Source organism: Lissotriton helveticus, chromosome 3_1, assembly GCF_964261635.1.
Source record: "Lissotriton helveticus chromosome 3_1, aLisHel1.1, whole genome shotgun sequence".
Lineage (NCBI taxonomy): Eukaryota > Metazoa > Chordata > Amphibia > Caudata > Salamandridae > Lissotriton > Lissotriton helveticus.
The window spans coordinates 150,740,154-150,812,242 of NC_136061.1; the positions used below are offsets into that span (position 1 = coordinate 150,740,154).

Consider the following 72,089-nt stretch of genomic DNA (forward strand, 5'->3'; position numbering starts at 1 on the left):
TAAGGACAAAGGGTTTCCTGCCAGGGGCGGTGCTAGCACCGTCCCAGACAGGGTTTTGTGTATTGTAGGTAGGCAGGGCTTTAGAGGAAGGTGACTGCACGTGGCACCCCGGTGCTCACTGTGCATAGGCTGGCTGGAACCAGTTCCAGGGTCACTCCAGACCCTGTGCTGGGGAAAAGCCCGCCAAGGAAGTGGGTGTAACCACCCCCCTCCTAGTCCCACCCATAGGGCAGGACTTAGTCGCGTGCCAGCCCCTTTTTACAGGATAAAGGTAGGAACTGGCCTTCCAAATCAGATCATCTTTGAATCCTGAAACTACTTTCCACGAAAGGAACTCAAGACTTCTTCCTAAGATTTCTCCCTTGTGACTAAGGAGTAGTCACCCTGCATCCGCAGGCACCATCTAAGAACACTGCGGTCTGCTGCAAGTCCTTCCTCCGGAATCCGACTGCCCAGCTCGACGAGAACCGGCTTCCCTGGCACCTCTGACCTCTACCTGCATCATCAGTCACGCTGAGATTCGTGGGTGTGACGAGACCTCGAGGGACCGGCCATCTTCAAGACTGCACGACTTCTTTCCAGCAAGCCCGCCGAGTGAATTCCTGGTGAGTGCTTTGGGGTCCGAGAAGCCCCCACCCTGAGCAGCTCCAGCACCGAAGAGCAGCCCCCCAGCATCTCCACGATCTGCGTGGGGCCCTTCTGCTTTTTACTGCTCACCGCGTTGTTTGGCTACTAGCCCGCTGGCTTGTGGCCTTCCTGACGACGCCCGACGACATTTCTGCTGCTGGTCTGGTTGCTCCAGGCTGGCCCTTGCTTCCCTCCATCGGAGAAGTACCCTGGACCCTCCTGGTCCACTCAAGACGCCATTTTAGGTCCACCGCGTGGGCCTTGCATTTGCCAAGACTTGTTGCCCAATCCTGGGTCCAGCGACGTCGACAGCAAGAACCTTCGTGGGACAGCTCGCACCTCCATCCTGGTCGCCGACAACGCCTCCTGGTCCGAGAGACTGCAGAGCCCAGCAGCGCCCACTCACCTGACCGCGGTGACTTCGCCCGGTGCCATCCTGGTGCCCACTTAATCACTGGCTAGTGATTCAAGAACTTGGTCCCCTCTGCTTTCAGGTTTCCTTCTTCCTTGATCCAGGCTTGGATCCATCGAACTTTTCTTCACTGGTCGCCTGCCAGCAACTTCCTTCTTCCAGGCTCCTGGTCCGGCAACGAGATCCCCGACGTCTTTTCAGACCTATGCAGCTGCAGCCCCTGGGCTAGGTAACTTCGGCACTCCGGTGTCCCAGCATAGCCTCACTATCCAAGGGTCAGGATCCACTGTCGTTTTCTCCCTACCAGGTCGGGTTCGCCCGTGAACACTAACTTTGTGAATTCTAGCTTCCATAGACTTTGTCCCGCATCCCGCGTGAGAGTGCACACTCTGCACCCGAGTCCCCTGGGCCTCCTAGTAGTAATCTAACGATTCCCTAGTCCAGTCCTAGCGATTCCAAAGCCTATTAGAACTGTTACTTACCTGCTAGTAATTCGCATTCCACTTTTAGAGTATATGGTTTTTCGTGCCCCTCGGGCATTTGTGTATAACGTGCTAACTTAAGTATTTTCGTAAGAGTTTTGTTGTGTGCTTAGCTCCCTGTCTCATAAAGAGCCAGAGGTAGTCTTGTTATAAATAAATACACTGTTTATTTTCATAACAACTTGTGTGGTGTCCTTTCACTGGGTGTTCAAGGGGTAATGTGATGGTAAAACAGCTGGCTTAACACGCCCTCTAGAGTCTTAGCCTTAGACTGCTCGTATCCATGCTACTAGGATAGCTGGTCTATAAGGTTGACTTACAACCAATCATCAATAAGGGTTGTTTGGACTGATATATAGTGATCACTAGAATAGTGAACACTGCACATCAGGCCAACTTCTCACATTGGTGAGCAGCGGTTGGGATTTGAGCTTGCTGTTGTTTTACCACACATGCCCTAAGAATATCTTGTGAAAGATCACATAAGTACTAAAGGTACATATAACTTAGCTTAGAATACTCTGAGTTCTACTGAACCAGCTGTTGTAGCTCCTAGGGCCTAGCACACCCTAAACTACAACTCTAGCAAGTGATCAGTAGGCAAACATATAGTGTAGGTAAGTGCACCACTTACACCTCACTAGAAAAGCATGTCTACCCAGGGAGATTCTACTGAGACTCCCCTGGTCAGTGTTGACCCTCCACAGGTCACTTCAAGATATGCAGCTCTCAGTTTTCAGGAGATGAGACAGATCTGTGTCTCCAGAAAACTGAAGCAGGGGTCTAACCCCACCATTCCCTTTCTGATAGGTCTCTTAGAGACATATGATGCCAGAAAGCTTTCTCAGTTACATGAGAACATGCCAGCCTTAGAGGGGACCTCTGGGGATCCAGACCTCCCCAACACTGCTACTGCAGTTGAGGAGGAGGAGGATCAGGAGGAACTCTCTGGGGATGAGGTAGACAAAGGTCTTGAGGTAGTCAGAAGGCTAACTAGGACCAACTTAGACTTACTTGGGCTAGGATCTGGGGGACCCCCAGTACTAACCCGAAGTGGGCCTAACCTTGGAGTTAGGAGAGACAGATCTCTTTCTAGGGACTCCAATAGATCTCTGCACTCTAATGCCTCTTCTCAGGGGAGAAGGAATCCTCCACAAAGGAGATTTACTTCCCCTCAGAGAAAGGAGCATGAAGCTAGGATGAGACAAGCTGAACTGAGGATTGAAAGGGAAGAAATTGCCCTGGCCAAAGAGAAGCTTGCCCTGGCAAGAGAGCAGCAGATGAGTGGGTTAGCTCCCACTGGTGGCAGCAATCTCCCAAGAGATAGAGAGAAGGGTTTAGATACTAAACACCTGACTAAGATAGTGCCCCCCTTTAAGCAAGGGGATGATATCCAGAAATGGATGGCTGCTCTGGAGAGGGCCTGCACTGTGCAGTGCATTCCCCAGAGTCAGTGGGCAGCTATACTGTGGCTCTCCTTTGATGGTAAAGGTAGAGATAAGCTCCTCACTACAAGAGTAGAGGATGCTAACAATTACCAGGTCCTGAAGAATACACTGGTTGATGGGTTTGGTTTAACCACTGAGCAGTACAGGTTGCTGTTCAGAGACACCCAGAAAACTCAGTCTCAGGACTGGTCTGATTTTGTGGATTGTGCCACTAAGGCTTTGGAGGGCTGGTTGCTGGGTAGCAAGGTTACAGATTACACAGGATTGTATAATCTAATTATGAGAGAGCAAGTCTTAAATAATTGTCAGAACCAGTTATTACACCAGCACCTGGTAGACTCTGATCTGACCTCTCCACAAGAATTGGGTAAGAGGGCAGACAAATGGGTCAGAACCAGGATTAGGCCCAAGAACCAAGGTGGTGACCAGAAAAAGGAATCAACCAAGCCTCAAGAGAAGGGTGGGAATAAATCTCCAGATCAAACCACATCAGGGCCCCAAAAATCCTCTGAGGGGGGTGGGTCCCAGAATCCTTCCAACAACCAGAAGAAACCTTATTGTTATCCCTGTAAACAGGTGGGTCATTTAAAAACTGACAGCAGTTGCCCAAAGAATAACAATAAGGAAAACATACCCCCAAGTAACATTCCCAAACCTCCTGTTACTACTAGTAGTAATCCCCCAGGTGGTGGGAGTGCCCCCAAGAATTTGGGTGCATTTACTTTGGGAGTTCCTGGGGACTCTGGCCTAACCAGGTCCCCAAACTTAGATACTCTTGTCTGTGAGACTGGCATGGGGTTTGCCAACTTCACAACTTGTCCCAACACTTTGGGCAAGTACAGACAGGAGCCCCTCATCAATGGTATAAAAGTTGAGGCCTATAGAGATACAGGGGCTAGCATCACTATGGTGACTGAGAGTCTAGTCCCCTCAAGGCAACTTTTACCTGGTGCCACATACCAGGTGGTAAACATTGATGGAGTGAAGAAAACTCATCCCATGGCAGTAGTAAATCTCAGCTGGGGAAGTGTCACTGGCCCCAAGAGAGTGGCAGTGACATCCAACTTGCCTGTAGATTGCCTACTGGGGAATGATTTAGAGACCTCAGCCTGGGCTGAGGTAGAGCAAGAAACCCATTCTAGAATGGTAAACCCCCATGGTAAGGTTAGTGGGGCAGTGTTAGCCACAGCCCCAGTCCAAGATGTCCTCCCTGAACAGGTCAGGAGGGTTGTGCCAGTCGCAACCCAATCTCAGACAACTTCCTTCCCAGAACAGGTTGTCAAGGCTGTCATGGTAACAGCCCACACCCAAACTGAGCCCCCTCCTGAAAAGGTTGGGAGAGTTGTGATGGCCACAGCTCAAACTCAGACAGAAGATAGTGTTGTGAAGCCTGAAACCATGGATCACTCCACTCAGACAGAGAGCATTGAGGAGGAAGAGAAATCTCCCTCCCACCAGACTTTAGGAACAGATCAGCCTCCTCAGGGAACTGATCTGACCCCTTGTGAAGCAACTGCCACAGAGGTAGTCAGGCCTAGCCTGGCAGAACCCCTGATGTCAGTGGACCCTTCCAAGGTGGGACCCAGTCTGGAGCAGGTAACCTGCCCCTCTCTACCCTGCCTCAGTCAGCCCAGGGCTGTAGAGGTCAGGGAGGCCAGTATTGGACCCCAAGGGGCCCCCTGTCCAAAAGCATTTCCCAATCAGCAGATTAAGGGCACTGAAGCTAGTAGACCTAGCCAAGTGAAAATAAGACACACTCCTGAGGGATCCCCCTTAAAATTAGTTAGGGACCTCCCACAGATGGACACTGTTGGGCACAGCCAAACTTGGGACCTGAGGGCCCCAGACCTGAACTGTCCCTCCAGTAAGCCAAACAGAGGGACCCAACCTCCAGCTGTAGGTAGCCAGAGGTTGACCCTGAGAGCCCAAAACAACTCAGTCTTGGAAAGAAAGGCCTCTATGGTGGATAATGATTGGAGGAAGCTGAGCCCAAAATTAGTGGAGCCTCACTTCAGTACTCCATTTCAGCACCAGCCTTTTTCTTTGACAAAACACACCACAGGTAGAGATTCCCTATGGTGGAGACCCTCAGACACCCTTAGGGTGAGGGATTGCTTAGTGGACCATGACATAGGGGGTAACCATGCCAGTGCTGGTACTTCCTTAAATGGCCACTTAGGCAATATAGGCTTACCTGGACAAGGATAGCCTTATCTCCTTTCGTTTGGGGGGGGGGGTTATGTAGGAAGGTAGATCCCTGACTATGGTTGCCCCCAACTTTTTGCCTGGTGTTTTGCTGGTTTTCTGACTTAGTTGACCTGGGACCCTGCTATTCAGGGCCCCAGGCCTACTGCTCTCTCTGTAAAATGGATTCCATGTACCTTAGGTACATATCTAAATTGGATACTGAGTCACCTTATTAGTCCCTGTACAGTGTACCTTAGGTACCCAGGGCATAGGTGTACCCAGGGCCTACCAGGGGCTGCAGCATGTATTATGCCACCCCTGGCTGGCCATCCAAATCTGACACAACTGGCTGCTTGACAGCTGGGGCAAGGTGGTGTAATCACCCTTTGCTTTAGATATAGTATACCTATATCTAACCCTAAAAATGGACACACAGATCTCCTATCAGTCACTCCTATGGCAGGCCTTAACAATCCTGAAGGCAGAGTGCTTGGAATCGTGTGAGATGGTGCTCTGGCATGAGCTGAGCCTGTCTACGGCTTTCGGGATCCATCCCTTAGCCGTTTCCATGATATCGCATACCATATACTCTTAAGTGCATTATAATCCTCGCGGTTATATGCCAACTCTGGTATCGCTTTATCAAAACATGTCGAGTAAGGTGTCATACGAATTGGAATACTAACCCCTCGCCAATTCTGGCGACGGGGTTAGCATTCCACCCTTCTAGAGGGACACGACATGTATGTAACCCCTAACCCCGGTTAAAGTCAAACAGAGCCTCAGCTCCACAAAATGGATGCTGCCACCGAGACACAAGTCTGCCCTCCTGCTGCTGGGAGTCCTCCCAGAGCAGGAGATAAGGACAAAGGGTTTCCTGCCAGGGGCGGTGCTAGCACCGTCCCAGACAGGGTTTTGTGTATTGTAGGTAGGCAGGGCTTTAGAGGAAGGTGACTGCACGTGGCACCCCGGTGCTCACTGTGCATAGGCTGGCTGGAACCAGTTCCAGGGTCACTCCAGACCCTGTGCTGGGGAAAAGCCCGCCAAGGAAGTGGGTGTAACCACCCCCCTCCTAGTCCCACCCATAGGGCAGGACTTAGTCGCGTGCCAGCCCCTTTTTACAGGATAAAGGTAGGAACTGGCCCCCTTCCAAATCAGATCATCTTTGAATCCTGAAACTACTTTCCACGAAAGGAACTCAAGACTTCTTCCTAAGATTTCTCCCTTGTGACTAAGGAGTAGTCACCCTGCATCCGCAGGCACCATCTAAGAACACTGCGGTCTGCTGCAAGTCCTTCCTCCGGAATCCGACTGCCCAGCTCGACGAGAACCGGCTTCCCTGGCACCTCTGACCTCTACCTGCATCATCAGTCACGCTGAGATTCGTGGGTGTGACGAGACCTCGAGGGACCGGCCATCTTCAAGACTGCACGACTTCTTTCCAGCAAGCCCGCCGAGTGAATTCCTGGTGAGTGCTTTGGGGTCCGAGAAGCCCCCACCCTGAGCAGCTCCAGCACCGAAGAGCAGCCCCCCAGCATCTCCACGATCTGCGTGGGGCCCTTCTGCTTTTTACTGCTCACCGCGTTGTTTGGCTACTAGCCCGCTGGCTTGTGGCCTTCCTGACGACGCCCGACGACATTTCTGCTGCTGGTCTGGTTGCTCCAGGCTGGCCCTTGCTTCCCTCCATCGGAGAAGTACCCTGGACCCTCCTGGTCCACTCAAGACGCCATTTTAGGTCCACCGCGTGGGCCTTGCATTTGCCAAGACTTGTTGCCCAATCCTGGGTCCAGCGACGTCGACAGCAAGAACCTTCGTGGGACAGCTCGCACCTCCATCCTGGTCGCCGACAACGCCTCCTGGTCCGAGAGACTGCAGAGCCCAGCAGCGCCCACTCACCTGACCGCGGTGACTTCGCCCGGTGCCATCCTGGTGCCCACTTAATCACTGGCTAGTGATTCAAGAACTTGGTCCCCTCTGCTTTCAGGTTTCCTTCTTCCTTGATCCAGGCTTGGATCCATCGAACTTTTCTTCACTGGTCGCCTGCCAGCAACTTCCTTCTTCCAGGCTCCTGGTCCGGCAACGAGATCCCCGACGTCTTTTCAGACCTATGCAGCTGCAGCCCCTGGGCTAGGTAACTTCGGCACTCCGGTGTCCCAGCATAGCCTCACTATCCAAGGGTCAGGATCCACTGTCGTTTTCTCCCTACCAGGTCGGGTTCGCCCGTGAACACTAACTTTGTGAATTCTAGCTTCCATAGACTTTGTCCCGCATCCCGCGTGAGAGTGCACACTCTGCACCCGAGTCCCCTGGGCCTCCTAGTAGTAATCTAACGATTCCCTAGTCCAGTCCTAGCGATTCCAAAGCCTATTAGAACTGTTACTTACCTGCTAGTAATTCGCATTCCACTTTTAGAGTATATGGTTTTTCGTGCCCCTCGGGCATTTGTGTATAACGTGCTAACTTAAGTATTTTCGTAAGAGTTTTGTTGTGTGCTTAGCTCCCTGTCTCATAAAGAGCCAGGGTAGTCTTGTTATAAATAAATACACTGTTTATTTTCATAACAACTTGTGTGGTGTCCTTTCACTGGGTGTTCAAGGGGTAATGTGATGGTAAAACAGCTGGCTTAACACGCCCTCTAGAGTCTTAGCCTTAGACTACTCGTATCCATGTTACTAGGATAGCTGGTATATAAGGTTGACTTACAACCAATCATCAATAAGGGTTGTTTGGACTGATATATAGTGATCACTAGAATAGTGAACACTGCACATCAGGCCAACTTCTCACATGGCGGGTGCTGCTTCAAGCAGCACCCGCCGCAATGTTAAAAGTGCATGTTTTACATTTACATGCACAAAGCGGCAGGCACCGCGCGGTGCCTGCCGCTTTGTGCATGTAAATACTGGGGGGTACCATAGGTACCCCCCATGTGCACCCCCCACCCGCCTACACCCTGGGGGCCCGTAACGGGCCCCCAAAATCAAAAGTACACATGCTTTTCCACGGCGGAAAAACCGCCGCGGAAAAGCATCCTAATTTGGCTGGCGGTGTCTGATAGACACTGCCAGCCAAATGAGAGCTTTTCCGCCGCGGTTGTAATCCGACCGCGGCGGAAAAGCAGCGGACAGAAACCAAGACCCACCAGCCATCGTAATGTGGCGGTGGGTTTTTGGTGGGTCCGCAAAGGATTTTCCGCCTCCTCCGGGCCGGAGGTGGCTTCCGCCGGTCCGGAGGAGGCGGAAAATCCTCCATCCTAATTGGCCCCTCTGTTTGGATAAAAGTAATCTCAACTCCCTCTTGATAGATCTGATCTTCTGGGAGGGCAAGAGGAGTTGACAAGAGATCGAGTCGACTAGAAAACCCAGGAATTCCACTGAGTGAGAGGGGCGCAAAACAGATTAGAGAGGATTCACTAGAAACCCTAGAGACTGTAACAGCTCTATCGACCAGGTTAAATGAGTTTGTAATTGGACTGGACATTAGGCCATAAGGAGAATATCGTCGAGATATACTATCAGCCGAACTCTGCGCGCCCTCAACGACTCCACAACCGGTCTCAGAAGCTTCGTGAAGCACCACGGTGCCGACGAGAGACCGAACGGGAGAACAGTGTACTCGAACCACCTCCCCGACCATTGAAATTGGAGGAAACGGCGATGAGGCTTGTACATCGGGCCGACAACTAAGCGTCCTTCAGGTCGAGGCGGACCATCCAGTCCCCTTCGCAAAGAAGATCCCTGAGAAGATGGATGCCCTCCATCTTGAAATGGCGATACACAACCCCGCCGTTGAAGTCTTTGAGATTTAGAACTAAACGTGACCCGCTCCCTTTCTTCTGTATGAGGAAGACATTGCTGACGAACCCTTGCGGATGAAGTGAAGTCTGAACTATGGCCCCTTTGGCCAGGAGAGACTCGATTTCCTTGGACATTATCTCTTGATCAAGTTGGGAAAAATGAAGGGGCGAAGGAAGGTGGGTCTGATGTGGTGGACTGTAAAACTCTATTCTGTACCCGAGGACAGTCTGCAATACCCATGCATCGCTGGAGATCATACGCCAATTTTTTAGAAAATACTGTATTCTGCCCCCCAGAACAACATCTGTATAAGGAATCAAGCTCACCTGAGTTGGAGAAATCCTGACGTCCTCCCTAATTTCCTCCATAACGTCCTTTATTGGCCTGTCCACTACCTTTACGGGAGGGGTAGAAATTGGACTTGGAGCCGGAATAGGAAGTATCCTGACTTCCTCCCTTCTGGGACTCAGTGCCACGGTGATACTGTTGGGCAGATCCTCAGCCGAACGAACGTCCCCTGGAACGTCCGGCCCTTCCAAAAAACGGGCGGAATGCCCTATGGAGGGATGATTGTGCCTCGTCAAGGCCACTGAACGTGGCGACAAATTTGGTCAACTCTTTGAGGAAGGGTTGACCAAACAGAAGACCCTGAGCGAGGGGACCTGACTCGGAGGCAGCCAACTCAGTCAACCTGGGATCCATTTTTAATAGGATGGGCCGACGCCTTTCAGTAGATATAGCACAACTAGCATTTCCCAACTGGCACACAGCACGTTGAGCCCATCCAATCAGTTCGTCAGGATCGATGCAGACAGCTGACTCCTTGGCCTGGAAACCCATGTCCAAAATCTTTGTAAGGGGGCCCAGGAGATCTAAAACGTTATCCTGGCACAGACGCCAAGACCTAGCAATACCCTTCTTGGGATCTTTTGAAAACTTTTTGAGGTAAGTAATGATAGTAGGGTCAACCTCGGGAGTGTCCGCCAGCTTGTCTGCCAAATCAGGGCGAGGACACTCCGACCTAAGACGCGCTCTCACGTCCTGGTCAAAGGGCTGACGAATGTGGGCCTGAATGTACTCTGCGACTTCATTTGAAGGGAGCCAAGACTTGGAGTTGGGATGAAGTATGTCAGACGGCTCAAAGGTAGGAACCTGAGGCTGAGAAGGGGCATCCACAAAATGCTCCTTGCGAGCTTTCTTTGCAGGGGGAGGGACAGACGGACCAGAAGAAAAGATGAAGAAGTGTCATCAGAGTCTGAAGAGGAATGAGTAACCTTGGACGCCTTCTTCGAAGCACCACCTGAGGACAGGGTTTTGGCCAATTTGGCGAAATCTGACTGATGGGGATTTTTTGGAGACTTAGAAGAGCGTTTAGAAGAGGAAGAGGGCACCCAACCCTGTTGCGAAGCATATTCGGTCAAGTGACGTTTTAATGGTGCAATAGCGTGAACCAAAGCCACATTCACGGAGTGCTGCACCCCTTGATCTAGAGCTTCCACTAGATCTTGCTCCATGGATCCAGCATTCTCCTCTTCATAATAGTATTCCTCCTCTTCACAAAAATCACCCATAATAATACAATGTGAAGATAAATATGCCCACAGAGGAAAATACGATATTCAAGTCAAAAAGACTACTACGGGGGGAGTGACTACCCCAAAGCAAGCCAGGCAGGCAGGGGAACCCTACCTCAATAATTTAATAATAGGAATGTGGAGGGAGGGCTTGCTATTGGTAAGCCACTCTAGGCACTGCCTCTAGTAATTATACAGCCCAAACCTTTAAAAAGTGAAAGGGCAAAGGCTGGGGACTCCCTGAGCAGGCTGTGGGCTTCAGGCAAGAGAAACGCTGCCTTCGCGTGTGAAACTCTGTGAGTAAACACGGAAGCTACAAAGCTATGGGCTTCTGCGCATGCGCCGAATGCTGCCTGCAAAATGCCAGGAATGCGGAGAGATGCACGATAGCTGCGCGCGCACTCCAGAGTCCCCGAACTCCCTCTCCACAGAGAGACACTGAACGTAAGGCCCTTCAGACACTCAAACAAAACCGGGAACTGATTGTGAAGCCTGCCGATAAAGGTGGTGGGATAGTAGTACAATCTATGGATAATTACAAAACTGAGATAAAGCGACAGCTCAGCAATGTCAATCATTACATGATTTTGAGATCAAATCCCCTAGCTGAAATTCAAACATCCATCAACGCTGTTACATCTATTGCTAAATCAGCTGGGTATTTGAGTGATAAGGAATTCACCTATTTGAACTGCAAATTTCCAAGGACGCCTGTCCTTTATACTCTTCCTAAAGTGCACAAGGATATAACCAACCCTCCAGGCCGGCCCATTGTCTCCGGATGTGGGTCGGTCCTGGAGCCCTTGTGCAAATATATTGATGTATTTATCAAGGACTTTGCCATCAATACCCGCAGTTATGTACGTGATAGCGGAGATATGATCACACAACTTGAATCTATGGATTTCTGTCCATCCTCTGAACTGTTGGTGTGCTTGGACCTAGAATCCTTGTACACAAACATTCCACAGGTGGAGGGGATCGAGGTGATTCGTACTATTCTAGACACTCGACCAGCACCAGTTCCGGTTCCGACTGATTTTATTATTGAGTTATTGACTATTTCTTTGACTCGTAATTATTTTGAGTTTGACGGAAAGTCTTATTTACAGGTGAAGGGCACGTCCATGGGGGCTTTTTATGCCCCCAACTTTGCTATACTTTATGTGGATGATTTTGAAAACCGATTTATTTATGATTTGACTGTTAATCCCTATTTTGACTGTATACGTCACTGGCGAAGATACATTGACGATATTTTTTTCATTTGGACTGGGACTGAGACTGATTTATCTTTATTTTTGGACTGGCTAAATCGTTGTTCATCTGACATGAAATTTACATCTATCTGTAGTAATTCCCATGTTGATTTTCTTGACCTAACCATCTCCCCTCATGATGGCAAGTTATCGACAAAATTGTTTACAAAACCCACAGCCCGAAACACACTTTTAGAATACTCTAGTAACCACCCAAGGGGACTGAGGGATGGCTTGCCCTTTGGACAGTTTTTGCGTATTCGCAGAAATTGCTTTTTTAAGGAGGATTATTTTGAGGAGGCTGAAATTTTGTCTGAGAAACTTAGACAACGTGGTTATCCCCGCTAGCTAGTCAAGAGATCCATGAAGAGAGCATGGTACAACCATCGTGAGTTTCTTTTAACCCCAAAAGTCAAAAAGCAGAACAATCGTATTCCCTGTGTAACAACTTTTGGAACAAAGAGCAATAAATTGACCGCTATTGTCAAAAAACATTGGCCCTTGGTGATAGCGACGAGCATCACACAGGAACCTCCTCTGTTTTCATATAAGAGAGGAAAAAACCTTTGTGACCACCTTGTGAGGGCTGCTCTCCCTAAAGCTGAGATGCCAAATCTAACATCTCTTTGGGGTCTAAACAAACTACTTGGACACTATAAATGTGGCCGCTGTAAAATGTGTGACTCAAGTCTTAACACCAAACAATTCACACATGGAAATATTGTACATAACCTCAAAGACTACTCTAACTGTAACACCCAGAATGTTATATACGCGATCTGGTGTCCATGTGATCTTATTTACATAGGACAAACCACCCAAAAAATGAAGACACGGCTGACCCAACATAAAAGCCGTATTCGTTGCCAGACAGAGAATGCACCTCTAGTGTCCCATTATTTGGAACACAAACATGCCCCATCAGAATTACGCTGGCAGGTCATTGAGGTTGTACATGTCCCTGCGAGAGGAGGCAGTATTTCAGGGATTCTAAATAAAGCGGAATGCCGCTGGATGCTTCGCTGTGACAGCATTAACTGTGGTTTGAACTCATTTGAGGAGTGCCACTCCTTAACCTATGGGTGAACCTACTACACACATCTATGATCACTGAAAACTGTACCTCATTATGTTATTTAGATATTTCTAAATATTGTGAATTGTATTACTGTGCATTAGCTATATAATATACTTTGACTGCATTGTATAGTGCATTGTACAGCAATATTCATGCTCACACCATGTTCTGACTGTTTTGTATCATGGAATATTCAAGTATTTGAAATTGTAATTGGATTTTTCTATAGGTATACACAGTCAACATTACACCATGTTCTGATTGTTTTTGTATTATGCAATGTTTGAGTGTTTTAAATTGTAATTGGACTCTCCTACAGGTATATATTACTCTGTCAAATGTTTCTAATCAAAAGTTTTTTAACTCAACATGCACTTAATGGTGTCCACTACGATCTTGTTCTTTTTCTTTGGGGTAAGGTTTTTAATTTCTAATACAGTGGCATCCTTACTATTCTAATTGCACTGCACCATATTATTTTTGTGTTTATGACTTATTGAGCCTTATAAAGTTGCATCAGCCTATCTTTTATGTTTGAACTCGGAACTGTCTACCATTTCAAGATGCAGTCAGTAAGTTATGTTAACATATCGCCCCTTAATAAAGTTGTATCAGCCCCCTTTTTTGACGGTCGAAATCGGAACTGTCTACTATTTTAAGATGGCGGCCATTCTTTTTGGCACTTCGTAGTCCGTTAGTTATGTTAATACAAACGCCCTTTAAATATCGGCGGCTGTATAGATGCGGTTCACTCATTTTTTAATTGACCGCGATAGCAGGACTCTCAAGGTAAGACGTCCGAGTGTCGGATTGCATTTCCCTAAAGCCCGTACGATATTTTGTAAGACGTACTGACCGTGAGGGTTTTGGTTTTCCCCCCTTTTTTACAAACAGTGGCCTAATTTGAACTCTTGCACCACGTGTGTTTTCGCTACATTTAAGTATGCACCGACATTTGTATGTATGAGTGTCACTTGTTTAGTTCCGAGTTTATTATCCATGCATATGTCGATTGATGCAATCCCTTATATCTGTGACTTGCAATTGCAATTACCGCTATTGCGTGCACACCAATTGTTACAAGTCAGCCCTTTTGGGTTGCAGTGTTTGCACATAAGCCGACTTTTCTGCCCTCTCAATCTATTCGATATCCCATCCAGAATTAATAATTGTGAAATAACCGATTTTTTTTTCGTATCTATACACCATGTATTCCAGATTTGGTCAGGCTATGTTACATCTGAGTAAATTGTCTGTCGATTGCACATGGAGTATACTGGTGCACCAACATGTAATCATGTCTGACCCTTGAAGATTGTCTTAAATAAAAAAAAATGTAAAACAATCTAATTTTCGAAACTGAAGGTGTCGTTCAAGGCCAACCTCTTTATAGTTGAACAGTAAATAATTTTGATCCTTTGTCACCTATTTTTTAAATTTCCCTAGACCTGTGGCCGGGTGCTGTGACGGGCCTATTATTTACAAAGCCCTTGATGGAGGACTGAAATTCCAATCCCTCCCGATGTTAATCGCATTCCAGTGTAACAACTTTAATTACACTTGATATATACTGAATGACAGTTGCCTTTCAAGTAAGTGGCTTTCGATAAGTCCACAAATTACACGTTCCTTCTTCTCTTTAATTAGGATATTAATGAAGTTTTCTTTTTACAGTAATTCGAATTTGGAAATTACTGTATATATACCAACTAAGAACATGAATATTCCAGTTTGGATTTTAAATGTAGGTGTTTATTTTTCTGATCTGCACAATATTGGTGTCGGTATTATCCCACACTTGTAGAGGTCTGGCAATTTTTCTTCTTCTTCCACGATGGGCTCGGTTCTTACCTGTTTTTTAATTAAATCACGTGGTGAGCAGCTTTTTTCTGTTTCTCTTCTCTTTCTTGCTTTCTATTTTTTCTTTTTGTTGCCTCTAAGGGAGTCCAAATATTAACATTGTTGTAATTACATTTACAGAACTTTGACGCTCAAAGAATTTTCTTGTCCTGATGATGACCGCAACCTCTGACTGCGGTCGAAACGCCGTCGACGTATTTGTGGCTCATAAATTTTAGTGGACACATGAATTTTGTATATGTTGTACCCCTCTTTTAACATAATTATGGTTTGCCACATGTTTGGTTTTCCCTGTATGTTTTGTAATTTTGTATAAACCAGCAATTATATCTCTTGAGCGCACTATTTATAATAAATTTGTGATAATTTTCTAATCTTTTCTGATAGTTATTGATTTGAGTCTCCCTTTTCCCTTCTTCCTTTTCTTTTTTCCTTTTATTCTTCTGTTTCCTTTTGCTAAATGAAATTTGTTCGCAATTGATTATTTTGACAATTGTGTTTTGTTATTGGTCTCCTGAACTGTTGTTTGGAATACTAATTGACTACCACTGGTTCAGGTTGGTGGGTTGCCTCTGTGGTTGTTTATGATCACAGAGAGACACGGGCACTAGGTGCCCGAATCACGGAAGGCGGACCCGCGCTTCCAAATCCGAAAAACGGCACAGAAAGCAGCCGCAACAACAAGATACCCGGTGAAGCGTCAAAGCGAAATAAAGCGAACAACGTGGCAGTCACACCAAGGCAAGTAAACACAAGAATTACCACGATGCATTAACAGCAATATAAGAAATATTGTGCAAATAGAGGAAAACACTTAACTGGCTGCGGAGCAGCAAAGAAAGAGGAAGTACTAGCCTCTATGGTCCTTTATATAGGGATGTAGTCTCTATGGTTGCCCAGGTATTCATGGGTATTGTAGTTGTCTTTTTCTTTACTGTGTTCTTATTGGCTGCTGTCTGTCAGTAAAGAAATAGAGAAAGCATAATCGGAGCCGCCTGTCCTGCCATAGAATTAACAAATCATCCTGCCTCAACCACACTACCCAACTCCCCACCACCACACTTCTTGTTCCGGCAATCAATTATTAGCATGCTGCAGAGCATCAGTTTGGACTCCAGACTGCTATCTTTCCCACGTGGGGCCCAGGCCCAGCCGACTTGAGCTTCCCAAAAAAGAATGTCATAGGCCCCATTCCTTGATCTCTTCTCAGCTGCATATATTAAATTAAATAGAGAGTCAGCACAACAGTGTGACTCTCAGCTGACTCAACCCGCCGCAGTCGACTACAGAACCGGGCATTTATTTTCAGGGCACACATAGGTCACAGCCAGGCCTGCCTGTATTATTTCAAAAACACTAGACTAGTTTAAGCTTTACGTTCAACTTTTTAACTAACCCTAAATTAATTAAATGTTGACGAGCTGAGCCTTTACCGGCGATCACAGCAGCCGCACGGCACAGCCAGCCTGTCAACAGAGTTAGTACAGGGCGACTCTGCTGAAGTGAGGCAGGCGTTCGGGTCGAAGCTGCAAGAAAGTGAAGTTCTATTGTCGGACCTGCAGTGGGCACCTCAGTGGACAGCGAATCAGCAACTGGTCTGAAATAATGAATTGAGATCTCATAAGTCTTAAATAATTAAATGAGATCTCGTCTTTTCATTGAATCTTCTGTCCTACAATGTTACACTGGCGCTTGTTTTACAGAGCCACCGGGAAGGTGGACCCGAGTGGGAAGCTGGTAATGAGAAAGCAGCAAAATACTACGAAATATTAGTTATGCATTGAAAACCACCACTCTGAGCACGAAACGTGACAAGCTGTGTTCACATAAAAACAGCATAAAATACTTTTTTTATAGACTAAGCCTGTGTCGTTTGATTTGTGATTAAAGCGCTCAAATCATGCCCACTTCCCGCAATTGCAGCGTGCGTACGCTCGTGCTACAGTTACACAGACTTGTTACTTAAGTCAGTGCCAGAAGCACCTCTGCAACCTGGCAGAAAGTAAAGTGCGAAACAGTAACTAAACTTTCTTAAACTTAACGTCTTATCTCTGTCTTCTTTACAGTCAAGACTGACTGTCTCACACAGTCTCCTCTTGTCCGGCGGCGGTGAGCCACACACGGGGTCACGGACGTACAGTCGTGACATAACATGATGACCCAGACCATAATGACCACCAGTCACTCTGGCAGACTCACTGCAGCGCCCGCGATGCCTCTGATGCAGCGCGGCCCGGGCCACGATCATGCTGAGAGTCACTCAGTAAGTTGCGGTCGATGATGTCCCAAACGCCGCTGGGAGTGGGTATCATTAATTAATTACGCGCAGCCAGCAGCAGGCTGCCTAGGTGAGGCAGAGGTGCTTCAGTCTACTGACGAGTGTCCCCCGCCGCTCCTCTGGCGACCTCACTTCCTCCTGCATTGCAGGACGGGCCGCGTGAGGTTACATTTGGATATTAATCCCCCGCGCCCACACTCAGGCAGTAGCAACTGACTGTTACTGTCCTGGTGAGGGAAGGCCCCCAGGTTTCAAATCGGCAGTGGTCTGGTGTCAGTCAGGGGGCCCGGGAATAATTAATTAGTGCAGCCAGGCTGGCAGCAGGTGGCTGAGGCTGCAAATTGTAACATTGTAGCAGCACTTACTCTCACTCAGCCAGAGCGGAGGAGAATTGAATCCTTAACTGTTTATTGACTGACACTGAGCCAGCTGAGTTGCTGGCAGCAGTGCCGGCACGCTAGCACCGCATAGCCAGTTTCAGTGTCATTAAAAATGCATGACAATGCATTTCAGTGCAGTGATGCGAAACACAACACTGAAATACGTTAGTCCCATGTGATGCGTGATACTTGGCAGGCCTGAGCATCACTGAAACAACATGGCTCCATGTCATGTAAATAACTAAACACATCCCATCTCATCAGCACTGTTATATACATTTATATTCATACAATTTACACCAACAGTACACATTAGACACAACCCCGCACCATCACAGGCACAAGGGGGCTTATTTACAAGACCCTTGCGCCGCCGGTGCGTCACTTTTAAAATGGGAAAAAGTGATGTACTGGAGGCGCAAGGGTTTTGTAAATAAGCCCCATCATGCCTTCTTGCCATGTAGTGGGCAAAACATATGCCATCTCAATAACACAACCGTATCAACATGTATTCATACACCGATCCACAGTAAAAGTACAAATTTAATGCAAATACCAACACAATCACATGCATAGTCCAGTCCCAAGAACAATGGCGTGCAAAACCCGGCCCCAGCATTAATAAAAGGCACTGTCATTCACAATGCCGATAGTTCAAAGTTTTGAAAATGCGAGACCTATTGCATTGCAAATGCTCGTTTAAATCTTGTAGTGGGTTATAGGCACATGCAAAAAAACGATTAAACCTTTTCCGACGTTCCAGCTCTATACGTGATCGAGATAACTTTCATTAAGTAATCAAAGCAGCGTATGCTGAAATGATTTAATTGTGGTAACAATATCGTGTCAGCATCATAAAACTGCACAGCAAGACTTTATGTTCATTTACTTAGATAATTTCGAACTGATTGCAAAGTGTTTTGATATTTGTGTTCTGCCATTTTGATCAAAGGGCATATGTTTGTGTGGACTGGTCCTTCCAATTGTTTGACTGAAAAGGAGATATTTACTAGACAAAGATGGCGTCCAGATTTACCTATGTGAAGCCATCGTTCCAGCTTTAAACTGCGGGACGTGGAAACAACAGTACGTGCAAAGTTTAAGTTATTTTGGACAGGACTCCTCCCTATTTCCTCACCCAACATGATAGACCTTAAGAGGCACGCGTTAGTACCGGAGTGGTTTGGCAGTAGTTTGTGAGTTAGAATAGACTGACTCAAGGCTGTCCACGCAGTTTAATTAAATGCACGTGTTTGTTAACATGTTTTCATTTTACAAAACGTCGAAGACTAGAACGTGGAAAAAAGAAGTCCCGCTGTGCTGCAGAATAATTCTGTGCGTGTGTCGTCAGACAATTCTTTCCATGCGTAATGACGTTCGACGTGTGCGCAAGACCTGCCCTCTTTCTGCTGTATAAATATCCGCCACGTTTTCTATCCAGCCTGTTTCATGTTCTCTCGCCAGGGAAACGGTAAGGATTTGAAAGCAGCGCAGCATGGTTGGAGTGTTTTGCGTCGAGGCCTAGCAGACACGCGCTTAGTTAGACTAGCATGCTCTATAGGTTATTTCGTCTTCATCGAATGTTTTCGCTTCTTTAAAGCTGGAGGGGGTCGATGTTACTGTCTTGACTCGTGGACGGATGTATCCTTGCTAGTCTTGTGAACCCTCTTGCCCGGGAGGGTCTTAAGTTACTGAGCCATTTGTTTTTTTGTACTACTGGAAATATTCTCCAGTGAAATAGTTGTTAAAATTCTGCTTGCGCGAATTTAATCGGTCGTAGCAAAAGACTATTTTTTTTTTTAAAATAATTTGTTTGTAGTCTTAACCGGTCTGGTCGAAGTACAAGTCAAATGTATCTCCTGTAGGCGTAGCGTAGATAGTGCTGTATTTGCAATTGGAGCGCCAAGCTTGCATAAAAAATATCTCCCTCTTAGTAATCGGGGCTAATCTTTGGCTTCTCTGTAGTTGCGGTGTCTAGCTTAGTCCATTTCGTTCACCACGGTTAAAGGCTACCCTTTAAACTTTGATCCAAATGTGTACTTCTGCTAGTCCAGCATAGTTGGGAACTAGGTGTGCCGGTCATTTCAGATCCACTAGAAATGATGCGATATTTTCAGCTACTAAAAGGTTACCAGTTACTCTTTGCATAATGTGACACTTGTCGCTTGAACCGGTTTATCTGTGAGCGCAGTTGTGCACGGGGTGTATTATGTGGGTAATGTGGTACATGTATAATCATGCGTGTAACGCTGCTGGTGCCGAAACTCGTAGTCCTTCGTCTTGCAATGCTGGTGTCACAAAGTCCTGTGAATGTCCGGGGGGAAAAGAGTGCTTTTCGAAATGCCACTTGATTTTTAACACGCCATAGTCTCTCTATGGTGTATGAACTCATTGTGGCTAGATCAATTTACAGGGTTTGCTTCCATCTCTGTATGCACCATGACAGTGATGACAATGAGACCTGGCACATGATAACTCAACAAACTTATTTTATAAGTACCCTTGCTTACTCCTTAGTATTAAAATGATTTCGCGGTCTCACTTTGTGTGCAAACCTTGTTTTATAGCGCAGATTGCAGGAAATCAAGCTTAAACAATATACTTAACAATCTTCTTTCTTTGTAGTCCCATGATGTCTGTCCAAGATGTGTCGCAGTTTCATTGGCTGTTAAACAGTAAGTAAACCTTAGTAAAAGTATTTTAGCTGCTCTATTTTCTTGGTGTTTTTTTGCTTATGAGCACTTGATAGGTTTTGCTTACACGTGGGCAAAAGCCAATCTTCTAAAGTGCTTAGAGGATATTCTTCTTTTGCAACCCACAGCTGTTTACTCTGTAGAAGTTGTGTTACTTGTAAGAAGGGACAAACTTATAGGTCGCGTCCTGTTGCTGAATGTTTGTGTCGTCGGATATCCGACTTCAGAAGTTATGCGTATATAAAGTAATAAAAAAACTTTTTTGTGTTTTAGGTCCAGTAGCATTTTTTGCCGACCATGGATGATCGTTACTTGCTGGTAAGATTCCTTGAATGAAGCCACTGATTTCTTGGTACTATGTTATCTGCAGAAACTAGTATAATGTTCCGTGAAACTTCCCCAACATCCTTTGTAGTTGGATCGATTGTTCCCAATTTGAAATGGGAATGAATATAAACTTAAACCTATCGAAGTCCATGGCAGTGTCGCTAGTGTTAACCTTCTTGAGCGCATACCTCGGTGCATTTAAAGTACCTTGTCAACTAGTTAAACAATTAACTTGGTTGTTATTGGAATGGCGGCGCGCTGCATGCCACCAGTCCTGTCTGTCCAGCCGCTAGAATTCTTGTTAAACTGTAGAGTACCTGGTAATTCAGTGCGGACTATGACTAGTGGTTTATGTAACGCGCACTGATCTGCCTAGCCTCAGTGATTGAATAATGCTGTGACTACAGATGCCATCTGTTCCATGGGCGCTGATTGTGACCTAGTGTGGCTCACTGGTTAGAGGCGGCAGGCCTGAGAGCAGAAGTCAGCCTGGGACCAGGGTTCAATTCCCGACGCGGCAGGGTCGTGGACCTTGGTCAGCGGACTCAATAATTCTCGCTTCGGTGCTTACTCTAATCAGGGGTTCCACTCGGCAACTCTGGGCATTAGCTTGCCTAATCTCCACAACGGCCCCACCAATTCCGGGGATGCCTGGCTCCACCTTGGGGACTCCCAGCAAGGGACCATCCCACAGGGAAAGCCAGGACGGGTTCCCCAGAGTTATACAGCGCCGGGACGCCCCGTTGCTGGGGCAGCTGTGCGCTTTACAAGTATACTACATTTACATTTGTTGGAAAAGTCGCATTAGGTTTCCGTGTCCTTTTCTCGGGTCCTGTTAATGAGGGCAGAGGCGTCCGAGTAAATACAGTAAAACAACCTTCCTGCTATAGAATTGTAGCGTTGAGGTCTATCCCGACGGAGCTTCCACTGTAGGTTCATGTCGTTGGAAATGCCTCATAGAGAAACTTGTGGTTCGCTTTACCCACTGGTCTAACTTCTAGGCTTGGTGGGCTGAAAAAATCCACAAAACATTTTTCCTTGCCGATTTTATTTTAACTTGCCCATGTGCAGACACTTGTCGAACAGCGTATAATAAACACACAGGTTCGGCGTCGCATCTTCTGAAATTACCTGTTGTACTGAAGATCTGGTAAACTACAGTAACTAAATCAATGATGTACGTCACTAGGTTTTACTTTCCTGTGTAATTGGTGTATGTCTAATTGTAAAACCGGGTCCCTTGCCTTTTGGCTACTTTAGCGCTGTACAAACACCACATATAAACAGTAGTTGGCATTTATTCTTGGAACCGAGTGCCTGCCTAAAGGCGTGGCTGGATGTTAAGTTACAAACCACCTTTGTTTTCTTTTGCGCAGGTTTCTTGCAGTACCGCCGAAGATATAACCATGCTCTGAAGTCTCCGCCGAGGGCTAGCACCCCCTGCAGGTGAGCTGCTGTTGCTACAGTTACTGTAGACTGAAATGCTGCACCGAATGGTATCTGCACACACCAGCCTCTTCCTGGTGCGGTGTTCATTGATCGGTGCTACAGTACCCCAGCATCTGGCATCGTTGGTTTGCAGGCCTCTCGTGTTTGTCGAACCTGGTATTTCTGCTGGTACAAGCTGCATTCATTGTGTTTAACTATCACTGATGTAGCCAATCAATTATCTTTATTTAGATACAACACATATATCTTTAAGATGTAGCATTTAGCCAATTGTATCAGTAATATAGCGTGCGGCTAAGGGCCGTGCTAGCGTTAAATTACGCCTTTAGCTGGACCGGTCTTTAGATGTTGTGCAGGCTGGCATGATCTGTTGCTGACGGCACCTTGTTTCGAATTTACTTGAATTATAATTTGCTGTTTCTTTTAGATGCGGCTGGTGAAAGCTACTTCCATCATGTTGAAATGGTACGTGAAGGTTCGAGCGGAGCTCTGATTATAGAGTTGTATTTCAATGCCCTCTTGTTATGCATTGCTGCAATTATGCCTTATTACAGCTGAGGCAGATTGGGCACTCCATGAGAATACGTTACTTATAAGTAATCGCAGTGGGCGTATTCCATTCTATATGGAGGTCTGATTCTAAACCCTGGGGGAACCTCTCGCTCTTCTCAATCTAGCCCCTAAAAGGGGAACTGAAAGACCATTAATATACCGTGATCTTTAATTACCTTTACCTGCTTGGGCCAGCTTTAGTTGGGGCTAGATCCGTGGGTGCAGATCTGAATCTGCTAGCATTAAAGCAATGGTAGATACAGCGCTCTGCCAAGGCCAGCAGTCCGGGGTCTTCTACTGTCATGATGATTGGCAAATGTTCAACTGCTCTGAAGAAGTGAGTGATAAAAGCCTTTCTGAACGATGATCTGTAATCCCCTTTAATTTGTGGCGTGGCTGATAGTTTGGTTCTGCTTGCTCAGCTTTCTCCCGTCTGTTTCAACAGGTGTCTTGAAGCGTGCAGATGGTACTTGAGCCTGCATCCCTTAAGGTAACTTTCAATAACACGCATTACAAATCTTTACTTGCAATACTTATGTCTGTACTACTACTTGGGTTTTAATATGGTTAAACGTATAAACTGATTTGTTTGGGAATCCTAGTTGGATTACTTAAACAGTATAGGATACAGTTAAGCGATGTAGGTGGCCTCCCTAAACCACATCCACGTAAAGTTAGTGCCCCAAATATCCATCTACTAAGGAAAGGATAGGTTGTTCCGTAGACTTCATTTGAAAGGAGTGGTCATGGGTCCCCTGCAGCTTTTAGTACAGTTTGCACTAGTTTCTACCCTCGCTTTAGGGGCGGATAGGGGACACGCCCGGAATTTGCCCGCTGCTGCTCGGGTCATGGCGATGGATTTCACCCCAACAGTGTGGTGCGATTATTTCAAATTTGGTCTAGTCTTTAAGTACATAATCGTGCTCTACAGGAATCCCCACTACCTGAATGAGTGAAGTAAGACTTTGCTGATCAGTGTATATATTTTGTTATGATTTTATTATAGTTAACAGCCCTATGAATAAAGCCTTGCCTCTCGTCCTAATTTATCGCTAGCCCGTTTATTTGTGGGCTTTCGCAGGCATCCACCCGGCTTAGTTAAACTGGAGCAATACACATAACCCAACATGGTTATCTTGGTGTAGGCCTTTCCATCTAACATGCCTATAATTTGTCGCAATGACCAGAGCAGTATGTTTTCAACTCCTGAGACTGGAAAAGGGATGCTGTGAATCATGCAGCCACTGCAAATGATGCCTGCTTTATAGAAACTGAAGTATTGGGTCCCAGAGCCTCGCACCCAAATTTCATATGTACTGCGGTTCCGATGATGAAACTGTTCAACTGCTGTGTGACTTGTAAGATGAACTGAAATGGTTTTCTGAGCAGAACTGCCAGCTGGCGTGGCATTTAATAATGCGTCCTGATTGGTGGAACATGAGGATTTTTCTCTTCTCCCCCCCCTTGTAGGTGACCAGAGCCTAGAGTCTTATCTTCCCTGGAGTTGAATCTCCTGGAGGTAAGTGTCTGACCGACCTCTTGACCTTTATTGCACTGCATGGTATCTGCACACACCAGCTGTTTCCTGGTGCGGTGTTCATAAGTCGGTGCTAGATCAACTCGGAATGTGGCATCGTTGGTTTGCAGGCCGCATCTGCTTGTAATCCTGGTATTTCTGCCGATACAAATACTTAACGTGTTAACTTAACATCTTATGTTGCGTCCGTTCACTGTTTTATTTCTTTTCAGGGATCCATGAAGGCGTGGCCGCTGCGACTGTTACCAGATCATATTTGACAGTTCCAGGTAAATGTTTTGATTAGGCTTGTGGCCATTTGTGTGGCAGCCTTACATTTTCCAACCTCCTACCATGTAATGCTGAGCCCTCTTGCATATAGCTTTTGTATTGGACCTTCAGTCTGGCGGGAGGGTGCGTAACTGCCATTCTACCCTCCCGCCCTCTTTGCTCCTTACCCCATCACTGTATAGTTCATGGCGCTCATAATCCGTGACAGGGCAGTGATGCCTTTCACGTCCTTTTCATCGCTGCCTACCACCTCTGATGCTTTATATTAATGTCCACCTTCCTATTCTATGCCCTCCTATGGCTGCCTGCCTTATCGGTGACCACCTCTGCTTTTATATTGCTCTTGTCAGCCATATTGTCCTGTCAGCTCCCCTCCAGTCACTCACTGTAGGACACCCACTTTCCAGACTCCTCTCCACCCCCTACTGCCCTTGATCTCTTCCACGGCCTTATCCACCCCAGTGCCCCCTTCCTGAAACGCCCCTCTACCCCCAAATCGCTCCATAGCTGCTTGGTTATGGTGTCCCTCTTCACATAGCGTTTCACCCCTCAAGTTCGGAGACCACGGGCCTGGTCCAACATCGCACTGAGCTTTGGACCTTTGTGGCAGTCTCTGAACCATTTCCAGCAAAAAATATAGATTGTGTGATCTTCGGTCATTACCAAGGCTGTTTGAATGTGCAGTTTCAGGTCTGCCGTGGACATGACCATATAGCAAAGTCTACAGCAGACGTCTCTTGGCTACGCGTGTAGCATTTGTCTGCTGTTGCACACTTTGGAACCGGTAATAGCCTGCGTTTAGGTGCTGATTTCAAACCGTGATTGTTCTGTTGCATGCTTTAGCTAATCCGGACTTTTTTTTCCGAAGAACTGAAATAAGCTGGTGGCCCCTCCTTAGAAGAATGGCCTTCATGATACAATGCAAAGTGGACAACACCACTCTGGCAAAGGTAAGGCTCTATTCTCTCCCCACCACCACCCTCCTTGGTTCTGTTCAACATGGTCATTTCAAAGAGTGCTTATGTGGCTATCAACCCATTGCGCTTCACGCTATGACCAAAGATAAAAATCCTCTGCAGGATACCGTGGGCACCTGTGTGCACTGTGGTCTATTCCAGAGGAGACATCGTCTGAGGCGAATGGCATGTTAGCGACAATTGCTTTAGATTGTTACTATTTGTGTAGAGCTGTTTATTTTAATATGGCCTTACAAGATGATACAAATGCTTGTTGTGCTTTCTTAGAGGGGTTCAGTGATTGTATTTGGTCTTGTGAAGTGTTGGTGCCACTAATGTGGCATGTAGCATTTTTTTAGGTCGTGCCTGAGCCAGCCTGCATGCACTGCGCTGGTGATCGGTTGTAGTTCAGTACAGGGGACTACCTACCCACTCCCCTCCCCATTGTCATTTGTTTCCGTCCTTCCTTGTTGCAGCCTTCTGATTCAGTAATTGGCTTGTTAGTCCCTCCTTACTACCGCTTTGTCTTCATTTGTAGCCTTGAGAGAGTATGCAGCTCCTCGGGGTTGAGAGAGGAAGAGGAGGCAAAAGAGGAAATGGATTCCTCCTGGTCAGAACTAGGGTCCGCACCCAGCAAGCTAGGTGACATGCGTCATCCTAGTCGGCACTGCAATATCCGGGCACCCATAAAGGGGCTCTATAGCGGAGATCTTTTGTTCCTGGCAGTATGGTGCAGTGCGTGTGAGGGGCCTAGTGGTGTAGATGTGAGTGGAAGTGATTATTAGAACAGGTTGATAGTCAAAAATATGGCTGTTCAGGCTGGCTATCCACCTGACTAAAAACAAAGTAAGAGTGCAGCCTGCTGACGTCTATGCTCAACTCTGTAGGTCTATTTGTAGCCTCCCATGGCTACTGGGCCCTTTACTTCTGTTACACAGTACGTTTATTAGTCTCTAAGCACTCTACTTTCTTCCTACTGCAGACCGGACGACATGCGCAGCTGGGGCAATGGCAGCCACTTTTTCTTTCGTTTCCAAATGAGCGTTCGGCTGGACGTGAGTGTATGGGCCTATGTGGCAGCATCCAGTGCCATCTGTCTGGTCTGGGTTCAACCTCCATCACAAGTAAGTGTTCTATGGAACCCTCGGTGGTATGCCAGCTTTGCATGTGAAACTGTTAGGTGCGCTCAGTACACGTTGGGAAGTTGTGGGTTTGCAGTGTAGCGTCATATTGGGCCAAGCGGGTTGGACCCTCTCGGAGCGTGACGCGAGCCAACGTTTAAGAGCAGTGAAAAGTTGGTACTTTGATTATATTCACTTGAACTGAATTAAGCGGAAGGAAGTAGTATTTACAGATTGTTATACTTCCCCTACTTCTTTCGGAAGTGTTGGCGAAGGCGGTGGCCTGACCTCTCTCCTCACCCTGTTGAGGTTTTTAGGCTGGTTGGGTATGAGGAACTTAAAGTCATTGTGGGTGGATTTTCACTTTATTCACCTGGTCCATCGTGGCGATGGTGGTCCCCTGCGATGGCACCCAACCGTTTCCTGGTCTTGACAAACTGCTTGTTTTCTAATTGAGAGGCTCGCATATTTATGTACTCCATCCGTATTCTAACTGAAAAGATAATGGTAGTGACGCGTGTGTAGGAGCTATTGGCGAAAGATTAAAATGTACATTTCACTTCATTGACGTTATGTAGTCTGTTTGATCGAAGTCGTTCTGGGGAATTCCTGAAAGGTAGCAGTCCCAGTGTCGTAAGATAAACCACTTTTAGATTACCATGTTTGGTAGTTTGAAAAAATAACATAGAGCTCCACAATAACCAGTGCACTGTTATGTACCTGATAGTGTGCTTTATCTCTCCCGTGTTATTTTTAAGAAAGCAGTCTATGATGATACGTTATCCCTGTCTGAGTCAAAGATCAGTGTGGAAAAAAAATTACTGAGACTTGCTTTGTGAAACTTAATCTGCGTGGCTTTGCCCCTAAATTGGTTAGTTTGCCACTAAACTTCTCATTTTTTTTTTTTTCAATTTCAGGCTCCATCCTAGACTACTTATGTTCATGTGGCTGAAGTTTCATGGGAGAGGATCGGAGGCACTTTTCAGCAGGTAGTTAACGCATCTTTGCTGACCTGTATGCAAGGAGCCTTGTTAAATATTGGAATCGGTTGTTGACGTGAGGACACCACTGTCACTCATGAGGCCTGCGTGTAATTGAGCCAGTGATGATTTGTTATCCCTGTCTGAAATAAAGCAATGAACGGGACAACTTTTTTCTGAGGCTAAATTTGTCAATTGTTTAGGTTTCTGTATGTTTTATTTAATTGACAAATATGTTTTCCTATGCGTAAATTACACCACCATCGAAAAATAGACCCCTTCGATCAAACCCTTGATACTAATTTTCTTTTAGCATGAAATGCATGTTGGTTTTCATTTTTAGTGACCAGACTTATTGTGCTGAATCGCAAACTCTGAAATTGCTAAACATGTAGCAGCTTTGGCATGTGTATAGCCAATTTATGTCATCTTTCAATTTGGAAGCATTTCAAGGCTTGTAATGAGTGCATGATATCAGCCAGGTTCTCTAGCTTAGCTAAAATGTACTGTTCACTTTCCGGCATACAGATTTTATGTGCTGATAATTTGAGAGGCAATCTGTGGTTAATATCCTACAGACCCTGGTCACGCCATGAGTGATACATAGATTCAGGTTATAACACTGCCGATACTAGCATGTTACTTTCTGTGGGAGTAGCCTGGATACTAGCGTTCAGATTTAATTTTAAGCTAAACTATTTAAGATAAAGTAGTTCACCTAGGGCAGTATCATTTTAGGTCTTTCCCAGTGCATGCAAGACCATTTGATTTTAGGTCTAGTCCGAACCAGCTTGCATGCCCTGCTTTGGTGCTCTGCTGTAGTAACGTATGGAAGAGAAGCTCTGCCCACATTTCATTGGCTTCTGTCTGTCGGGCTTCTGATTCAGTAATTGGTTTGTTAGTTCCTCCTTAGTACCACCTTTTCTTAATTTGTAACCTCCCATGACTACTGGCTGCTTAACTTTGGTTGTGTTAGTCTTGTCAGCACTATTAGTATTTACTGCAGGCACGACATGCGTTTCAAGCATTTGCTTTATTTTCTTTCCTTTCATCAACATGGCCCTGGATATCTAGGAGAAAGTGAACACCTGCTTGTGACTGGGGTATTCTGTACTCATTAAGAGTATCGGAACATCACTGTTAAATGTGTGAAGAGTAGCATGCTTAATGAGCTACAGCAAGCTTCCTCATCTCTAAGTGGGTGCCAGGTTGTTTTTGATTGCCAGATTTTTGCCTTGCCAAGGATGCGTAGTCGAAGCATGGTCCTTTACTTGATTATGTGACCTATCCACATTTGGAGTAGCCTTGTATTCTGGAGATTTAAAGTGGGCAAAGGAAGGGTACCTTGATTTACCAAAAGTGTTAATTTGCTAATGTATGCAGTGGCATTGCCATTGGTACATTAAACAAGTGAAACATTGTCTTTGCATTCACCAGGCCAGAAAGTTTCTCCAAAGTGTGGTGAATTGTGCCCTGTAGTTTCTCAAATGTTCACCATTCGTACCAGTGCATTTCAAGCTCTTGTACGCCTATATTTTTCATGCAAGACCGCATTTACGAAGGACGATGATGCAGGCAAGGTCATTAATCTGCTTTTTAGTCTCTCCTTAGTACCGCGTTGTCATTTGTAACCTATGGGACAACCCTTTTACTTCTGTTACAAAATGTCATTTAGCACTGGCGCTCCATGTTCACTTTCAAAGTAGCCCATGATAATAATTGCATCTGCTCATTTGAAGTTAAATAGGTCTCAGTTACAAGAGTTTGAACTATTTGCATGTTGAATGATCTCAATGTCTTAAGTGTCAATTTACAAAAGCATTGTTGGGTACAGTGCCAATAGCTTAATTTTACAATGTGGGACCTATTGCATTGTAAATGCTTGTTTAGTGCATGAATCTCCTCTGACTAAACAATGTTGAGCTGAAGGTCGTGAATGACTATAGTAATCCCTGGCAATTTGTCTTTCAGGTACGTCTGTCCCAGAGGCGCCTCTTTCCTTGGATACTTAACTATTTTTGTGCAATAAAAAGAGAAGTTCATAGCTGGCTATTGTGTTTTCTTTAAATTGGTTGTGCAGGCCTAAAGTCCATGACTTTTGCAGATGCCATTATTTTTGGGAGAGGGCACCTTTTCAGCACATGTCTGGTTGGACTGAAATGTCTTAGTGGGCAATTTGTTAAACATTACTTGAAAGATTCAAACCAATTAATTTTCAGTAAACTTTCTATCGTCATTGAGGATTATTAGCTGGATATAGCAAGTGTTAAACATGACTCAATACTTTCTCCAATTTGACCTGCACAGTACCCTTGGACTGATTGCTCTATCGGACTTACAGAGGTCAGGCTGCCACTGGCTGCTTTTTTTTTTTTTTTTTTAGAGGGGCCTTAAATCTGTAATATATTAGTACAATCCAGTTATACAAGCAGCAATGAGTTAAAATAAGTGGCATCGTAATGTGGGTTAGAGTACCATATGGTTTTCCAAGATCTTGGATGCATAATGTATGTGTTGCAAGAGCTAGAATAGGAAGCCCCATTCAGTTATCGGGAAAGCTCTGAAGGCATCAAATACATTGCTGTTATAGTGGGCACTGAGCACAAGAAGTGAGGGGCACACAAAATAACTGCAGTTTGATTCTGCATTATGTATAACCATTATAATAAACTAAGTGGCTGGACCACCTGTAAAAGCGACTCACACTTATTTTGATTTAAATGAGTGCCAGAAAACGTTTAGGTTTATTAAAAGACCCCCTCAACAACCTAGTAAGGGGCATGCTTCATCATTGGGATCCCAACTGGATACATAATACAAAACGGGAGCAGACCAGGTCTAAAGATACGTGTGTGTCTATATAGGTGGCCATGTGACAGTTAGGTATATGTGTAAACAACTACTGTTGAATCTCAACGGACAGAACAAGTCCCATCCGCCCACCCTTTTGGTGGAATTTCGTCATGTGGGAATTGTTGAACAGTCTGGCCAGACCATTTAGTGTCAGGAATGAATGTCCATGCTCTAGCCTCGTTGTTCCTCAGAGAATAAAGTTAGTGAAGTGCAGTGCTGTAGTGATAGGTAAAATTAACTACAAAGACTCAAACATACAGATAAGAGTCTGTGTCAAAGGTTAAAAATACACCGAGTAGTCTAACGCTAGCACTACTCTGTGGCGCTTCGCAGGGTGGTTGACATGTTTCAGCCAACAGGGGAATTACCCCGGCTTTCTTCAGGACCTATAGTATACAGCACTGCACTAACTTTATTCTCTGAGGAACAACGAGGCTAGAGCATGGACATTCATTCCTGACACTAAATGGTCGGGCCAGACTGTTCAACAATTCCCACATGACGAAATTCCACCAAAAGGGTGGGCGGATGGGACTTGTTCTGTCCGTTGTGATTCAACAGTAGTTGTTTACACATATACCTAACTGTCACATGGCCACCTATATAGACACACACGTATCTTTAGACCTGGTCTGCTCCTGTTTTGTATTATGTATCTTGATATTAGGGGTATGAACAGACCGGTCGGTAAATATTCCCCTTGACCCTCCACACACTTGTTTTGGGAATCCCAACTGGATAGCCAAATGCCACCCTGTTGTGCTATGCCGCTGGATTACAGCAGAGCTGTTTGTGTAAATTTGAGGGAAGTTGTGCGGATTAAAATGATTTCTGGGATGCCTTGTTAATTAAAATTTGTTCTTGGCAGCCCAGGATAAGGTTAAAACTGAAAGATGGCAACCTCCGAGAATGTTCCTTGTCGCAATGATAGGTCTACATGTGTCAGCCCCCTAAAGTGTGGGGGAGGGCTTTCGTCAGGACCAGGTGAATGAAGTGTGGGTGTAGCGAAAATATAAGCCGCATGTATAGTCCTTTGCAACACACAAGCTAGGGTGTATTGTGAGGTGAGTGGTGTCTGTATAATTGAGGACCCACTTATAAAAACCTGTAGGGAGAGAGACAACACATATGACAAAGTTTAACATAAAATGCAATCTTCAATACAATATTCGTGTGACACTGTGGTTGTCTCCAGTAAGTGGGCAGAGAAGTAAGTATCAATAGTTGTAACCTGGTACAGCATGCGGTTCGGGTATACTTTGCTCCCTTTTGTGAAGTCATACTGCTTGTTGCGTACATATAGCATGCTAGTACATTACTAAAACGAAAGTATAGGGCTGGGGGCGCTATATGTAACTCTAGCTTTACTCTTGTAAACAGGGCAATGGTGCCGATGTGGTTGCAGACTTTTACACTTTCAAGGTAATGCGAAAATCAAGGCGGATCATTGTTAAAAATTGAATGCTTGGAAAATTCAGACTAAAAGCTATAATTAAGCTAGTTATGGGCTAGTAGCTGTTAGCAGGACCTTGGAGGGGCACCCATCTGTAGTCCAAACCTAGAGGTCAAAGTAGGTATAGGCATGGGGAGTTAGTGTACAGGTGAGATGCTCAGCATGCCTTTGCTTGTGTGAAAATAGAAAGGGCTTACTATGTCAAGAAGGAGCACCTGCTAGCAACACCTGTTTCCGCCTACTTGTCCTGGATGTTACTGGCCCCTTCTGCAAACCGTACAAATACGGAAGCGGGCCAGTTGTGGAAAGAGTGTTAATGTCATTGCATCCACGTTGGGAGCCTTAAGACGTGTTGGCAAAAAAGACTAGGATGGTAATGTGTCGAATGCTGTGCAGTGTGAGCTTTGCCAAAAAGCTACCTACTTGGAAACCAGGTTAAGGTGTTTGCAGCAACCTAAATGAGCACAAAGGGCTTATCTTTAGAGCGTAAAGTGCAGGGTCACAGTGGGGGCAAATACTACCACAAAGAGTCTTACTACTAAGCAAAGTAAAAGAAATGGTAAATGCCATTTCTGTAAATGGCAGAAGTATCGTGTGGTATTTGAGCATGGACGGGTGCACTGTATAGTAGATGGTTATAGAAACAAACCACTGTTACAACATTTGCAAATCTATTTTGTGGTATTGAGTACATACTGTAGGTATTGGCAAATGCCGCTTATATAATGACCTTAAAAAATCCAAGAAGACATGCCGCACCCTGGAGAAGAATTGGAGAAAAGAACCAACCTCAGACAACATGGCCTCCCTCAAGACAGCCACCCGCAAACACCACCAACTGATCCGATCCGCCAAGAAATCAGCACTTAAGGACCGTCTCGACAACAATTCTCATAACAGCAAGGAACTCTTCAATATCGTCAAAGAACTCACCAACCCTCCCGCAGCGTCCAACGACATCACTAACTCCCAAGACCTCTGCGATGCGGTATCCTCCTTCCACAACAAAATTGCCGACATCCACAAGAGCTTCAAGAACACTCCCAATGACCAACTCACCCCACCCCCTTCAGATCCCACCCCTCCAACTAACTACCTCAACTCCTGGAACCCAATCACCATTGAAGACACCATTCGCCTCATGACCTCAATCCACTCTGGCTCACCTTCTGACCCCTGCCCCCACTACATCTTCAACAAAGCTGACTCCATCGCTCCCCAACTCCGCGATGTCATCAACTGCTCCTTCGACTCCGCCACCTTTCCAGAAATATGGTAACAAGCCGAACTCGGCGCCATTCTGAAAAAAACAGCAGACCCCTCAGATCTGAAACTACCGACCAATTTCCCTCCTCCCTTTCCCGGCCAAAGTCATCGAGAAAGCCGTCAATAGCCAACTAGCAGCCTTCCTTGAATCCAACAACTCCCTGGATCCCTCACAGAACGGCTTTCGAGCCAAACACAGTACCGAAACCGCCCTCATTGCGGCTACCGACGACATCCGGGCACTCCTGGACAACGGTGAAACAGTGGCCCTCATTCTACTCGACCTGTCCGCTGCCTTCGACACGGTCTGTCACAACACCCTCATACAACGCCTCAACAACATCGGCATACAAGGAAAAGCCTTGGACTGGATCATCTCATTCCTAGCCGGGAGAACAGAGTCCGACTCCCCCCCCCCCCCATTCTACTCAGAGCCCACCGAAGTCATCTGCGGCGTACCTCAAGGCTCCTCACTCAGTCCCACCCTCTTCAACGTCTACATGAGTCCCCTCGCCTCATCGCACGTCAACACAACCTCAACATCATCTACGCCGATGACACCCAGCTAATCCTTTCCCTCACCAAAGACCCCAACACTGCCAAAAACAACCTTCACGAAGGCATGAAAGAAGTAGCCGAATGGATGAAACCGAGCCGCTTAAAACTCAACTCAGACAAGACGGAGGTGCTCATCCTAGGATCCTCCCCCACAGCTTGGGACGACTCCTGGTGGCCTTCCGCTCTGGGATCTGCGCCCACACCCACAGACAATGCACGTAACCGTGGCTTCATTCTAGACTCCTCCCTCTCAATGTCCAGACAAGTCCACGCCGTATCGTCCTCCTGCTTCAACGTCCTTCGCATTCTCAAAAAGATCTTCCGCTGGATCCCCCTCGAAACAAGAAAGACTGTCACCCATGCACTGGTCACGAGTCGACTGGACTACGGCAACACACTCTACGCAGGAATTACAACAAAATTGCAGAAAAAGCTCCAGCGCATCCAAAACGCATCAGCGAGACTCATATTAGACATCTCGCGCCAAGAGCACATCACCGGTCACTTAAAAAACCTCCACTGGCTTCCCGTCAACAAAAGAATTACTTTCCGCCTTCTTACCCACGCACACAAGGCCCTTTATAATCTAGGACCCGAATGCCTCAACACCCGACTGTCCTTCTACTATCCCACCCGCCAACTTAGATCATCCAATCAAGCCCTCGCCGCAGTCCCGCGCATCCGGAAAAACCACCATGGGTGGCAGATCCTTCTCATTCCTGGCTGCCAAGACCTGGAACTCACTCCCCACCCACCTCCGCCTTACTCAGAATCACATCTCCTTCAGAAAAGAACTGAAAACATGGCTATTCGATAAAAAGTAAACCCCTCCCACCAGCGCCTTGAGACCCTCTGGGTGAGTAGTGCGCTTTGTAAATGCATGAACTTGAACCCCCGGGCTATTCCATCATTAGGAAAGATAGACCCGTCCGAAAAGGCGGTGGTGTAGCTATCCTCTTTAAGACTAATTACAGCTCTCCCTTATCAATAACGCCGAATATGCCTCCTTTGAATACCTCGTAGCCGAACTCAAAATACAGGGTTCTCCCCCATCCGCCTTCACTATATATATATATATATATATATATATATATATAATCCGCCTGGAAATCGCTACCCATTCATTGATGAGCTATCTAACCTTCTTACCCAATCCTCAATTTCCAAATCTAAAAACATCTTCCTGGGAGACTTTAATCTCCATTGGAATGATACTAAAGATTCCTCAATCTCCCTCCTCTCTGACCTTCTCGAAATTAATGACCTCAATCAAATCTGTCAGTCGCCAACCCATTCCAAAGGAGCCACCCTTGACGCTATCGTAACCAGCAAAGATCTAGCCCTCCTATCTAACATCATTCCCATTGACTGGTCGACATCACCTTATTCTGTTCACCATAACCACCTCTGCCTCCCCACCTCCTTCCAAAACTATTAAACCCATGAAACTGATCAGAAATCTGTCTTATCCCTCCCGACTTACTTGAATCCAAACTTCATGCCCAGCTTCTCGCTATCCCACCCTCCCTTAACACGAATGAACTAACTGAACAATATAACAAAGCTGTCACTGCTACCCTTGACCTTCTTGCCCCTCTCAAACTCAAAAAGCAAAGAAATATCCCCTCCAAATCATGGTTTAACACGGACCTTAATAATGAAAGCTGTAGACTCAGACTGACTGAAAGATTATGGAGACAGCACCCCTCTCCTGACCCGCCTGAGACTTGCTAGATCGTCCTATAAAAAACACATCTTTAGACAAAACTTCCTTCTTCAGATCACAACTAGATCGAGCTCAGAATAGGCCAAGAGACCTATTCAACATTGTGCGCAATCAAACTACTTCCGCCCCCCCGTCCCACTGGCCTCGACGACTAGATGTGAAGAAATAGCTCTTTTTTTCAGACAAAATTAAACTTAATGAGCAATCCTTCCTCTCTACTGTGATCCCTCCCACCAATCCAAACATCTCTCTTAATATCCCACCCGCCACCATAACTCCCCCTACACCCACTACTGCCCATCAAAACTCTGATCTCCCTTGCCCTCCAATTTCCTTGACTCCAATCATCCTAACTCTCTTACTAAAAATAATGCCACGTGGCTTAACTTCCAGCCTGTCACTGAGAGACGTCTTTAACATCATTTCCAAACTCGAGCCTTCCTCCCACACCAAAGACCCTCTCCCCTCCAAACTTGTCCAAAACCTCAAACACATCATCCCCCCTTCCTGGACCTCTATTATCAACAGCTCCCTTGCCACCGGCCTTGTCCCCACTTCATTGCAACTAGGCCAAATCACCCCCATTATCAAAAACCCTTTGGCAGACCCAAACGACCTCAATAACCTTCGTCTCCAACCTTCCCCTTCTTTCTAAAGCCCTGGAAAAATGTGTCCTTCTCCAACTAGATAGACACATTGAACACTTCAACTTACTAGACCCCTTCCAATCTGGCTTTAGGAAAGGATGCAGCACTGAAACTGCCATGCTAAACATTATTGACGACATCCACCACTCACTTGACAATGGTGAATCTAGCCTGCTGATCCTCCTTGATCTCTCTGCAGCGTTTGATACTGTTAACCTCTCTGCTCTACTAAATGTTCTTAGAGATCGATTCGGCCTGAATGGTACGACACACAAATGGTTTGTCTCATACCTACACCGTTCTCAACAAATCAAAATCGCCTATCTAACCCTACCTCATCTCCTTAGGAGTTCCGCAAGGATCCATCCTCTCTCCCACTCTCTTTAACCTTTTCATGGAACCCCTCACACTCATTCTTAAACAAGCCGGGATCAACTACCATCTCTATGCTGACGACACCCAACTCTATTATAAGATTAAAACTCATGCTGACATCCTTCAACTCAACAACACTCATCAAGATCCAATCCTGGCTCCACAGTAACCACCTCAAACTCAACCCTAAAAAAACTGAAATCATTCTTTTTTTCCCCTAAAAATAACCAGCTCCCCATTCAGAAGTGGATCTCTGACCTTAACGCCCTCAACTGCTCCTTATCTTTGTCCTCCTCAGTCAAATCACTAGGGATCTCCCTGGACAACCTCCTAACCCTCAAAGTACACCTCAATAATTCTGCCAAAGGAGCCATCTTCACTCTCCGCCACCTTAAGAAAATCAAGCCCTTCATCCCGATCGATTTCAAACTAGCCGTCCAATCCCTTGTTCTTTCTCGCATCGACTATGGCAATGCCATTCTCACCGGAATTCCCAAGATCCACCTAGCACCTCTTAAATCTGTGCTTAACCTTGCAGCTAGGCTTACCTCAGACTGCAAGCGATTCGACCACATCCCCTGCCCTTAAAACTCTTAAATGGCTCCCCATTGAAGGTAGATCCATTTACAAAACGGCCTGCATTGCACACAAAATTCTCCATCAGAATACACCGACCTACCTCGCTAGCAAACTCACTAAAGCCGGTTGCTCCCGCTCCTTGAAGTACTAACACCCTCCTTCTTATCCCCCCTCCCCTTCTAAAAAAGAAAACCACCCAGTCTAGATCCTTTTCTGGCAACACTCCTTGCATTTGGAATGCCCTTCCAACTGACCTTCGCTGCAACCCTTCCTACTCTTGTTTAAAAAAAGAACTCAAACTACATCTCCTCAAATACTGGGGACCCTAATCCATATCTGTTCTCTTCCACTGGCTACATCTGTCCGACCCTAGGTGCATTCGCCCTCCCTTGTTTTTAGCCTTACTCGCCCTTTCTCCTCGTCACTTCCCCCTCCGTTTACCACCTTCACTCCTCCTTGCTCCCCCCCCCTTCCCTTGTCCACCCTCAGCCCGCATCCCCTTCAACCCCCTCCCATTTCTGCCCCTCCCGCTTCTCTTCCTTACCATCCTAACGGACCACTAACCTTCCTATCCTGACCCTGCAATTTTCTGCTTTTTTTTCCAATTTGTGCCTTGTGATATGTTTGATTTATCACATCTTACACATTTTGTTGTGCTTATTTCCCATATTTATCTTTTTGAAATCTGTCAGACGGATACTTTTATGTTTATTTACATTGATGCTATGTATGTCCCCAGTTTTATTGACCTTTCTTGTCTCTAAAATGTAAAGCGCTCTGATACCCCCGGGTCCAGCCAGCGCTATATAAAACCTCTAAAATAAATAAGTTTACAGTGGGGCAGATGACTAAAAGTTTCTGTCTGCTGGATTGCAGTGTCTTGAAACTGTCTAGGGCATATGCTGAAGATACCAAGTGCTCTTGGTGAGGTACCGACATGATCCTATTTTTCATGACTTCAAAGCACCAGTGGAATAAAAGTATTTCCATATTCATCCTTGAATGTCAATAAATATTGCATTTTATCGGCCTGTTGGGAGTGGATTTGGAATGTCTCACAGTCTTAGTCAAGAGTTGTTCTAATGCCACACCTGGGGGTTTGTTCAGGGAATTCCAGGGGATGTTGTCACTAAGGCCTGTAAGGTGGGTAGACCAGTGGTAAAAACCCCACTGTTCCTTCTCCAAAATGTGGCTCTAGGTTTGGCGCCCAGTGTTTCAATCAATACCCATTGCATGTCATTAGTGGTATGTCCGGCCTCTAGGGAGTGGTTGGCCATTTGTGTCATGTTTCTTTTACATCGAGTGTGTAGGGTCTGCTTTCCTATGGTCACCCGCTTTTTGCTTCACTGGTTTTTTACTTTAATGTGGCTGTGGGCCTGTTAATCAGACCCACAGCCCAGCTGTTCTCTCTAAATTCATACCATGTACTTTAGGTACATCACTAATTGGGAATTTGGTCACTCTTGTGAGTCCCTGTACAGTGTACCATAGGTACCCAGGGCATAGGTGCACCCAAGGCCTACCAGAGGCTGCAGCATGTCCTTTGCCACCCCCGGCTGGCCATCCAAACTGACACAACTGGCTGATCATTCAGCTGGGTTAAGGTCGTGTAATCACCCCTTGCTTAGGTATAGTATTCATATACCTACCATTATATATAGACAAATATACCTATAAGTCACTCCTATGGCAGGCCTTAATCCTGAAGGCAGAGTGCTTGGTTTTATGTGAGATGAGGCTCTAGCATGAGCTGAGCCTGTCTGCAGCTTTCGGAACAATATCCTTATAGCTGTTCTGATACAGCCATGCCATATACTCTTAAGTGCATTATAATCCTCGTGGTTATTGTTAACTTTGGTTTGGCTTTATCAAAACGTGTTGTGTAAGGTGCCATACGCTTTGGAATACTACCCCCTCGCCAGTTCTGGCGACAGGGGTAGCATTCCACTCTTCTAGAGGGAGAAGACATGGTCCTGTTAATCCCGGTTAAAGTTAACCAGAGCCTCAGCATCACAAACTGGATGCTGCTGCCACAGACACAAGTCTGACCTCCTGCTGCTGGGAGTCCTTCCAGCGAGGGAGGCTTGGACAATAGGTTTCCTGTCTTGGGAGGTGCTAGCACCACCCCAGACAGGCCATAGTGTATTGGGGCAGGGAGGGCTGAATGAAATGAGACACTGCCTGGGGGCACACAAGGTGTCCCATGCATAGCCCAGTTCAAACCAGTTGTTGGGGCACTCCAGCCCCAGCGTGAAACTGGACAAAGGGAAAGGGGTGTAACCACCCCTTCCCTGGTCCCACCTATAGGAGGGACCTAGCAGGTAATACAGCCCCTCAGATTAGTATATAGGTAGGGGCTGAGTCTAGAGACTTTAGATTTATCCTGAACTGAAACGAAACTCTGGACCTTCGACGATCTACTTCACAGAAGACGACTGAAGAATCTCCCTTGTGGTCAAGGAGTGACCACCCTGTGCAAACGGGCACCATCCAGTGATCAGCAGTTTACTTTGTTGACGCTCCTGCTGGAGCCTGAGCTCGGAGTCCCATGAGAGCCAGACTTCCATGACCCTGATCCACAGTCCCTGTCAAGCTGAGACCTGTGGAGGCGACGAGACGTGGGACCGGCCATCTTGAAAAGCCTGCTCTTTGCTACTTGTGCAGCTTCTGAGGCACCATCGAAGTTGTGCATAGGGGATTGAGAAGCCCCAGCCCTGAGCATCATCTGCACTGAAGATCCGCCTTCCACACTCCACGAGTTCTGCGTGGGGCCCTTCTGCATTTTCCTGCTCGACGTCTGGTTACTTGTCCATTGGCTAGTGGCCTCTGTGACGACGAACCTTTGAATCTACACCGCCTGCCTGGTTGCTCCAGGTGGGACCCTGCTTCCCTGCAAAGGAGAATCCCCATAGACCTTGCTGGTCTAATCCTAAACGAATATTCGATTCCTGAGTGGGTTGCATTTGCCAAGGCCTGTTGACTCTAATCCGGAAGCCGACGCCGCCAACAGCGAGATCCTTCGTGGGACAGTCCGTATCCAGCTCCTGGTCGTTGTCGACGCCTCCTGGTCCACGTGGCTGCAGAGTCAAGCTTCACGACATCGCCTGGTTCCTTCCTGGTCACTGACTAGTGACCCAGACTCTGTCCCCTCTGATTTCAGGTATTCTTTATCCTCGATCCGCCCTTGGATCCAACCGGACACTTCTCTCCTGGTCGCCTGCAGCATCTTTCTCCAAGGCTCCATAGGATTCAGCGACGAAACCCGACACACTTTGGACACCTATGCACCCGCTTCCTGTGGGTGAGGTAACGCGAGTACTCCGGTGCTCCTGTGGGTATTAACTATCCTAGTTTTCAGTGGCTTTCTCCTAGTCCATCCGGAAGTGACCTAAAAGAACTTGTTTCCATTTCTTTCGTTCCCATTGTAACTCTATGGTAACTCGCGTGTGTGAATAGACACTGCACACGCATCCCGTGGGCCTCCTGCTCCCTAACTCTTGTTAGTACAGCATAGCCCCAGCGATTCCTTAGGCCCTAGGCCTATCTTTTGTTAGTGGCGTGGTTCTTATACCACTATTTTAGTATATAGTTTTACGTGCCCCTAGGGCCCTACTGTATATTGTGCAACTTATTGTATGATAATTGAGTAACTTGTTATATGCTTTAGCCTCTGACCTCATAAAGAGTTCAGAGGGGTTGTTATTATAGTTTCAAGCTTAAATACTTTATTCGACAACACTGTCATAAAAGCATATTTCCCTAAGCTATAACAATAAATACTATTCTAAGATTTAGAAACAAGATAAAATGCAAATTAAACCGTTCATGATATATAGTGCTGACGAATAGTTCAGTTCATAAAAAATCCAGCATATAAAATCCAAGTCACAGCATAGAGCCTTGCATGCATATGTAGTTATATTTACAATTTTAAAGTGCGCGTGCGTATTAGCCAGGCTCACCCCATGTATTTGGCCACAGCGATAGCAAGATACGGGGCACAGTTAGATCTTAATATTCTCAATGCCTCTGAGCAATTCCTAGTCCCTAAGTTCCTGCATACCGGCTTTAGCCATCTACTTCTTGGGGCAGCATATAATGGGCAAACAAACAAAAAATGTGGGATGTCTTCTACATGTACTTTATAATGAAAACAGGTATTCACATTACCAGACGACCATTTGACAGTAAAAGCATTAAGGGGTAAGGAGCCAATTCTAAACTGGAAATATAACTTCCTATCTAGGGGTTTGGAAATCAAATCCCAATACTGTTCGTATTTGGATATGGGTTTAAAATCCAGGAACTGGGATGTCAGCATCGATGGTTGGTTAGAAATCAATGCCGTGTTAAATATCATGTCCCAGTACATTTTTTCCAAACATGTCTTGGAAGGAAAAACCTGTGGATCTACTGCTGTCCACAGGTGATCTAGGTGCAGTTTTTGAAGCAAGGTTCTTACTTCATTGAGCCATAATATCTTATGAAAACAATCGGAGCTTACAACATCCATTAGAGCAGCTGCATAATGATTCAGTTCGGGAGTAGTTTTTACGCGTCTCCAATATAGGAGGGGACGCAATCTTATCATGTCCTCTATCTTTTTTCTCCCGAGGTCATATTGTAGCGGGATCGTGGGTGTGCTCTGGGGTGCACCAATCATTCGTCGAAGAAACTTATTTTCTGCGACGACTAGTGGGCTCAGGTTTGAGAAGCCCCATAACTCAGACCCATACAAACAAGCTCCCAAAACTTTCATGCTGTAAATCTCCATAACTGGCTGAATAGGTTTTGTGAATGAAGATTTGTATTTTAGCGCTATTGAACCTGTCAATTGGTTAAACTTTAGCACCACATTATCCATATGAGATTTCCAGTTCATGTTTGACTGTAATAAAATGCCTAGATAGGTAAAAGCATTCACTTCTTCCAGTACAGAGCCATTAAAATACATTTTCCCCTTGAATTTCTTAACCGGGCATAAGTTCATGAACTTTGTCTTTGATGTATTTAGTTCTAAGCCCCGGTTCCGGCAGAAGTCACCAAAAGCGTTTAGTGTCTTTTGTAATCCACTGGGGGTCCGCGAGACCAGCAGGGTATCATCGGCAAACATCAATACTGGTACTCGCTCCCCACCTAGTATTGGAGCATCTGTCATGGATTGTTTCAAGAAATCAACTATACCATTAATATACAGTGAGAATAAGGTGGGGGCCAGGACACAGCCTTGCCTTACCCCCCGCTCTACCGGGAAGGATTCTGTGACATCTCCCTGGGCACCCCACCTGATCCGGGCATAGTTGTCTTCGTGCAATCTCACAAGCAGGGTCAGCATTTCTGGGCTTATTCCAAGTTCCCTCAGTACAATCCAAAGTTTGTGTCGGGGTACTAAGTCAAACGCTGACTTCAAGTCCACAAAGACAGCGTATAATGGCCCGTTTGTCAGGGTTACATTTTTCCAGAACATTGTCAAAAAGTGGAATACCTGATCGACAGAGCTAGTTAGGGGGCGGAAGCCTGCTTGGTACGGGGAGAGGATGTCCTTGTCATCAATCCAGGCTTGTATTTTGTTTTGTAACATCCTGCGCATCAGTTTTTGCGCAGCATCGATAAGGCTGATGGGCCTGTAGTTGCTTGGTAAAGCCTTGTCCCCTTTTTTAAAAACCGGTATTATCTCCGCGCCCTTCCATGTTGCTGGGATCGTTGCACCTTGTGCGATTGCGTTAGCAAGCCATACAAAATATTTACACCAGTTAGTCCTGTCGGCTAAAAACACATCCGCTGGTATTCCGTCAATGCCTGGCGCCCTACCTCTGGTTACTCCATCCATAGCCACTTGTGCATCTTTCAATGTGAATAGGGCTTGGGTGTATAATACCCTTTGCAGGGGGGTTTCAGTTGGGGGAGGTAAATTGTCTGCGTATTGCGGTTTGAAGAATTCCACCCAGTCATTCTTCGCTACATGGTTTTTTGGGCAATCAGCATTTCCCCCTTTACCCCACTTTAATATAGCCCAAAACTCCTTCTGTTGCTTAGCAGCACAAGCTTTCTTCAAATCTAGCCATGTGTTCTCATCCCACAATCTTTTTGCCCTATTTTGTGCTTTTCTATAATCATTCCTGGCTTTTAATACATCAGTTTTTGTCCTCAGTGCTATGCTGAGTTTCTGTCGCGCTTCTCTACACGAGTTGTCATACCATGCTCCTTTTGTTAGTATTCTAGAACCTTTCTTCTGTTTAGTTTTTTTGAAGAATAACTTCTGAATATTAGCGAACAGCTTTTGCTGTGACTCTTCAATCAATTTGTTAAAATTCATCTAGTTGGTAAGAGATTGTAATCTAGAAACCTCTACATTAACTATTTCCTCTAAGACCTGCATGTCCCCTATATTATCCATCAATGTTGCCCATTTAATATGACGAAGATTATTAGATGAAACAACATCTGTTGCAACATCTTTTTTCTGGTTAGATGTGTTTTCGCCTGATACCAGATTGATGAGGATGTAATGAGGTTTTTGTCCAGTGTCATATGCTGACGATACCCAGCTGCTCTTTCCCTTTGACCACCTAACTCCAGAGGTATTACATTCTTTCTCTGAGGGGATGAGAGCAGTTTCCCAATGGATGTCTTTGAACATGTTGCAGTGCAATGTTTCGAAGACAGAGGTTATGCTCTTCGGTGAGGCTAAGATCTGCTGGGCTCCTGACTGGTGGCCTTTAGATCTAGGCCCAGTCCCTGAGCCTAAGCAGATAGTCAAGAACCTAGGGGTCCGTCTGGAACAAGAACTCAGCCTGAAGCAGCATGTTACCAACCTTGTTGGGTCTTGTTTTCGGACCATAGGATTGCTGCGCAGAGTTTTTCCACTGCTTCCAGACACCATTAGAAAGACCCTGGTCCAGGCGCTGGTTATCAGTCGTCTCGACTACTGTAATGGCCTCTTGTTGTCAGCTAATGAGGAGGATCTGGACAGGTTACAGGTCGTGCAGAACACTGCAGCTAGGCTGGTTGTAAATGCCCCTCCCAGAACACCATCAAAACCACTTCTTGCCAGGCTTCATTGGCTTTCCATCCGTCAGAGAGTCCTCTTTAAGATCTGTTGTACGGTACACAAAGGACTTCATGGTTTGGGTCCCTCTTATCTGGCAGACAAGTTTGTGCCGTATGTCCCTTCCCGTGCTCTACGGTCCAGTGATCAATTGCTTCTTACGTTTCCTAGGATCAAGCGGGCAAGGCAAGGGGGTAAGGCTCTGTCGGTAAGGGGACCGAAGATATGGAATGGCCTCCCTCTCCAGCTTAGGCAGCTTGAAAATCATCTGGCCTTCAGGAAAAAGCTGAAGACGTTCTTGTTCCAGGCCTAACCATACAGTTTTAGAACTAGATTGCAGTCATGTAACTCGATCTCCTGCAGGTTCGGCAGTCATATAGCGCGGAGATACTCCCCTGGGAGTTTATTCTAGCGCTCTACAAACACGCAAAATAAAATAAATAAATAATCTATCCTACTGCTAGACCTCCCGTTATCAAAGGTATGTTTACCCTGGAGGTCCGAGGGGGTACGACCATTTACTGCCCTCAGGCCTCTGGACAGGCATAAGCTCTTAACCTGTATAGCTACTTCTGTCCACTTCTTTACCTATGGTAGGTCTAATTGCGGAATGCCCCATTTAGAGTCTTCTTCTTGGGTCAGATCATTATCCTTACAACCTAGCGGTTCAAATGTTGTATTCAGATCTCCCCCCACACAGATAGAATAATTTGCGGGTAGGATCTCTAAGTCGTTGTCTAATGCACCTATCACATCAGAGGCAACGCCTCCTTGCATTCCCCTGGCATAAATGTTATACAGAGCCATGTTTTGGTCTTCCGGCGTAGTGAGCACTAATGAAAGTAGATCACTATTATTAATGGGTCTCTTTTTGATGGTGCATTGTAAGGATTGTCGTACCCAAATAATTAAACCCCCAGAGGGCCGTCCCTTAATGTTCTTTTTCGCAGGTATATGATAATTTAAATACCCCTGGCGAAAGACTGGTGCCACTGCCCAGGTTTCTTGCATCATAATGATATCATAGCTATCTATGAACTCGCACCATTCCGGGGTCTCCAATTTATGATGGATATCTGCTATGTTCCAGGAGATGAATTTAGTACTACCTTCTGTCTGAGCAATGCCCCTTTGTAGCAAAGGACATTGGCTAAGAGGAGACAGAAGGTGTATAGGATTAATTTCCACCTCCTGTGTGTAAGTGCGGGAATTTAGCGAGATTAGCTCAGCTATGCTAAGGGTGTCTTCCCTGTGGATGGATTTAATTCTCTCGCTGCAGTTTAGTTCGGTGTTATTTAAAATACAATATTTTCCCTCATAGGATTCAATAGCCTTGTTGTTATTATAATAAATACATATATATTTTATATATAACCTGTGTGTGGTCCTTTCATTTGGTATTCAAGGGGTTACATATGGTAAAACAGCTGGCTTCACATGCTCTCTGACGTTTCAGCCTAAGACTGCTTTGTCCATGCTACCACTAGGATAGCTGGTCTATAAGGTTGACTTTACAACCATCACCATAAGGGTTGTTTGGACTGATACAGGGTGCCCACTAGAATAGTGGACATCACATATCAGGCTAACTTCACAGAGTGGTGCTACGATGCTCACATATGCAGGTCTAGTTTTTGCAGCTGGTCATGCGAATGCAAGTCCACAAGGGCACAGTGGCATTCACGGGTTTACAGTTTGTATTTTGAATATACCATATCTTGCCAGGTTCCAAATCCAGGCTTTTGATGGAGTCTTAAGTGGCACACTGCAATTCCCACATGGGAAGTGGTATTCAATATGGTGTTGGCTGGTCTGTCGGGCTGTGTGGGGTGCGTAGATACAAGAGTCTATACCAAGCACCCATCCATGCTCTACTACCACACGAGATACTTCTGCCATTCATAGAAATTACTTACCATTTCTTCTACGTTCCTCAGTAGGTTGACACGCTCTTTGTAGTAGTATTTGCCCCCACTCAGTGACCCTGCACTTTATGCTCTAAAGATGACCTATTTGCGCTCATTTAAGCTGCTGATAAAACCTTAACCTGGTTTCCAAGTACGGAGCTTGTTTACCAAAGCTCATGAGTCTACAAGGCACACTGTACACATGTGCGTTTGACGCCTCGCCGTCCTAGTCTTTTTTTTGCCAACGTGTCTCAGGCTCCTAACATGTATGCGATGTTTACACTCCTGCTACTGGCCTGCTTCTGTATTTGTACCCGGTTTGTGGAAGGGGCTAGTAACATTAAAGACCGCGAGGAGACTGAAATAGGTGTTGCCGGCAGGTGTTGCATGTTGAACTAGGACCTTTCTATTTTCGCAAAGGCGTGCTCATATATACATGCGGAGCCATATCGCCTGTACACTTGACTGCCCAAGCCTATATCTGCTAACATATACTTTCACTCTCGCCCCTAGTGTTTGACTACAGATAGGCTCCCCTCCTGGACCCCAACCGCTACTAGTAACGCGTAGCTAGTGTAAGGTCTTTTTTTAATTCTGTATTTTCCATGCATTCAATTTTTTTACACCAATCCGCCATGGTTTTTGCATGACCTCCATTAAGTATGAGTCTGCGCCCACATCTGCACCGTTGCCCTGAACTTATAATAGGCGAAAGGCATATATGGCACACCACAGGGCCCCACCACTTTACTTTTGTTGTTTTAATAATGTACAAGCATGCTGTAAGCATGCCACAAGCAGTATGACTGATGCATGATAAGGGAGCACACTATACCTGAACAGCATGCATTTGATTGACTCCCTTCTCTGACCACTTACCTGAGACCACCACAGTGGCACACAAATACTGTAATGAAGATTGCATTTTATGTTGCACTTCGTCATCTACCCTATCTCTCATCCTATACATCCACTCATTTATCCCAAACCCCATACCACTACTACGATCCCCAAAATAACCCTTTGTAGACTCTCTCCTGCTCTACCTCTCCTTGCATCATCTGACACCTTTTTACTATACTGATCCCCTAAAACAAACTTTCTAAACTCTTCCCTCTGACTCCTCCCCTCCCAAACTCTTTTTTACTCCTCCAAAAGCCTCCTCCTACTGTTGAGACCTAAAACAAAATCCTTCACTTTTATCGCTCCACTATCCTTTTCAATCAAAATTAACAGGCTAACATGTTCACTTCTCAAATTCCATATTCAACTATACTAATTAACCACTAATATTTTATTGTGTTCCGGAGTAGTGTGCTACTCGCCAATAAAGTCTCCACCCCATCTGGGTTACAAGCGCTATATATTTGCAAACCTCTTTCCACCTCTCCCTAACCCTTCTCAATCCAAATAACTGACTAACATATCCACCACTGCAATTTTTTTCATGTTTCACCATACTAATTCAACACCAATTCTGTTGGGTGCCAGAGTAGCGTGCTACTTGCGCTTCAAAACCCCATCAGGGGTAGCAAGCACTATATAAATACAAACCTTTCTTCTATCCTGCCACCTACCTTTCTCTACCCAAATAACTGAATAACATATCCACTAAAATTACTTCATATTTTACTATACTAATTTTCAACACTAATCCTTTATGGGTTCCGGAGTTGTGTGCGACTCGGCAGAAAAGCGCGTTAACACTCATCAGGGGTAACAAGTGCTATATGAATGCAAACTTATCTTCCCCTTTTATCCCTCCGCTATCCTCCTCACTCCAAATAACTGACTAATATCCACCACTGAAATTACTTCACAATTTCACCATATTAATTCATCACTAATCCTTTATGGCCTTCCTGAATAGCGTGCGTCAACACCCCATATGGGGTAACCAGCGCTATGTAAATAGAAACCTTTTTCCTACTCTCCTTCTGCTATCATTCCAAATCTAAATAACTGACTAGCCTATCCACCACTTAAAATGTACTTGCATGTTTCACTATACTAATTCAACCCTAATCCTCTATGGGTCCTGGAGTAGCATGCTACTCGCCGAAAAAGCGCTTTGATGCCCCGTCAGGGGTAGTAAGCGCTATATAAATGCAATTACAATACAATCTGTTTTGTCTCCTTGTCTTTCTCTTCCTACAGGTTTTTTTAATCAGTGGGCCCGTAAGTATACAGACAGCACTCGCATCACACCCTACCCTAGTGTGTGTTGCAAATAACTATACATGTGGCTTATTTTTTCGCACCCTCACTTCACTCACCTGGTCCTGACGGAAGCCCCCCAATTTTTATGGGGCTGAAACATGTAGACCTAGCATTGTGACAACAAGGAGCATTTTTCTCCGAGGTTGCCCTCCTTCTAGTTTTAACCTTATCCTGGGCCGCTAAAAATAAAGTATGTTTAGTAAGGACTCCTAGAGAATTTTAATCCACACAACTCCCCTCATATTTACACAAACAGCTCCGCTGTAATCTGGCGTCGTAGCACAACTGGGTGGCATTCGGCTACCCAGTTGGGACCCCAATGTTGAAGCATGCCACCAACTAGGTTGGTGGGTGAGGGGCTTTTAATAAACCTAATGGTTTTCTGGCACTCATTAAAATACAAATGAGTCACTTTTGCGAGTGGGTCTGTCCACTTCGTTTATACTTTACCTCTGTGGATAGGGACGTACCCTGACATAATCCTTGATCTCTCCTTTTGTTTACCCATAACCATTATAATAACCATGAACGTTCAGGCATGCCACTGACTGCATGTTGGATTTTCCATTATTTGCCCTAGGTATAGAGCCTATATGTTGAACTTGTACCAAAGTTTTAGGAAGGACAAGTGTCTTAGACTTGGTCAGACTGAAACCCAGTGTAAACTAGGATTGATAATGCTGCTGGCTTTACTGCACAGGCACATTCTTTCCCTGGACTCCATTGATTTCACCCTCTTCCTGTACCCAATTAGTGTTTTATTTTACTTTTCCAGTACAGCACTGCCGTTTCGCATGAACTAATAGCTAATATTTCACATGACTTCATAAACCTTGCCATACTCCTGAGGAAGAACTACTTGAATACCTTGTGTAGGAAAGTAGATCTGCTTTCATGGTTACCCCAACTATTTTCTAGTCATTCTGCTTTCTGACTAGGATCCTGCTAATCAGTACCCCAGTCACTGTACTCTCTCTAAATTGGACTATGGTAAGTACTTTAGTAACTTCCTAATTGGCTACCGGTGTACCCTTCTAAGTCCCTAGTATAGGTACCCTGGTAGACCAGGGACTCCCATCAGCTGCAGTATGTATTATGTCACCCATGTGAGACCACTCAAACTTACTACAGGCCTGCCAATGCAGCCTGTGTGAGATGGTGCTAGCACCACTCACCATTGATGCTGCCTTATCTGGGGTCACTGCACTTAACATGTGAGTCACCCCTAAGGCAGGCCTTTCAATTCTGAAGGCAAGGTGCTTGGTTATAACTATGAGGGTGCTCAGCATGAGCAGGGGACCCCTTCAAACCCAGGAGTCTATTCTCCCGGCTTTCTGTGCCTTCAGCCATTTTATACATATAGTGAACACATAGTCAATTACGAGATGTCTAACTATATATTGGCTGCACTGAAACCAATCCTGTTTGGTATAAACATTTTGGAATCCTACTCCTACACTGATTTCAGTGTAGTAGGATCCCATGTACTGGCGGGCTCCCCAATGGAGCCCCCCTTTATTCCCAGTACCAGACTTTCAGGGTCTATCTAACAGCAAGTTAGTACTGCTGCCGATCACAGACCTTATTCGTCCCTCCTGCTGCTGAGCCGGGCTCGAGCAGCGCTAGGGGGAGAACAGGGTTCCTGTCCCAGGGATGTGTAACCACCTCCAAGACAGGACTTGGTGTATTGGGCTGGGGGGGTGCTTTCCAACGCCACCAGACTTCTTTGAAGGGCTCATTTTGTGCCCTCCCTCCATACTGCAGTTGAAACCAATTCAGGGAGCCTTTGGCTCCCGGCCTCGCTTAAAACTGGACAAAACTAGAGTATCCTCCTGTCTACCCCTGGGGTCTTCAATCTGAAGGCGCGACCCCCAGTGGGGCTGTGAAGTCCTGGGAAGTGGGTCATGCATTCCCCCGCTTCACTGTCCCTGCAATTCAAAACGTTTGCTTTTCTTTTGGAAAAAGACAGCAGTCCTGGGACTGCTTATGTAGATCGTTATCAGCTGCTCGTCTGAACCCAGTTAATCTGTAAGTGTAAAGGATTCCTGGGAGCGGTCCTGGCTTTACCTGCTCAAATCACTCCAAGGTTTGTGATGACAAAGATTTAACAGCTGGGCTGGTAAGTGCTTTTCTTTAATTTGAACTGCATTTACATAATACCCCTATAGGGGTTTGAAGGGACAGTTAAATAAAAAAATTAATTGCATTATACGCTCCTGTATTACTAAGAGTAAAACTATTTGCACATTTTGCAGCATTCTATCTTACACTGTATGTAATGCAAGTATAACACGCATTTACGATGCAACGGTCTCGCCTTTACAAAAGTTAGAGCGATTGGCATTGTAAATGACAATTGTTATTTGTGTTGGTTTTGAAAACAGATAAATAAATAGTGTTTGATTTGCTCAAACGCTCCGTCCATCATCCCCTTTTGTATCGCTTTGTTCGCCCTAAGTGTGGCAGGGTATGCTCAGACGTGAGTCCCTTGCTCACTTGGCCACTGGATTCAAGATAGCCTGGCTGATGAGGATTATGAATCCGAAACCGGTCCCAGGATGCTTGTTTCCGGTCCATGGAAGACATGGCTTGGCAGTTCGGGCTGGACTGTTCCCATGAGGCACAGGGTCAGACTGATTTGCATATAGCCATGTCTGAAATGAGGTGGCTGAGTGGGCTAAAGAATGGTGATGGATTAAACCCAGATCAGTTGACTGGGGGTGAGTGTTTGATTTGCTCAAACGCTCCGTCCATCATCCCCTTTTGTATCACTTTGTTCGCCCTAAGTGTGGCAGGGTATGCTCAGACGTGAGTCCCTTGCTCACTTGGCCACTGGATTCAAGATCGCCTGGCTGATGAGGATTATGAATCCGAAACCGGTCCCAGGATGCTTGTTTCCGGTCCATGGAAGACATGGCTTGGCAGATCGGGCTGGACTGTTCCCATGAGGCACAGGGTCAGACTGATTTGCATATAGCCATGTCTGAAATGGGGTGGCTGAGTGGGCTAAAGAATGGTGATGGATTAAACCCAGATCAGTTGACTGGGGGTGAGTGTTTGATTTGCTCAAACGCTCCGTCCATCATCCCCTTTTGTAACGCTTTGTTCGCCCTAAGTGTGGCAGGGTATGCTCAGACGTGAGTCCCTTGCTATCTTGGCCACTGGATTCCCTTTTGTATCGCTTTGTTGGTGCTAGGCAGCAATTTGTGCACCAACGCAAGTGAAAAGGACAGGAATGCACCTTATTTCAGAAATATGGTGCATTCCTTGCCTTTCACATTAGCATAGGACAGTGCAACAAGAAGACATGCGGCACTGCCTTACGCCAATTCCTCATAAATGAGACCCTTTGTTTTTAGCTCTTCCTTTGCTTACAACCCTATGCTCACAGACATTTGGTTTGCTAAGCACTGTTTAATATTATTCCCTACCATAAAAATTATTTGCTATGGGAATTTGGAACATTTATGGTTGTTAATAGTTGTCGATGAGGAGTACCAGGTTTCAGAAATGTTTAATCCGAAGGGGGTGCTTATGCCTAAAAAATGTATGACAAGGGGGTCTTGGCATCAAAGTTTGAAGACCTCTGGTTTAGCCCCTCCTTTCCCTAAGGTACTTATGGGCTTATCTGTGGTTGGTTCTTCCGATTCCTTTGTGGGACTAGATTCAGATCCGAAACCACTGCAACTGTCTGGGCACTTTGGACTTCGCTTTGGGAACTGAGACTGCATCAAGGAAGTCTGCTGCTCCTGGTCTTGTCGTCCTGCTAGACTTCTGCGTCTGTGCTCCATCCAGGTTCTTCTCCAGGCCTGTGCATCAAATACCTCTGAAGGAATCTCCCTCTGAGTGAGTCACTCCCCTGCATCTGTGGGCACCAAGGAAAATGACTAGTCTGCTGCTCCAGACATCCTCCGGACTTCAAAAGGGCCAGCAACACAGGTGGTGGTTCTGCAACTCCCTTGAGGCCTGCCCTGTCTTCTCAGTATGTTTGAAGCCAATATCCCTTGTCTGACCCACTGGAACAGCACCCTTGTGAACCATGTTGATTGCAGTTGCCAAGGGTTGTTGACCCCTCCAGAGATCTTCAGTCTCCAACATCTCTTCCTGCCAAGTACTTTGTCCTTACCACATCCTCTGCACTATGGGGCTGCATCTTTGAGCTGCTCGAGGTCCTCTTATGACTTCTGGGCCTTCGGCTTGTGGGTCCTCTGGCTCAGGGCATGCTCTGACTCCTCCACTTGGTGAGTCCCTTGGACCTTGCTGGTCTGGACAATGCACCACCTTGGTGCTCCCACCGGATACTGCCCCCCTCCCTCTCCCTGGTTCAATACTTCTGATGTGGGACAGTTCGTGGATGGCTTCTGGTCTTCCACGATTTCGCCTAGTCCTCACAGCTGTAGCAACTAGGTCACTGCCCCCTCTCCTGCATCGTCCTTCATTGGTCGTCCATGCCTCCTGGTCACTCCCGAGTGGCATAGACTGTCCCCTGTGCTTGCAGGAACTCTTCAAGAATCCACCTTTGATTCCACTGTACTCTTTCGCCTCCGCCAGCGGCATCTTCTATTGTGGGCTACAGCGATTTTCATTGTCACTTCACACCTATGCACCAATCTTCCCTGTTGTAGATATCCTGGTTCCTGGAGTATCCACGGGTGGGGTGACTCTCCAACCTTCCATCTTCTACAGGGTTTACATCTTCCACTGGGAAGGGTCCTTGAAAACTGCAACTGCGACCTCCCCATTGACTTGCATTGTGTACGTGGCTGTTTTTCCATTCTGCACTCTGCCTCCATGCAGTTCCTGGGTACTTATTGTGGGTGGATCCTTGGGTCCCTAGCTCTAAGTCTTCTTGGTCAAGTCTAGAGTTTGGTTGTGGTTCACATTTCACTTTATTAGTATATGGTTTGGTCTCCCCTGGACACCACTGTAATTTTGCTATTTGTCCGTTCATATTTTAAAATGTATATTGTTTATATATTTGGATAGGAGAGATACCAATGTGTTAGTGAGTATCTATATTAACAAATTATATAACTACAGTATTTGGTTCTCTTAACCTACAATACATGATTAGTTCTGTTAAACAAGCTCCTTTACAATCCTGGAGTAAGCCTAAAGGCTGCTCTCTACAGCTAACACTTGGTGAGCTTCTGTGGTTGTCCAAGACCACGAAAATCACCATAAGGGTGGATTAATGTAAAGTGCTTCACTTACATAAGTGGGCACCATATACTAAGCCGACCTCCAACACCTTATTTACTACTTTCTGGCAGAATGAGGTTCGCCCGGGGTTTAGCCGATAGAATATTGTCCTTGTGTAAAGTGTTGATGAAGTTCAAAACAGCTGTGTTTAGTGCAATAGTGTTTCTCACTGAGAACCCAATAGTATTGACTGAATATGGAACAACCAGGAACTCTAGGCACGCAGCGTAATGTGCTTCAAGAAATGCAGTTGCTTACCAGAAGGAAGCTGGCTACTACCCTGCGCTAAAGAGCCTCACTTGCGTTCAGAACTTTCTCATGTGTTTTTAGTACTTGAAACCATCTTTTAAGCCCAGGCAATGTCTTATGGCACATTGCCAATAAATGCAAAGGTGGGTGAAGCATTCTTTTTTTTGTTTTTGGGTGGAATCAAATGTGGAGTGAGAGCTACGTAGGGGCCTGTCCAGCTTATGATAGTTTGTTTGCAAGGTAGGCTGGTTTTTCCACATTGTTCTGTTTGTTATGCAGAGAGTTTTTAATATACTTCCTGCCTCAATTTGTAGCCATTTGAGTTTTTGGAATGTGGAAGTGATGTGATCATAGCATTGCTTCGTTAAAAGTGGATTTCTTAGGAATTCTGTGAGAAACCAGCTTTGTATATGGTGCACACTTATGTAAGTAGGTATCTTGCGCTAATCCAGACAACCCATATGGTGAGCAGTCTTAGACAACCTTAGAAAGCTCTCTAAGTGGTAGCTATGGAGAGCAGCCTTCAGGAACGGTGCCAAACAACGCCCTCTCAAGGCCGCCTGGTTCACCACAGAACTACAAGAAGCCAGACGCTTCTGTAGACGCTTAGAGAAAACCTGGAAAAAACAGAAAACCACAGAAGCATGGAATAACCACAGGATCGCCCTGAAGGAATACCACCAACACATAAAATACATCAAACTGACCTTCATAGGAGACCAGGTCCAGACCAAAGCCAAGGAACTATTCAACGTCCTACAGCAGTTCGCAAAACCCACCAGTGAAGCCATAGACGTCACAACTTCCCAGGAACTCTGTGACCAGCGCAGCTCCTACTGCCATCTGAAGATCAAGACCCTTTACGACAATTTCAGCAAACCAACACCGGACACCCCCACCGCCGCTGATAAACCGACCATTACGACCTGGGATCCCAGCACCATCGAGCACATTACAGCGACCATGAAGAAAACCCACTCAGGGGCCCCAACGGACCCATGCCCACCGCACATATTCCACAGGGCCGCCGCCAAAGCACCCGACTAGAACGGACCATCAACTCCTCCTTCATTGCCGGCATCTGCCCAGACAACTGGAAGCAAGCGGTGGTCAAACCCCTCCTACTGCCGATCCTACAGACCTGAAAAACGACCGTCCAATGTCTCTCCTCCCCTTCGCGGCCAAAGTCGCAGAGAGACTCGTAAACACTCAGCTGACCACCTTCATCGAAGAGAACTCCATCCTTGACGCCTCCCAGTCTGTATTCCGAAGCAACCACAGCACGGAGACCGCCCTCCTCGCTGCCACAAACGACATCCGTAGGCTACTCGACCAGGGACACACTGCGGCCCTCATCCTTGTAGACCTCTCCGCAGCCTTCGACACTGTCTCACATCGTACCCTCGCAGCCAGACTTCACAAAGCAGGGATACAAGGAACTGCCCTCAACTGGATCCAATCCTTCCTCTCCGGCAGAACCCAGAGGATCTGACTCCCTCCTTTCCTCTCCGAACTGACCGATATCAACTGCGGAGTACCCCAACGATCATCACTCAGCCCCATTCTCTTCAACATCTACATGCTCCCTCTCACCGCCATTGTTAGACAGCATGGGCTCTGCATTGTATCCTATGCCGACGGCACCCAGCTTATCCTCTCACTCACAAAGAATCCCGTAGACATCAGACTCTGATTCCAGGAAGGAATGAAGAACGGTACAAAAGGGGGTGGTGATGGACGGAGCATCTGAATCAATCAAACACTCACACCCAGTCAAAAGATCTGGGTTTAATCCATCACCGTTCTTTAGCCCACTCTGCCACCCCAGTTCAGACATGGCTATATGCAAATCAGTCTGACCCTGTGCCTCATGGGAACAGTCCAGCCCGAACTGCCAAGCCATGCCTTCCCTGGACCGGAAACAAGCTTCTGTAGTAGGGGATCTCTGTGTATAGTCATAATCTAGTGAATAGTCCCGCCCATGTGCGTGGACCCCGGAGCAATCAAAAATAATCTCTTAAAGTGTCGAAAAAATGCAGAACTGCACAGACACTTAAGAGAGAATTTAAAGACAGATAATGCAGCCTATAAAACAGGCTACACTGTCCAGTACTTCAACTAGAAATTCCACCACAAAATCCACAAAACAGCAAAGCCTGTACAGATTTCCCTTGCTTTAACAGCAAACACCCTCTGGAATGATAGAGAGGAGAACCTGGACAGACAAGCCCCATAGGCTGCCATTATGTGGCTCAGAATAGGATACTGTGCCTTTAAGAGAACCTTTCAGAACTTCACAGTATCCCAGAATGCACTGCAGGTCCCATTTACTTTCAGTTCTTTTTTCCGGCTCCTGCAAGCAGGACCCTGGAGCATTGAGCTCTCCCTTTTCAAGGGTTATTGGTGATTTGTCACTATTAATTTCGATTTTGAGTGCTTCTAAAGTACTTTAGTGCTGTTCTTCTTGGTTTTTGCTCCTTTTTGATGTCAAATATGCCTGCATTATTTGACAAATGCCCGGAGTGCTCCAGGAAGAAGGCAAAATCAGATTCCCATGAGGTGTGTATCCTCTGCCTTCCCTCTTCCCACATCCCAGAGGAGTGTGAGATTTGTCAAGGCTTCTCTGGCAGGACCCTGAAGGAAAGACAGAAGATCAGGCTTCAGGGCCTCGAGGAAAGAATGCTGAAGGCGCAAGGTGGGTCTGGAGGGGCTTATTCTGCCCATGCTGAGGCCTCTGGGGGGCTCCCCAGGGGCAGGAAGACCAGCAAACGCTCCCATTCTCCATCTGGGTCGGTTGCACTGACCACGACGTCGAGAGGGATGACTACGGTCTGTTCCCCGTCTCCCCAGGGCTCTGAGTCGAAGCAACGTCGACGGTCGACGTCGAGGGAGTTACACAGGCCGCCGTCGAAGTCTCCTTTGACGATTTCGTCGTCATCATTGTCGGCATCGACGTCGAGTGATCGACGTCGAAGGGCCCGGCGTCGGCGCTCGCCGTCGAAGCGACACCGCCGTTCGCCGTTGGCGAAGAGGAAACGATCGTCGTCGAGGGGACCCTCGTCGTCGAGTCCGCCGTCGAGGCACAAGAGGTCGTCGTCGAGACGCAAGAGGTCGTCGTCGAGACGGACGAGGTCGTCGTCGATACGGACGAGGTCGCCGTCGAGGCATGGAAGACGGTCGACTCCGAGGAAGGGGCGCTCGACGTCGAGGGGCCTGTGCTCGCCGTCTGGTCACCGCTCCTCGACGTCGAGGTAGCGTGGTGAGAGGCCTGATGCTGTGGGAGGCTCTCCACAGTCCAGATCTGGAAAGGAAGGCGGATCACCGGGATCGGTGTACTCCGAGGTGTATACTCCATCGCAGAAGCATGTTACGCCTCCGTTGCCGAGGGGTCTCCCTCCGAGGGCTCCGACCCCTCCTCCGTTGCCTCCTCTGCCTCCACCGCCTCCACCGATGCCTCGGCCTCAGGTGCCAGATAGGCCACCCCCGGTTCCGCCGAGGTCGGTCTCGTTGCCCAGGCTTCTGACCCCTCCCAAAGGGACTCCTAAGCCGCAGGCCCCGTCCAAACCCAGGACGCCCGCCCTGGGGAAACCGGCAGAGAGTCCCAGGCCTAGGAAATTGCGGTCACGCTCCGGACGGAGAGGAAGATCGAGGAGTCGGCACAGGTCCTCCACTAGATCCAGCAATCGCCATAGGAGGCGAGGATCCAGGTCCCGTACAGACTCCTCTAGGACTCGCTCATATTCACCGACCTTATCGGACTCCCCGGAGACAAGGGTGTCTCCGGTTGACGACATCAGCATGTTCCAGGAGGTTCTCCTGAGGGGGTCTACGAAATTGGGCATCACGGTGACGGCTCCTACACCTACGACATCCGTGATATTCGAGACACTTCACAAGAAGCATCTGTCTCGCCCTCTGCTGCCATTGGTGCCAGGGCTGGTCGAACCTGCGGAGGAGCTGTTCCTTACGCCTGCGGTGGTGAAGGCCGCTCCCTCCCGACTTCTGAAGAAGTACAGAGCACCGGATTCGGACCCGGCCTTCCTGCGGATGGACCCAGTACCCAACTCCGTGATAGTGACGGCGGCCAGGAAGTTACACTCTACCTCCCCGTCCTCCACCGTGCCGCCTGATAAAGAAAGCCGATTGATTCGGCTGGAAGGAAGGCTTGTGGAACGTCTTCCACGACCATGAAAGCCTCCAGCGATTCGGCATTGCTGGGGCGGTACGGCCGTGCCCTGTGGGACTCCCTAGAACAGTTCACGGACCTTCTGCCACGAGACAAGAGGGAGGACTTCCTAGAAATACTTAAGGAAGGGATGCTGGTTTCAAACCAGGTCATCAGCGCCGCTGTGGATATCTCGCTGTTGGCGGCCCATGGTTACTGTCACGGGATCAATCAGCGCCGCCATGCTTGGCTCAGGCTTACGTCACTCAAGCCGGAGGCACAGCAGCGGGTGGCTAATCTGCCCTTTTCCGGAGAAACACTGTTCGGAAAACATGCCGATGATGAGATGGCCCGCATGAAGGCGGAGGCGGAGACCCTGACGGCTGTGGGCTTGGAGAAGCCCAAAGAAAAGAAGTCCTTCCGCCCGTTCCAGAGACGGTTCGGTGCACAGGGAAAAGGACGAGGACAGTCTTCGGGACAGCAGCAGCAGCAACAACAGCAGCAGTTCTGGAGACCCTTCCAGAAGCGCCAGAAGGGTAGAGGTGGACAACAGTCCTCTACTGTGAACAAAGGCCCGGCCGGGTCTCGACCCTGAGCGGTTACTTCCCCTTCATCCGTTACCCGCTCCGGTGGGGGGAAGCGTTCAATTTTTTCTGGCAGAGTGGAGAAAAATTACTCAGGACAAGTGGATGCTGAATATTGTTTGCAATGGATACAGTCTTCGGTTCACCAGCCCTCCTCCATCGATTCCTCCGGTCAGCTCGCAGTATCAGCTGCGCGAGCTCCAGACGGAGGCCGATATCCTGTTAAGGAAAAGGGCGATAGAAGACGTACCTCTGTCTCAAAGAGGAAGAGGTCTGTACTCCCGGTTCTTTCTGGTCCGCAAGAAGGACAAGAACGAGTTCAGGCCCATTCTGGACTTGCGACAGGCAAACAAGTGGATTCGCAGAGAAAAGTTTCGCATGCTGTCGTTGCATCAGATTTATCCTCAGTTGCAACAGGGAGACTGGCTATGTGCAATAGACCTACAGGATGCGTACTTCCATGTGCCCATTGCACACAAACACAGGAAGTTCCTGCGATTTCAAGTCGGCACCAATCACTATCAATACACGGTACTTCCATTCGGGCTGAAGTCTGCGCCCAGGACTTTCTCGAAGTGCATGGCAGTGGTAGCCGCACACCTGCGGAACAACAGGGTATTTGTCTACCCGTACCTGGACGATTGGTTGATCAAGGCCTCCTCCTTCTCGGAAGCTCAGGCGCACTTCCAGAAGACGTGCGTTCTATTGAACAAGCTGGGGTTGCACATCAACATGTCCAAGTCTGTCCCGACTCCGGTCCAGTGCATTCAGTACTTGGGAGCCACCATCGATACGATGTCAGCAAGCGTGTCTCCTTCGGAGGAGCGACGATTATCACTCCTTCGGAAGGCTCAGGCTCTTATGACCACTCCATCTACGACAGTGAGGACGGTGTCTTCTCTACTGGGGCCGATGGCCTCTTGTATCTTCCTGACGCCACATGCGCGTCTGCACATGAGACCGCTGCAGGAGTGCTTGGAAGATCAGTGGGACCAGAGGAGAGGTTCTTGGGACGACAAGATACGACTGTCTCTGCATGCTCTTCAGTCTCTGAAGTGGTGGTGTTCAGCGGAGAATCTCCTCAGAGGGGTTCCCTTCCACAAGGACATTCCCACTCAGACTCTCGTGACGGATGCTTCTCTCCAGGGATGGGGAGCGCACTCCGGAGACTTACAGATTCAAGGGACGTGGTCCCCGACGGAGTCCACGTACCACATCAATTTCCTGGAACTCAGAGCTGTTCACTTGGCACTGAAGGCTTTTCACCCGTCCTTACAGACCAACTCTCTGCTTGTACAGACGGACAATACGACCACGATGTATTACCTCAACAAGCAGGGGGGCTCGAGATCACGCACCCTGTCGCAGGAGGCGCAGACGACCCGGCACTGGCTTCTGGCCCGAGGACTGACGATAACGGCCACCCATCTGCCAGGTGTGCAGAATGTTCAGGCAGACGCACTGAGCAGACTAATTCAGGAAAACCACGAATGGGTCATAAACGACGAAGTACTGGGAGAAGTCTTCGCAAGGTGGGGAACTCCAGACGTGGATCTGTTCGCCACCGCAGAAAACAGCAAATGCAGAGACTTCGCCTCCAGGTAGTATTACCAGCCAGGGACGCTGGGGAATGCAATATGGATCAACTGGTCGAACAACTTTCTGTACGCTTTTCCACCCATTCCCCTGATTCCAACGGTTCTCATCAAGCTGTCCCAGTCCAGGGCGCGGATGATTCTGATTGCCCCGGAATGGCCCAGACAGTGGTGGTTCACGGACCTGCTTCACCGGTCTCTCCTCCCTCACATACGGCTGCCGTGCAGGCCGGACCTTCTCACGAAGTTCGGGGGGCGGATGTTGCACCCCAACCTCTCGTCTTTGAGTTTGGCGGCATGGCTCCTGAGATAGTGCAATATGGCCATCTGAATCTCCCGGAAGATTACGTGGACATACTGAAGGAGGCTAAGCAACCTTCCACTAGAACTTCTTATGCTTACAAGTGGAAGAGGTTTTGCATCTGGTGCAAGTCCAAGAACTATGACCCTACGACATGCAAGGAGAATGTCATCCTTCCATATCTACTACATTTGGCGCAGTCTGGCCTTAATGTCCATTCCATTAAGGTTCATCTGGCTGCTTTGACTGCCTACAGGAAATGCCCTTCACAGACTTCCTTCTTCCAGATCCCTGTGATCAAAGATTTTCTGGAAGGCTTGAAGAAAGTATTCCCTCCTGTCAGGCTTCCCTCGCCTTCATGGGAATTGAATGTGGTGCTGTCCAGATTGATGAATGAGCCTTTTGAACCTATTCATAAGGCTTCATTGCAGCACCTGTCCTGGAAGGCTGCGTTCCTCGTGGCCATTACATCGGCCCGCAGGGTGAGTGAAATTCAGGCGTTGTGTTGCCAAGAACCTTGTACTGTATTTCATGCTGCTAAGGTTGTTATGCGTACTCACCCTAAATTTCTTCCCAAGGTTATTTCTGATTTTCATGTCAACCAGACTATAACTTTGCCTACGTTTTTTCAGAATCCTTCATCTCCAGCGGAAAGGTCTTTACATTCCCTGGATGTTAGGAGGGTGTTGAAATTTTATCTGGATAAAACCAAAGATATTCGTAGGTCAGACCAATTGTTTATCAATTATGGATCAGTCAGGACGGGTCTTGCTACCTCTAAACAGTCCATCTCGAGGTGGATTGTGTCCTGCATACAATTGTGTTACCAAAGGGCTAATAAGACCTTAGGGGGCAAACCTAAGGCTCATTCCACCAGGGGCAAAGCTGCCACGACGGCTTTGCTTCGTAATGTTCCCATTGCGGAAATCTGCAAGGCGGCCACTTGGAAGTCGGTCCATACCTTTGCTAAGCATTACTGCCTGGACACTGATGCCAGGGCAGACGCTCAGGTTGGGCAGGCTTCGATGCGAAATATGTTCGCACAATAGTGGTGTTATTTATCGTTTCTCCACCGCCGCTTTGGTGTGGGGATGGGCTTGCCATTCTATTCACTAGATTATGACTATACACAGAGATCCCCTACTACAGAAGGAATAGTTTCTGTCCTGTAACTCCAGTTCTGTAGTAGGGGTATCTCTGTTATAGTCATAAGCGCCCGCCCTCCTCCCCGGTGGAGAGAGATATTCATGTACAGAATGCTACAGGTCTGGCGTGTTACGCCTTCAAAAAGAACTGAAAGTAAATGGGACCTGCAGTGCATTCTGGGATACTGTGAAGTTCTGGAAGGTTCTCTTAAAGGCAAGGTATCCTATTCTGAGCCACATAATGGCAGCCCATGGGGCTTGTCTGTCCAGGTTCTCCTCTCTATCATTCCAGAGGGTGTTTGCTGTTAAAGCAAGGGAAATCTGTACAGGCTTTGCTGTTTGGTGGATTTTGTGGTGGAATTTCTAGTTGAAGTACTGGACAGTGTAGCCTGTTTTATAGGCTGCATTATCTGTCTTTAATTTCTCTCTTAAGTGTCTGTGCAGTTCTGCATTTTTTCGACACTTTAAGAGATTATTTTTGATTGCTCCGGGGTCCATGCACATGGGCGGGACTATTCACTAGATTATGACTATAACAGAGATACCCCTACTACAGAACTGGAGTTACAGGACAGAAACTACTCCTTCCGAGGACCGGTTTCTGGCATTCCAGCTGTCTTCAGCCCGGCTTGCTTGAATCCAGTGGCAAAGTGAGCAAGGGACTCACGTCTGAGCATACCGTGCCACACTTATGGCGGCCAAAAGCGGTACAAAAGGGGGTGGTGATGGACGGAGCATCTGAATCAATCAAACACTCATACCCAGTCAAAAGATCTGGGTTTAATCCATCACCGTTCTTTAGCCCACTCTGCCACCCCAGTTCAGACATGGCTATATGCAAATCAGTCTGACCCTGTGCCTCACGGGAACAGCCCAGCCCGAACTGCCAAGCCATGCCTTCCCTGGACCGGAAACAAGCTTCTGAGGACCGGTTTCTGGCATTCCAGCCGTCTTCAGCCCAGCTTGCTTGAATCCAGTGGCAAAGTGAGCAAGGGACTCACGTCTGAGCATACCCTGCCACACTTGTGGTAAATAAATAAATTACCGGTACTATTTTTCTATACATTAAAGGTAAAAGGATAGCTCAATAAATGAGAAGCAGAGTCCGTGGTATCTGAGTCATACGGGCTTTAATTAAGTGGCTCGAGCCAATGGACATCGGGTTCCATCACCTGCTAAGGTTCAGGAAGGGACAGACAATCTCTTATTAACGTCATACAGTATATATAGTAAAACAGTACAGTTGCATTGAATACAGTAGGCGTAACAAGTGACAAACGAAAGATAAGAACATATGGGCGTGAAAAGAAGGCGTGCACAGGGCGTACACGGAGGTGTGTGATGTAGACGTCACAGAAGTGTCATAAGTGGGTGGACACATGGAGGGGGCTTCATGGGCAGCTGGAACCTTTAACCTACTGGTGCGCACAAACGGGTCATGACGTGTAACTGGGGAGAGCTGGGGGCGCTGACTTCTAGCACTAGAAGAGGAGACTGTAGAGGAGACTGAAGTCTGGGATGTCAGAACGACCTGTACCTATAGCGTATCTGATGTCTTGTGTTTAAAGTACATGTTGCTTGATTCTAAAAGTCATCAGGGCAAAGGCTACTTGTCACTAAAGGCTAGTGCATGCATATAATTCTTCATGTATTACGTGAACTATGGATCTTCTATGGATACTAATTCAGGAAATCACTTGCATGGAGACAGGAAGACTAGACTGTAGATGGATATGTTTATGCAGTTCGTTAGCTAGGAATGTGAAGCCGGGGAGCTGAACAGATAACTGTGGGCATAACATATTCTTGGCAGGCAGGCCAGGCCGAGCCGGGCACCGCGCTGCTTGGCAGGAAGTAAGTGAAGGGTCAGGGATGCGGGCGGGGCTGCATCTCTCGGAGTGGTTCAGGAGGCTTGAGGCCTGGATCACGTGTCCGGGCCCTGCAGAGCCCTAGAAACGGGTGCAACTCGATGATTTAACGTGCACCATTAAAAGACATTGGCAACATAGGCCTAAAAGCCTAATTCATGTTGCTTTCAGGATGACTGAATAACTGACATACTAACGTTGGACGCAACTGTAAATGCGTCTTTATTATCGGCCATAGAGGGAAAATGCATAGCGATCATGCATATATATTACAAGTTGGGGAACACGTAGGGACACATGACAGGGCAAAATTCAATTTTCCTCATTCCCTCCTTGTTCCCTACGTTCCCTTCAGGAAACATCAATATTCATAAGACCATCTATCTGTTCATACAGCATCATTTGCTCGTCTTTTATCTTTTGGGAATGGGACTTAGGACGTGGAATACAAGATGTAGCGCACAAGCCGCAAATCGCTGGGCCACATTGTAAACAGAGACAACAACTGAATATGATCATTACTACTACTCCCAGGAAGGACAGTACTTTCCATCCCCAGGCAGATATTACACTCCAGAGCCAGCCGGACCAAGTCCAGGTGCCTGGATTCTGGTGTAGCTGATGGGCTATTTTATGAAGTCTAGTTATTGCTGAATACACGGACGGTGCGTTATTAGGAATGAAAACGCAACAACTAGATCCGATGACTCTACAAGCTCCGCCCCTATCGGCCAGTATGACGTCAAGAACAAGGCGGTTCTGAAGAACAACAAATCTCATAGCAGACTGTTCTTCTGTTAAGTTACCTAGAGCAGAAGTAGTCTCATTCACTACTGCTTCAAGGGTTCTGGTTAACCTGCGTATTAGTTTACTATTCTGGACAGGACCTATGAAGAAAAAGAAACCTTTATTGAAATCCGTATACTGTTCCAATGCGTATATAAGCGGTCTGACCACATATAAAATAGGAATGACGTGAGGCTTTGAAAGTAGACTTCCCACTGTCACTGTACTCGACCACAGTAGTACAATCACTGTGTCCTAGGTGTACTGAACCATTCTTTCTAACACATAATTCGCCTTTCACTGGTAGAAATGTTATAGAAGGCAAGTCTGGATTGGTCTCGGACTGAACATTCAAAACCATGAGGTTGGAGGAAAAATTACCTAGATCATATACTTCATTTTCTAGATCTAACCCTGTCCTATGGGAAAGACCGTCCTTGTCTGGGAAACAGGTTCTATTCAGAAGGGACTTATCGTCTAAAGATGACGTTAATGTAAACCATGCTCCACACGAACCATTGTGTGAAAACGGATAGGGAAAGAGTGGCAGAGCTCCCTTCACAGTCTGGAAAGGGGGGAGTCGACCACATACCCAGCAATTAGTGGCATTGCTGGTCTGGTGCGAATAGTGTAACATACGAATAAAAGTATTATTGCGCATTGCAAGTCGATAGGATAACTCGTGAGGTGGTAGTTCACTAAATGTGTGCTCTACAGTATCATTAGAGGAAAGGTGTACATGGGAACCAAGAGGAGGAAAGAATACGTGTAACAAACAACTTATACATGTGATCGTAAGACTCAGAAAAAACATAAACAATAACGTAACGATACATCTACTTCGGAGACTCTTACAATATTTCATTTTCTTGAAGTTTCGTCTATCTCTCTCACTATGGGGGTCTATCTCATACATGTCAGAAACCTGTCTAACCGCTTCACCCGAGGGGGACTTAAACAATTAAATGCTGTCTGACTTACTAGACCTTAATTTAAGTTTATACTCCTGCTGCGGAGTTTTCTCTAACAGGGAAAGTTTAGAGTCAGTATCGGGGCAGTCCTTGAAAAAAGTCTTTGGAAGCAGTCCATGAAAACGCTTGATGTGACTGGAATGGAGCCAGCCTTTTCTTCCTTCTAGCTTTACGGCGGTCCTTGTGGTCATCAGAACGAGTTTTGGCTCCTTCCAGCGGGGCTCCAGAGGGCTTGAGCGATCAAAATTTCGGACCAGAACGAGATCACCTGGAACGACCTCGTGCGGTTTCACCTGGGTGTTGTCCGGGAAGGCAGCCGCGACCTGTGAACGACAAGAGAGTAGTGCAGACATCAAGGAAGCTAGGTAATCTGTCAGCATGTTATTGTCAACATCTGTGATTTTACGAGGCATAGGTGTACGCCACATGTTCGGGGGACGACCGAAGACAACTTCGAACGGTGACAAACCAGATCTGGAGTGAGCGACCATTCGCATATAGAAGAGGGCAACCGGCAGGGCTACCATCCAATCTACACCTTTTTCGGCACAAACCTTCGCTAATCGTGTTTTCAGAGTTTGATTATGTCGTTCGACGAGGCCAGCTGCCTCGGGGTGTCGTACGCAGTGGAATTTCCACTGGTACCCTAACAGAAGTGATACCTGTTTCATGAGTTCGGACGAGAATGGCTGTCCGTTATCTGAATACACGACACGGGGTAAACCGTATCGAGGGAAAAACTCACGAACCAACTGCTTGGCAGTGGTCGCGGCAGTATAATCTGGGACTGGATATGCTTCTGTCCATCTGGACAAAGCGCAGACAACTACGAGGACATACTTGAATCCTCGACATCGATCCATCTGGATATAATCCATCTGGAGGACTTTAAAAGGGTGGTCAGGAGGATGGAATCCACCTTGTTCCACGGGAACACCTTTACCTGGATTGAACTGACAACAGATCATGCAGGTACGCACTTTCTGCTTCGCTGCTGCTCGTAAATGCTTGTTAAACCAGAGATTCTGGATGCTGTCTAACATGGCTTTTTCTCCTAAGTGTGCTGGACTGTGTGCTGTATTAATGATGGCTTGAACCATAGAGTCGGGGAGAAACCATGTGGCTTTTCCCTTTGTCAACCATCCCTGATTTGTCTGGACCCCTCCTTGTTCAGACCATTTCTTGATTTCGTCTGGAGTAGCGTGTGTCTGTATGTCTAGTACGTCTTGTGTAGGATCCTTGACTGTCATGCAAGTCGTCTGGACTGGAACGTCTGTCTTTGATGTGTCAGCTGGAATGTCTGGAGTCTGAGCTGTAAGCTTGGCTGTTCGATCTGCCAGGTCATTACCCTGGGAAATGGTGTCAGTGACTTTCGTATGTGCCTTGCACTTCATAATGGCTATAGTTGTAGGTAAATGTATTGCTTCTAACAGAGCTTGAATGAGGGGGCCATGCTGAATTTTGGCTCCATGAGAGGTCATAAAACCTCTTCCTTGCCAGAGGACTCCAAAGTCGTGAACGACTCCGAATGCATAACGTGAATCTGTATATATGTTTACTTTCAGGTTCTTGGCTCGTATGCAGGCTTGGGTCAGAGCGATGAGCTCTGCTGCTTGAGCAGACAGGGTGTCAATACGATGTGTTTCTATAACTTCAGTTTCAGTAGTCACTGCATATGCTGCTACTAACTCTCCTGTACTTGTTCTCATACATGAACCATCCACGTAAAGTGTCAGGTCTGGGTCAGGTAATGCAATGTCCGTCAAGTCTTGTCTTGGCTTCGTCATGGTGTTAATAACTTCCACACAGTCATGTGTGGCAGGATTTGAGGTAATCGAGGGTAGTAGTGTAGCAGGATTTAAAATGTTGCAGCGTCTGATTTCTATGTGTTGCTGAAACAGTGTCAGTTCATATCCTGTCAATCGTGCTATAGTCAAGTGCTGAGTCTGTGTACGGTTTAAAAGAACTTCCACGGAGTGTGGAACTTGTACTGTCAGGGGGTGTCCTAACACTATGGAATCACTTTGTCTGATAGCTAAAGCTGTGGCTGCAACTGATTTGAGGCATGCAGGCAAAGCCTGGGCTACTGGATCTAGTGTGCTAGAAAAATAAGCACAAGGCTTGTGTTGTCCTGCTTGATCTTGTGTGAGAACTGATAATGCTGTACCATCACGTTCAGTGACAAAAAGTGTAAAAGGTTTGCTGTAGTTTGGTGTCGCTAAAACAGGTGCTTGACATAAAGCTTTCTTTAATTCATTGAAAACAAGTGTATGTTCCTGGGTCCAAGGGAGGACAGTCGATGTCGCTGCCTCCTGTGTTGTCAACTGTATCAGTGGCTTGGCTAGATATGCGTACTGAGGGATCCATTGTCTGCAGTAAGAGGTGAGGCCGATAAAAGCTCGTACCTCCTTCTGTGTCTTGGGCTGTGGAAGATGTGCAATTAACTGGATACGGTCAGGTGTCAACTGTCTACCCCTCTTGGACAGCAAGTGTCCAAGGTATACCACTTGCTGGACACAGAATTGCAGTTTCGAAGGGGACACCTTGTGCCCCATTTCTGCCAGAAAATACAAGACTGTCAGTGATGCACGTTCGCAGTCACGTTCTGTACGGGCTGTGATCAATAGGTCATCCACATACTGGAGCAGGGCAGTGTCAGTTGGCATGTGAATACTGTCTAGTTGTCGTTTTAGTGCTTGACTGTAAATACTAGGACTTTCTGTGAACCCTTGAGGTGCACGTGTAAATTTATAGCTTCTTCCATTTAAACAGAATCCGAAAAGGAACTGGCTGTCTGGATGGATGGGGACACTAAAGAAGGCGTTCTTGAGATCAATAACAGTAAAGAACGCTGCTTCGGAATCAATGGCAGTCAATAGGGAAGAGATATCTGGAACCACTGGGTACTGGGGTATAATACATTTATTAAGTTCTCGAAGGTCAATCACTAGTCGATAAACTGGAGGTGCATTTGGGTCAGTACGTTTAAGAATCGGAATGATCGGGGAATTACATACATTGGAGTCAGTTTCTACAACCACTCCTTGAGCAATGAGCTCGTCAATAATTTTAGATAAGGCTGCAACAGCCTCAGGTGGCAATTTGTATTGTCGGATTCGTGGTAGTACAACTCCTTGTTTCAGAGTGACACGATATGGTGTAATGTGCATACAACCTACATCAGTTGGATCTTGCGCCCATAAATGCTGTGGTACATTCAGTAATCTTGGATCAAAATCTCTTAACACATAATGTCCTTTAAAATCACGTAAAAACAATCTCACTCCTTCCGGAGAACAACAAATCACTGCACCTAATTCTTTCAATGTTTTAATACCAAGTAAGTTTTCTGGACATGATTTCGTAAGTAACAAGTCTGTAGTTTGGGACAATGGACCAACTTCTAGGGAAACTGGTTTCGATATTTCATTAACAATAGGCTTTCCTGAAAATCCCAGGGAAACATTTCTAGAGCCTGAGAGAGGAGCCCCTGGAACCTCGTCATGACTGATGGTAGTCCTACTTGCCCCTGTATCAATCAGAAATTTTCTGTCTTTCCCTAATACCTGACTGTGTACATAGGGACCCTCTTGATCTACAGGAACCTCGATGAGAGGCAAGCCAACCTCCCTCTCTAGGCTGTTTCATGAATACTGCTGATATTCTGGATAATCCGACTGTGCGTACTGGTACATCTGCTGTGTAACGTGTTGTGTGGCAGCTATAGGCTGCGGTACTGTCGCTGTCTGTTGTGCGTTCTGCGGTGGTTGCGTGTTTTGCGGAACATGTTCCTGTCTAGGAGGACGCGGTCTCTCTTTCGTCTTACCAGTAGCTATGTTGTGTTTCAAAACTGCACATTCGTTTATATAGTGACCTGGCTGTTTACAGTAATTGCATGTCCCTTTAACGGGAGCTGCAGAATGACTAGTCTGAGTCGTACCCCTCTTCTGACTATCTATCGGAACAGACTGTGCAACTAGTACTTTCATTTTCGTGTCTTTCATACGTCTCCTTTCGTGTTCTTGCTCTTCTCTGATTCGGTTCTGGTGGTACTGTAACATTTGTAACATTTGGGACGGAGTATTAGCTTGCCAGGTACTCTCGACTTTCAGTACTCGATTTTTAACTTGTGGTAAAGAATTCTCTACTAGTTTGGTAACAAAAAGATGTGGATACGACTCACTACTTGTTTTCAAGCCGCTATTAATAATGAAACATTTTTCAAATCTGGAATAAAAATCACTAGTGTCTTCGTCTTGTTTCTGTTTACAGGCTGAGATGGCATCCCAGTCTTCCTTTTTCGTGGTTAGTAATCTTGGCAAGACTTGTATTAACAATTCGGGCAATGCTTTGGCTTTTTCCCCGAGACCGGTACCAGGAACTCGTGTATTATCTTCGTTCTCTAATTCGGCCCAGTCAATCTTTTCTCTCCCACCTCCCATTCTTTTTCTTTAAGTTTTTCATATATGCTCGCAGGCAACAGGACCTTTAACATTTTAATGATATCGGGATACGTGTATTCTCCCATCCGGAGCATGTCTTTTAATTCACGGTGGAACCCTGCTGGATCTTTATCGTGACAGGGCACTAACTTTTTCATTTCTAGTAGTTCTATTTTCGTTAAAGGGGTGTAAACAAATACTCGTTCGAGTGCACCTCCCGTTCCCTTAACAGGATGCACTTCTCGCAAGGGATTCTGTCTGTCTATGTAAAATGTCTTCCTTACTGGGGGTGGAACAGGGACGAAATGTGGAGTCAGGAACGTTCTGTATTTATGGCGTTGTTCTAAAATGACATTAATCAAATCGGTACCTAGGCCTTTCCATCTGTTTAGGAGTAACTCGTCCAATACATTATATAGGGGACCTGGATCAGAATGCTGACTTTCGTACAGTGTAATGAGGTGCTGGATCATGTACATACCCACCAGTCGCTGTTCGTCTGGCGAAAGATTCAGAAACGTATGGGCCACTACTTCGTCTCTAAATGCGCTAGAATCACTAGTCCATTGGACTGCTGATCGGGCTAGTTCTTGTTCATGCATGGTACTAAGCTCACTGTAACCTATACGTTGTCTCAGGATTCTATCGGTAGCTTGGAATAAATGCTCAAGAGAACACTGTTCTGGTACGGGAGGAAGAAAAGTTTTCTTACATTCTAGGCGGGTGTGTCTGTCAAAAGGTCTCGCCCTACCTACGTACGCTATTCTATCTGGGCTGTCGGTGTCTGCATCTTCGTCTGAAGTGTCATTCTCTTTCTTGGGTTCTCTTGTTGCTTTTGCCCTTTCGTGTATGCCTAGAATTTCTTTACGAATCTTTCTATACATGGTTTCTATACAACTTTGTTTACTGTGTTTTCCGTCTGCTATATTGTCACTCCATCTTGTCAGGACTTTCATCTCGTCTTTGTCTTTACCAGGCTGGTCTTGTTCTCTTATTAAACAATTTATCAAAAACTGCAAGAGCATATTTTGAGTCTCGACTTTCCTGTGTGCCATAGCCTCGTGAATACTTTCTGGTCCTTCCCCTGTTCGGATGAAATGATATATTCTGTCTAGATGTTCCCCCATTTCTGGTATGATAGTCAAATAGCTTGCAACTCGTCGTAGACGCACGGAATATAATATCATGTGATCTTCGCCTGGCACTGGATCATATCTACAATCAGTAAGATACTTTTTGAGGGCTGCGTAAGTAGCCACTTTTGGCGTGCGCTGTAATGCTATGTCTCTTAGCGTCATTCGTTTTGTTTGAGGCGGGGTGATAGGGATACCTCCCCCTGCTCCTCCTGAACTAGAATCGTCAACTAATACTGGATGTGCGGTCGTTGGTAGTGTGACTGGTAAAATAGGCAAGCGTAATGTGGGTTGGTCCTGGGTTACTGGTAGATTAAAAGGATTCCCGGGACCAGTGGCTGGAGGAACAGTAATTGCGTTATCAACAGGGTTTTGAGGTTGACCAGGCGGGCGCGGATTTGTATATTCTGGAACAGTGTCGTCTAAATAGGAAGAAAGAAAAATTTCAGCTGCGGTCGGTTTATGACGTAGCTTAGTCGGGACCAATGGTGGCGGTAAATTACAGGGTGCTTCCGGGGTCGCCTTAGGCAGGCCCTCGGCGAGAAGGGGATACATGCCTTTAATAAGGGCGTTTCTTTGTCTGTCTAACTGTTCTGCTCTAACTCGTTCACCTTCTTCTAGTAATTCCCTTTCTTGGGCTTTTTCTGATGATTCCCTACTTAGTTCTGCTTTTCTGATTTCTTTTTCCGTTCTTTTATGCGATTCTTTGCGCCACAATTCTATGGCATCTTTCTGGGATTGTCTGGCTTTCTTTTTCCATAATGCTTCCTCTATTCTCATGATGCACTCAGCATCCCACGTTCCTGAAACAGGCCATCTATATTTCTCTTCCAGATCCTTGGTATAGTCTACCCATAAGTCTAAGTACAATATGGCATCTAAGCCATGTTTGTGATACATGAAATGTCCGGGACTGTCCCTAGGTGGGACAGGGACTGATTCTTCGAGTAGCCCTTTTCTGGTTCCTATCTGACGTAACTTTGAAAACAGAGGCATATTTGAACGTACTCGAACATGAACACAATATACAATGAACACAGTAATGAATAGCAAAACAAATCATTCATACCACGACATCAAACCACATTAAAAACAGTTCGAACAGATACTACCTAGTACATTGAAAACATAATACTGGAAATCTCGAGAGACTATGCTAGAAAACAGAATTACTGGGTGCACTGCTAAAACAGTACAGAACATACCGGTCTCATAAAGAGACACGTCATACCGTATCCACCTAGGTGAACACGTCGGACCGGATCTGTGTACCCAAACCCGTCTGGACCGGGCACAAATTAATGAACCCGTCTAGATGCGTCCCCAGCAACGGTACTCACCGGGAAGCAAAACTGAAGGCCTCGGAAACTGGACTGGACTGGACTGCTACGACGTCTGGTTACTGCTACGCACTACGCATGCGCTTCGGGCTTCGGAAACAGGTGGGCCTCTGTATACCTCGGACCTTGCTCTCTCGGCTTGGGCTCTGGTCGGGACTCTCCGCCTTCCTCACCACCTCGTCTGGATGCTGGACCGCAGCCTCCGTCTCCTCCGTGGGCCTGAGGGAGTTTTTAGCAGGAAAACCTGCGAGTGCACAGTAGGGGTCCGTCACGGCTGTAGAAGGGTCAGGGGGGCCTGCGTTACATCGCCGGCGCGTGGGGAAGGGGCTCGTCCCTGTTCGGGCGCCATTTTGTGGTAAATAAATAAATTACCGGTACTATTTTTCTATACATTAAAGGTAAAAGGATA

The 72,089-nt window shown here is 46.6% G+C and overlaps 1 long non-coding RNA gene and 7 other non-coding genes across 8 annotated transcripts; all 8 read left to right on the plus strand.

The window, feature by feature from the left end:
• The first annotated feature begins 18,823 nt into the window (after positions 1-18,823).
• Positions 18,824-29,316, plus strand: LOC144822200 (uncharacterized). The gene is made up of 12 exons (XR_013608577.1): positions 18,824-18,853; positions 20,008-20,057; positions 20,349-20,393; positions 21,779-21,848; positions 22,279-22,316; positions 22,849-22,893; positions 23,874-23,922; positions 24,153-24,209; positions 25,079-25,160; positions 26,149-26,290; positions 27,205-27,276; positions 29,239-29,316. It is a non-coding gene; the product is annotated as an uncharacterized LOC144822200 (long non-coding RNA).
• On the plus strand, positions 20,120-20,247 carry LOC144825876 (small nucleolar RNA SNORA40). Its single transcript, XR_013609641.1, has one exon. It is a non-coding gene; the product is annotated as a small nucleolar RNA SNORA40 (small nucleolar RNA).
• Positions 21,302-21,436, plus strand: LOC144825868 (small nucleolar RNA SNORA18). The gene has a single exon (XR_013609636.1). It is a non-coding gene; the product is annotated as a small nucleolar RNA SNORA18 (small nucleolar RNA).
• On the plus strand, positions 21,888-22,027 carry LOC144825846 (small nucleolar RNA SNORA8). The gene has a single exon (XR_013609618.1). It is a non-coding gene; the product is annotated as a small nucleolar RNA SNORA8 (small nucleolar RNA).
• Positions 22,699-22,769, plus strand: LOC144825845 (small nucleolar RNA Z40). The gene has a single exon (XR_013609617.1). It is a non-coding gene; the product is annotated as a small nucleolar RNA Z40 (small nucleolar RNA).
• Positions 23,954-24,092, plus strand: LOC144825847 (small nucleolar RNA SNORA8). Its single transcript, XR_013609619.1, has one exon. It is a non-coding gene; the product is annotated as a small nucleolar RNA SNORA8 (small nucleolar RNA).
• On the plus strand, positions 24,864-24,986 carry LOC144825855 (small nucleolar RNA SNORA32). Its single transcript, XR_013609625.1, has one exon. It is a non-coding gene; the product is annotated as a small nucleolar RNA SNORA32 (small nucleolar RNA).
• On the plus strand, positions 27,382-27,454 carry LOC144825818 (small nucleolar RNA R38). Its single transcript, XR_013609594.1, has one exon. It is a non-coding gene; the product is annotated as a small nucleolar RNA R38 (small nucleolar RNA).
• Positions 29,317-72,089: the final 42,773 nt, after the last annotated feature.